The following is a 72,089-nucleotide window of genomic DNA, read 5'->3' on the forward strand; positions in this document are numbered from 1 at the left end:
TTTGCAGAAGCAAAATGAAACAGGACTCCAGTGGCACCTTAAAGAGTAACAAAAGCTTATGCTGGAATACGTTTGGTTAATCAGAGCTCACTTCTTAAAATGTACTGCAAAATACTGTGAGGATGATAGATAAATTACAGTATTCCAAGTGTCATTGGTCAGCAACTTGGTGCAAGTTTGACTCCTTAGCAATTTGTATGGCAACATTTTTGCTTCCCACCCCATTCATGGACTTTCTAGTAATCACTCTTCTTTCTCCCATCATGAAATAGTTTCAATGTCTTTTCTATATTCCTGAGGTTTCACTTAACCAAAATTGCAAATGCCTCATCACCTCCAGTGATTAAGCTTCCTCCGGATATCTAAAGACATAATGGAGTCTAAACATTCTCTAGATGATGAGGTTTCTCCTAATAGTCTTTGACTAAAACCATAAGGAGTCGTTCACAATCATGTTTAAAAAGCAGTGGATTATGTTAGCAAATATGCGGGGAAAGAAATCCATTTATTTAATGTCTATTGAATGGGGCTTTGTGGCACCTCCACCCCTTCCCCATTTTTTTGACAGAGCTCAGAGTCAAGGCTCTTTTTGGGGGGGGGGGGTCACACATGGGGCAACATTTGCAATTTTCAAAGGGGTGCCAAAAGTGCCTTGGGTTAACACCAACAAAATGGACCATATCGATGTGAGAAATATGATTGCAAATACTTTTATTCTATAGATAATCTCATCAGGTTGACTCCTGTTTGCACTTGACTTCACTCAGTTGTAAACTCTGGCTTGCTGCTGTACACCAAGGGACTGGTTTGTGGCTTAGTAATATTTCCCCTTCTGATTTCTTTCTTAGATTCATTTATTTTCTTTTCACTCGTTTTGGTTTTCTATATTTTGCTAGTGGCTTTGTAGATTTATTTGTATCATTTACAGATCATGTATAGATCCTTGATACAGCCTTATTTGGATTACTGTATGCAGTTCTGGCCACCATATCTCAAAAAGGACATTGCAGAGCTGGGAAAAGTACAGAAGAAGGCAGCCAAGATGATTAAGTGGTTGGAGACCTTTCCTATGAGGAAAGGTTAACAAGTCTGGGAATTTTCAGTGTAGAAAAATAGTGTCTGAGGAGGGGACATGAGAAAGATTTATAAAATTATGCAAGGGGTAGAAATACTGGATAGAATTTGCAGAATTTACTGCTCAAGGATGTAATGATGACTACTAGTATAATTGGCTTTAAAAGGAAATTAGACAGATTCATGGACGTGATTTCCATCAGTGGCTACTAGCAACTAAAGAGTACTCCATATTTAGAAACAAAAAAACCCCAGAATACCAGTGCTAGGAGGCTACATCATGGAACGTCTTGGCCAATATGACCTGTGGTTAGCTCTCCAATAAATGGTAACTGGTTGGCTCTGTGTGGAACCAGATGCTAAACTAGATGGACTCTGTATTGTCCAGAAGTCCATCTAGATGGACCTCAGAATAGAGGTCCTAGATGGACCTCTGTTCTGATTCAGCAGGGTTTTCCTTGTATTAGTTTTTATATATGATTCATATCTATTTATTTACTTCAAGCTCCATTTTTCTCCCCAATAGGGACCTCAAATGGCTCACATAAGTCTCCTCTTCTCCATTTTATCCTCATATCAACCTTGTGAGTTAGGTTGGGCTGAGAATAGTTTAACTGGCTCAAGATCACGCAGTAAGCTTCCATGGCAGAGTAGAGATTTGAACCTAGGTCTTCCAGAAATTCATCCAGCACTAACAAGTACATCTTACTGGCACTTATATGTTCATGTACTATACACCTAATGCTGATTTACTGACACACAAATAAAATTAAAACCAGGGTAAATTTTATGGGAAATACTTGCTTCAAAGAAATCGAAAATGAGATGAAAATAAAGAATCCTGGGTTTCTTCACTGGAAAGAAGCAAAATACAAGTTGAGTGTTGGGGTTCAACTAGTATGGATGAGAAAAAAAATCTCTACGTTTTTCTTGTCCTGTATTCTGATTGTGCCACAGCACACATGCCAGCATTCACCATTTTAGCCATGTGGACATACATGGAATTGGGGCACACTGCACATTATATGACTTGCATGTCTCAAGTTTCTCAGGTACATCACACTGGCACTGCCCCCTGACACTCTTGTGCAAAAACACATAAAAATGGTTTTGTAGAATTAGTGGTCATACAGAGGAAGATGAAATCCATTAGCCATACCCTGCTTATAGTTTGCAGCTTATGGTTTTGCAGAATTAGTGGTCAGACAGAGGAAGGTGAAATCCATTAGCCATACCCTGCTAAGCTAATCTGATCGGGAATTCCATCTATTACGAAGTTCCTCAACCCACGAAATTTAGTTTTCAGGAAATGTGCAAAGGTCATGAGCAATGCTGTATTTATTCTCCAAAATAGTTTATCGGATCAGAGATGGCTATCAGAAATTGCAACTGAGACCCAAATTCTATAACTCTGAGAACCTCTTGCCAGGTCCTATTTGCCAAGGAAATTAATGATGTTCTTTTGGCTATGGGCAAGAAAGCTGGAGACAGATTTTTTACATAGCTTCTTGGGGAAATGGTATGTGATCCCGTCATTTAAAAAGTTGCGCAAGTATAAGAACGCGCACACACGCACAAGGGATAAAAATAACATTAGGGAGGGGCACAGATTTTTTTTAGGGGGGAATTTTGTTATATCCCAGATATTATTGCTCCATCTCAGGTATTTCCTTGTGTATGGATCTGTGTATGAATTTTTCTCCTTTAATCTCAGTGGGGCTCTGTATGTACCCCTGCAGTGCCCTGTAAAGTAAAGGGTGGCTTTCCCATATCTGCAGTACCTGGGATCTTTTCAGTTGAGATACCCCGAACTGAAACTGGAATCCTTGGACTGTGAATCGTGTGCTGGGCCACTGATCCTTGATTGTGACTCATATCTGAGTTCCCTTTTCCTTTTCTGACCCCTTTACATTTGTTGTAAACAGGAATTTTAAAATCCACAGTTTTGTGACACATAAAATCATGTATATTTACATGTTTCCTTATTTAGCATAAAAGTCCTGGCTGCTCCTAGCCCTGGGCAATTCCAAAGGACTTCAGTGAGCATGGATGTCTGACTCTAGGGCATGTGGAAGTCCTACTTGCACTATCCATGGCTTGGAAGATCTCAGGAAGTTATTCACCCATTTTCATACAGACTAGAGCTTGCACTGAAACAAACAAACTTGGAAAGCCAAGAATCTCAGCTAGCTGCATTTAGTATAAAACTCTGGACCTCCACACTAGCCCTCGAGGAAATGTGGATATAGATGATTGTTGGAGTTTTAGTAGACTCAATTCTTAGGTCATTAAAGAGTTCTTCTAACACAACTATTCTCAATGTACCACTTTGACTTTAATAAATAACAGAACATACAAGTCCATGTCTCCAGGTTTCTTTAAAAAGTCTTTTTAAAATCATATTTTAATCCCCCTGTTCCTCCAACCCCTCCCTCCTCCCAAGAGTAAGATATATAATTCTCCTGTCCTCCATTTTATCCTCATGATAATTTTTGAGATAGGTTAGGATATAAAAGGGAGAGAGAGAGAGAGAGAGAGAGAGAGAGAGAGAGATGTTGGCCAAAGTTCCCCCAATAAATTTAATTGCTAACTAAGGATTGGAGGGAAGGGGAGGCAGCATGATATAGCTTAACATTGTTAGATCTTGGAAGCTATTCAGGGCCAGTACTTGGATAGGAGACCACCGAGGAGAAATCTGAAGAGGAAAGAAATGGCAAAGTGACTTAATGACACTTACACATGTAGTGATTTGAACCCGAGTCTCCTTGATCTTAGCATGACAATTTAACTCACTGTTCTGGTATTTATGGAAACTGCTTGGAAAGTTGTTTTGGTGCTAGTGTAAAAATCCTTCTTCAAGGCCAGGACTCCAAAGAAATCTGACCTTGGCTGTCACACCCCATGGAATGTCCAGACAGGCCTGCAGTTTTTCTATTTTTAGCCTGTCCAACCATATAGACATCTTCATGATAACATTTCACTTTAGCTGCTGTGTATGTAGTTTTTAGGATTAACATCTGAAGTGCTGTGCTTTATGATCCTGCTCAGCAAAAAAAGCTCCTGCTTTATAAGTTCAAGCATTCTGGCTGTTTTAACATGATTAATTTATTGAATGGTTTGGTAATTTCTCAATGAAAATAAACAGAAGTTTTGGTGCACCTTCAAGATCAATTATTTTTCTTCCAGCATAATATGTTCATCTTTAGAGTTCCCCAATAGCCCTTTATTTTTGCTGCAACAGATTAGCTTGCTGCCGATCTGGAGTGATTCTCTTTGTGGTAATTTAGGGACATTACCAAATTTCATAAGTGCTGTTTTGATTTGGAAATCTCATGGTTTCATATTGATAGAAATGTGACTATTTTCACCTTTTTGGGGATACAATGGTGTATCATTAACATAGCATACAATGCATACAACATAGCATACATAGCATAAAATTAACATAGCATACAATGAAAACATGGCATAAAATGCCCTAAAAATTAAATAATAATAGCAACAAAAAGGTCAGGCTGAGTAGAAATGAATCAAAACAAAACAAAAAAAAAGAAGAAAACTGACATTTTAAAATTTAAATGGTATTAAATTCCTATGTACAATATAGTATTTGGCTAGTGTTTTTTCTATGCTTAAAAAAAGATCTATAGCTATGCAAACAAATTTGAAAAAAATGTTTGTAGTTAATGGTAAAAATTCTTTGGAAGATGCATGAAAATACAATCAAAAGATACATGAAAAACATTTGAAATAAATACATTGAACACAAAATGGGGAGGGAGAAACGTTCTTTATTGTGTTCATTCATCATTGACATAATGCAGGAACAAATGGAAGAGTTTGATATCAGATCACAACTAAAGAGAAATGTGAAGGCATCTCTTGTGAATAGATGGCCTGTTTTTCAATAATGGCCAGCATTCTATAACTTGTGAGTAAAATGCAGGGGAGAGAAAATCCAGTCCTCCCACTTGCTCCCTGTTCCACCCCTTTCCCCTTCCCACCACTACACAGCTTCTTCCTTCCTTCCTTCCTTCCTTCCTTCCTTCCTTCCTTCCTTCCTTCCTTCCTTCCTTCCTTCCTTCCTTCCTTCCTTCCTTCCTTCCTTCCTTCCTTCCTTCCAGTTGCCTCTGCCACTTCTTCCTCCTCTCCACCGACATGTTTCTCCTCCCCTATCTTCCCACGACTGCCTCTTCTCTCCCTGCTGCTTCCTCTTTTCCTCCACTACAAGCTTCCTGAAAATTTATGGAGGTTGCTAGGCAACCTTCAGATGACAGATGAGATCTCAGAGTCCATGAACACCATTGTTTGGATGAAATAAACCCCCCCACCAATAAATAACCAACAACAACCCTCCCTCATCTCTTGTTTTGATTTTTGATCTACAGGGGACAGGCCACATTCCAGATTAGATATACGGCTGGGAAGGAGTGAATGACCCCACTTAAAAAAAATTGCTCATATTATTGTCAGTCATTTCAGTTCTTCACTTTTCACTGTTGCTTTATGCAGTATCTATATGTACAATGCATGTCAGTTACCTCTGTATCTATAATGCTTGTTTTTTTGGTGCACAATTAATATTGAAAAAAATTAAGACCAACTTAAGCAAGCAGATGACAAATGGTGCAAAATGAAGAGAGGCCGTTTCCGCACGGGCGGAAAATGACGGCCTGGAGACAGTAAAAACGCCGTCTCCAGGCCGCCATTCGCACGGGGGGCGCAGCTGCAGCGTGGCCGCGCCGCCCTCGCGCTGCCCGGCTGGCCCACAGTCGGCGTATTCCCAGAATGTTGGGAAGCGTTCTTTTCCGAGAATGCGCCCGCCACGTGAAGCACCGCTGCAGAAGCCAACGAGCAGCGAGCTTCACGCCGCCTCCCCACCTGGCCGCGTGCCTTGTCCCTGGGCCTCCGGCTCGCGCCGCCGAGGCCTGGGGACACGCTTCTCTGGCCTGGCGCGCCCGCTTCGGAGCAGGCGGCTGCGGGGCCAGGGCGTGTCCCCAAACTTGCCCAGCGGCGACGCGTCGGAGGCTCAAAGGTGACACGCTGGGGCGCCAAGGCGCCAGGAGCTCCATGGGCGCCGGCATCCCGCCCCCTCCCAGGACTGTCCGTGCGGACGGTCCCAGTGTCTTCGGGTCGGCGCGGAATGCGCCGACCCAGCCGTTTCCGCCGCCGTGCGGAAACGGCCAGACATGGGTTAGCTTTACATGAGGGAGAAGTGAAACCACAATGGAGTTTTAGGGGTTAAAACAGTAGGAATATTATAAATATTTCAAGCACTCCTGTCCTAATATGAGTCCTGTGGCACAGAATGGTAGGCTGAAGGACTGCAGTCAAAGCTTTGCTCACAAACTGAGTTCGATCCTGATGGAAGTTGGTTTTCAGGTAGCCAACTCAAGGTTAATGCAGCCTTGCATCTTTCCAAGATCGATAAAATGAGTACCCAGCTTGCTGGGGGTAAAATGTAGATGACTGGGGAAGGCAATGGCAAACCACCCTGTAAGCATAGGCCCTTTCCGCATGGTAGAAAGTGTGTCTCTGCACCGGCAGAAATTATGCCGGTGCAGGGAAAGGGGCCGTTCGCACGGGAGCGTGCGAGTGGCCCCCGCAGAGGCCGTGCGGAGCCGCCTCTTCTGTGTCCCCCACACTCATCTCGTCCTCCAGCGCCAGTCTGGAGGGCTGCAGGGACCCGCCCATGCTGCCCTCCGACCTCCAGAGGTCGGAGGACAGCGTGGGCTTGTCTCAGCAGCCCTCCAGACCGACGCTGGAGGACGAGGTGAGTGGGGGGGGGACAGGAAAGCGGTGTCTTCGGCACAGTGCTGTTTGCACCGCTCCGAAGGGAAGGCTGTGCTTTCCAAAAACCTCCCTCAGGAAGGGAGGTGAAAAGCGGCGCCTTCACACAGCTTGGGGCCGCACAGGACGGCAGCAGCGCTGCCTGTGCAAACAGCTCCTCAGGGACTGGTGTTTTTCCGTCCCTGGGCTGCTGTTTTTGGCCCTGAGCAGAAAGAGCCATAGTCTGCCTAGGAAATGTTGTGATGTGATGTCACCCCATGGGTCAGTAAGGACTGGGATTTGCATAGGGGACTTCCTTTACCTAATCTAACTGAGAGGCTGTCACTCAGTGGAGGAACATTTGCTTTGCATCCAGAAGATCCCAGGTTCAGTTGCCAGCTTCTCCATCAATAATAGAATCAAATAATAGGTGATATGAAAGACCTTCATCTGAAACCCTGGAGAACCACTGCAAGTCTTAGTAGACAATGCTGACCCTGTTGGACCAATGGTCTGATTCAGTATAAGGCAGCTTCATGTATAGCAGGGTATCTCCAAAATATTTAAACTGGCTGTGGTGGGTATTCCGGGCTGTGGTGACCCAGGTCTGATAGTTTTTTCTCCTAATGTTTTGCCCGCAAGTACGACTGGCATCTTCAGAGGCATGTCATGGTATGATGTATTTCCCTCTGTGCTGACGTTTTGGAGGCTATAATAGTGGTCTGAGAAGGAATCCTTAGTAATAGATTCCCAGCTCCTTGGCTGAAAATAGAACTAGACCAAACTTCCTTTCTGTTTTCAGCCCCCCGTGTCGTCAGCTGGAATTAGATTCATTGTGAAGGACAAGGTTCATTTACTTTAGCAGCTCATGGCATTCAGTAATCTATTGCTCAGCAATCTTAAATTAATGGTCACTCTTCAGTTTGGTGCATGTCTCTTTCTTTGAGCCTAAGCTTCCCATCTTAAAAATAGGCTATTATAGTGAACAAGATAAAAATCCCAGTGCCCTTTGCTTGTAGAACTGCTGAATATAAACCAGTACATCACAAGAAAGATATCCTAAGCAAAGTTATATCCTTCTGAACCCATTGAATGCAGTGGACTCAGTAGGGTGTCATTCAGGTTTTGATGACATTGTCATGATGACATTTCCTGTCTGCCTGTTTTGTTTTCTCCAGTGAGGATAGAATTCTGGAGAATGAGGAATTCCTTCCTTCAGCTGAATCTGGTTCCAGGTTCAGATACCTAACTGAGGGTGGGGATCATCCTTTGGGATTACAATAGAAATGCAGTGGATTTACCAATGGAAATGTACTTACCAATGGAAATGTCGTGGACTATTCCTAGTTTGCTTGAATTTTGCTTTTGCTGTTTAGTGAACTGCAAGAACATTTCAGTGTTACTTGCTGTCTAGCTGGTAAGATAGTGAGCATTACATTCAAGTGAGAAAGATGTCCAAAGCACAGGTAACAGAGCAGAATATTAGTCCCAAAGTTCTCTAGCATAAAAATAATTGTTCTGGGTGCTTTAATGTAAGAGCTAATGTGCTGAGCTAGGTGAAACAGAACCCACAGAGAGGCACATTTAAAACAATACTCTCCATGTTACTGCTTGCTTTGCAAGAGCAAAAACATAGCAAATAACAACCCCCCCCACAATGAACCATAAGAGATCTGTAGATCATTTTAAAGAATATATACTGAAAGATAGAATATAACATGTCCCTTTTGAACATTATGTATTTTGATCAAAGCTTTATGTGTCCCTTTTCCGAGTGGTCTCAAAAGGAAATGAAAATCTGTGCTTGCCCAGTCTTGTGCATGTCTACTGAGAAGCAAATCCCATTGTGTTCTGTGGTACTTACTCCCAAGTCAGTGTGAATTGAATTACAGACCTAGATGGCCAGTGTCACTTTTGTTGGTAATTCTCTCTGGTAAGAGATACCTTCGCATTACAAGCAAAATGCACTGCGGCAAAACACAGCAAAGCTTACCATGCGTGCGTGCATGTGCTGGCAACAAAAGAATCTCAGCGCCAATTCATAGTTTCTAACTAATAAGAGGAGTCTTTATTAGTGAACTCCATTCTGCATAGAAAGGTGGAGAGGTTCTCTGTTCTAATCTATCCAGCTGAATGGTGAGAGACGCTGTCTGCATCTCTCTGCACACATGGTGCAAGATGGAGGAGTGTGTGCAAGAATGGTGGGAGGCAGAGGAGAAGCTGGAAGGAAGGTAGTTTCCTGAGAGTAGCAATCTACACATCAAAGGGATAGTGTCAGAGCAGTGTCAGTGCAGTAGAGAAAAGGTGCCTGGTGTCATGACCTCATTGATCAGTACCCCTCTGTCATTGAGGCAGGAGACAGCATAAGGTCCTTCACTTCCAACAACCTTCCCAATCCCCAAGGAAAAAGCTGTACAATCCTGACTTCAGCACCTTTGTCCTCTTGGATGGAGACAGTGCTCTCTTAGCAACAGCCTGTTTTCATTTCCTATCCTTCCTTACCTGCATTGGGATCATTTCCCCCCCTGTTTGAAATCACTGTCTGCTTCCTGCCAAAAGTGACACTGCCCCATAGCCAGTGGGATTCGGCTTTACTCCAACATCACGGAATGCACAGAAAGCCATTTCGCTGCAAGATTTCCCCGGGATTTGTATAGGCTTTGTTTGCCCTCTATGATGATGGCACCTAGCCAAATCCTCTGGGCTGTGTCAGACTTTCATTTTTGATAGGAAGCAAAGGAAACAACCATTAGAAAAGAAAAAAAATGGCAGCAGCACAGCAGCTACTTGGCAATAGATGTAAATAAAATAAAAGGGTGTGAAAGGGGCATAGATTGAGGAGAGGTTTCAAGCACTACAGGGACTGTACCTCCTATCTAATGGGACGATGTTCCAATCAGAAAAATCCAATTAGGGCTGTAATAATCCAGTCATACATAGTTGGATGTAAATCCTGCTGTAATCCATGAGCTTGATTCTGAGTAAACAAGGGAGGCTAGCCCTGGGCTGGGACTGAATTAGCTAAGATACTATAAAGATGCAATAAAGCTACATTGGGGACAGGAGTTGTTGGGCAGTCTACATAAATGCCATCAATACCTGACTGAATTTCCCCAGGAGGATTTTGTGAAAATGAAACATACATACACCATACTGCTGCCCTTTGGCAATTGGAGCTACGGCTGCCAACCTCCAGGTGGTGTCAGGCGATTTCCTGGGTTAACAACTGATATCCAGACAACAGAGATCAGTTGATCTGGAGAAAATGGTGGCTTTGGAAGGTGAACACTATGGCATTATACCCAATTGAATTCCCTCCCCTCCCCTCCCCTCCCTTCCCTTCCCTTCCCCATGCCCTGCCCTCCTCAATCTCCACCCCCCAAATCACTAGTATTGTCATATATCCTATACTCTAGAACCCAGCAGAGCATTCTAAAGCAAAGACGGTCCATCACATGGGGGTGAAGTTACATTCTTTTTGTTGAAAAAGGTATAGTCAAGGACCATCCTTCTCTTCTATAGAAATAGGAAATTATGAGCGGAAGCAGGTCTACTGAGCAGGTCTACTGAGAAATAACTTCCATTTTATTCAATGCTTACTCCAAGGAAGAGATTGCAGCCTCTGTGAGTTTCCAGGTTGATCACTACATTTGGATGGGAGATATAAGATTTCAAATCTACATTCAGTCAATAAACCCAAGGTGACTTTAGGACTGCTTCCTTCTGACCTGAGTTGCCAAAATTGGAAAATTCCTGGAGATTGGAGGCGAGGGAGGAATGTAGCCTGGGGAGGATGAGGTTTGGGTAAGACAAGGACCTCAGCAGGGTACAAGGCTATGGAATCCAAAGTGGCCATTTTCTCAGGAAGAACTAGAGTGCTATCCCCTTGCCAGGAGGCAGGGGATCCCCCACTCCAAGCTCCCTCCCCCAGTGCAATTCAGCCAGTCAGCTGGGGTGCCTACTAGGTTTAAATAGAGGAAGTGATGCCATCATGTTGCCAGCAACCATGGGGACACTCTGGTATTTGGGCAAAACTCTATGGTAAAATGGCTTCTAGAGTTAACATTCTGAAATAGGCTTGAGGGTCTTTTGACAGAAATAATATAGGATATGATGTGAAAGACCATGCATTTCAAAGGGATTCATTGTATGCAACAGTTTTAGTATCACAGCAAGAACTAATCATTAAATGAAACATAATAAGATGGGACGGCTCAGTGGTAGAGCATCTGCTTTGCATGCAGAAGGTTCCAGGTTCAATCACCAGCGTCTCCAATTGAAAGGATCAGGTAGAAAGTGATGTGAAAGGCCTGAGACCCTGGAGAGCTGCTGCCACTCTAAGCAGACATTACTGACCTTTATTGACCCATAGTCTGATTGAGTATAAGGCAGCTTTACATTTTCATGTTATGCTTAAAGGGCAGAAGTTGACCTCTTGAAGCCTCGATGACAAGCTTCTCTAGCCTGGGCTCTGCATCTACCTTCAGCATGACCTCGCTGGTCCTCTCTCCGTGGAAATTGGCTGGGATATGTCTGGTCCTACCAAGAAATGTTGCGGTCCCATACAGTGAGGAAGCTTAACTAGAGTCTGGTGTTTTAGAATGTGGGTTTTAATGGGGTTTGCTGTGAATTTTAATTAGCTTGAAAATCTATTCCATTCATTAGCAGTATACAATGGTCATCAAGGGAACATCTTGGAGATTGAAGGATTAGTCCACTCAACAATGTGATTGAGTTTTTTTCTTCCTGAAGCAGAGTCCTCTTTGGTATCCCCACCTATTTCCACTGCTAGGGATTTATCTGCTTCCTGCAGCACATACCTGGCTGCAGATGATTTCTGTGAATTGTGTGTAATGAACTGAAGGAAGGCATATAATACAAAGTGTGTATTTTCATCTCTTTCTTAGCCCGAGGAGAGAAAATATCTCCAGACAGTTTTAACTGAAGAGAATAGCTGAATCACAATCATTTTCAAGCTGTCGTTAAAGGTCAACTGCTACCTTGCAAACCTCCCATTTGCTGGGAACACATTTAATTCTCCCGTGTTTTAAGGTACAATCTGAATGACCCCTTGGGAGGCTACAACGATAGAGAGAGAAATGATAAATTTGTTGCAAACCAAGGCCCTCAGTGTTCTTAATGGAATGGGGGAAATCTTTTTTTTAAAGGTATTTGGCTTCGAGCAATCTCAGCTTGATGTTGATGCTATATGAACTGATACGAGACAATCAGATCTACAAAAGCTTTTAATGGTACATTTTCCAGAAAGCAAACTTTGGCAGCCTCACGTCTATAGATTAAAACATACATACACAATTGCCCTGGTCGAACAGGCACACACACACAAGCTCTAATGGATACATCAAGAGGGCTGGTTCAACCTCATACATATCTATACATCACTTGACTTTCATGTACTTGATACCTTCCAGTGGAATATGTGAGTTCACTGAGAACTGTTGCGTAAGGGAAGGAGAGGGGTGCTCAGTTTCGGAGCATGTGTGTTGTATATATAAGGCCAGTCCCTGGCAACCTGGGATTTAAAAGATCCCAGGTTGCAAGAGCTGTGAAAATGCCTTTCTCTGCCTGAGAACTTGGGGATCCATTGCCAGGCTGCTAAGATCGAGCTAGATGGACAAACAGTCTGACTTGGTATAGGCCAACTTCATATGTAATATGGAAACTCTGTTTATGGCAATTGATCAGTGGTAGCCAATTCACCCCTGCAAGTCATCACTTGATGGTGCAATCATCGAGCTCAGAGTGCTGCAGTGAGCACTCTGAGGCTTCCAAATTCACCATAGTGTTGGGGAATGTGCCATGCACATCAAGCAACAGCAGCTAATACCAAAGCAATTGGAGAAGTTCCCACTTGTGCGGAGCTCAACATGAAATCTTTCATCAATTTGGATTGCCGTGATGGTGTGTGTTTGATGGGACATTGTAACCCTCTGACAGTTTCGCTCCTGTTCATTTTGATTCCTTGATAATCCAAATTCAGGTAATCTGGCTAAATGAGGCAACACTGTACATGATTTTTTTAATAAAATTTGTTTTATATTAATGGAAAACACTCTCATTGACGTCAATAGCTGAGGGACGAGGTTTTTCATTCATGTTGCATAGGATGGATTTATATTTTTCTAATCCTGAGTAAAGCAATTTAATTCATCTAAAGGCAACTGAAATAATTCTTTCCGGACATAGCTATGCTACAAGCTTAAATGGGTTTAATAGTCATTCCCTTTCCCTAGGTTATCCTAGGAACTATAGTTATATAAGAAGGGGCGGGGTGAAGATCAAAAAGAGATTCACTACGATTCCTGGGATTCTTGAAAGTGGATGAACCAATTTTTCTTCCTGATATTAAATAAGGACTGCATCAGGATGATTTTGCACTCTCTGAAAATAATCACCTCTTGGTAAACACACAGAAAGGTTTCCTGACTCTTTTCATTCTTTTTACTCAAGATAGGTCCACACAGCAGAATTGTCCACACATTTAAACTGCCTGTTTTCCTACTGCTAGTTCACAGACTAGACTTTTGTATCCTGTCTTCTGAATGATTCAGCCTAATCCCCCATCGTGAGCCAACACAAGCTGCTGAAGTCTAAATACTACATCACCCACAAATCTGCATTATTGTGGGGACTGCAAATGCTTGCTTTATATAGGGTTGCCCGCTCCAAAAACAGCAGGAGATTCATGGGGGTAGGGCTGGGGGCAGTGGTGGGATTCAGCCTGTTCGCACCAGTTCGGTGGAACTGGTAGCTACTTTTTTCGTCTAGTTCAGAGAACTGGTTGTAATCCTACCACTGAGTCCTTTTGGAACCGGTTGTTAAATTTGAATCCCAACACTGGCAGGGGGAAATGATCTGTGTGCCTGGCACAATTACATCACTTCTGCATTGATGAGGAAATGCCAGATAGTTCTGGGGATGCTCTACCACTTTTTCCACAAAACTCTATGATCACTTCCACACTTCAGCTAGCCTGCTTCCACTCTTAACCGGGTGAAGGGTGGCAGGCTGCCTGGTGAATTGGCAGGCGATTTCCAGCCAGTATCAAGGATCTGGGAATCTCATTGCCTTATGATGTAAAACAATGACTTGCCCATACCCTATCCATGAATCTGTATTGTTGGGTGGTGGGGGCAAAACAAAAGTTGAAAATTGCCCAAATAAGATGGATACTTTCATGGTTTTGTAGGGGGCAGGTTACTAAAGCGTTGTCTGATGTTATCTATTATAAATTTGGGAAAGAGCAGCAACATGTATAGATCAAGATAGTTCCAAAGGGACAGCTGTGTTAGCCTGTAGTAGCAAAATCACATGAGATTGTAAGAGGCTGTGAAATGTCCTGCAAACTACGCTTATGGTCTCATGCCTCTGTTTTTCCTTCAAACATACACCATTTTGAGCATTATGCATTTTTCATGCACATTGTACTTTGAGAATAAATGTACTGCAAGACAGACTAAAAAGAGTAACACGGAAGAGGCCTCAAAAAGACACACAGCAATTTTCAAACACTATTGGGAGAAGCGTATGGTCCCTATAAAATTTAGAGAGCAGAGAATAGGCTGTCTTTGTATGCACATCAAGTCATGAGGAAGCTGCTTCTCTATGCAATATCCTGTAGTGGCAGCTATGAGGGAATGTCATGATTATGAAGGCTGAACTGATCATATGGCTTATTCTCCTGATTTGCATCCTCAGGTGAAGGGAAAGTGTTGATTTGGAGTGAAAAGAACGCAATGTGGTTGTCCATGGGGTTGTCTGTCCATGGGGCTGCAGGGGTCCTGCACATTCAGTTGTACAGAATGTCACTCACTAGCTATTCCTAGTGAGCTTGATGTGCATAAAAAGGGAGGGAAATGGGCACCCAGATTCTGAACTGTTGAGGCCATAGGTGGTACATCACATGCTTTGCACATGGAGGTCCCAGTTCAGTCTCCAGCACCTGTGCTTGAAAGAGTATCAGGCAACAAGACTGAGAAAGGCCTGTTGCTGGGATCTTGGAGAGCAGCTGCCAGTCAGAGTAGACAACACTAACCTAAGTGAAATGATAGCTTGGCTCACTGTTCAGGTAGCTCTCCTTATGTTCCTCTAAAGAGGCTTACAAGCTCAGAAGCTGGGCAGGTGCCGCACTTCTATGCTCCCTATTAGGGGCTTTCCGCACTGACAGAGTTGTACTGGTTTCTATCTAGATTCACCTCAGTGTATCCGCACTGCAACTGAGCTCAACGTTGTTTTGTCTCCAGGGGGCCAAGTAAGTTGTTGTGCGGACAGCCTGGAATCGCCCCCCACTGAAGGGAACCGAGTTGACCTTAGCTCCCTTCTGTAGTGCGGAAAGCCCCTTAGATTCACTTTGTACTCATGGTACTCATAGTTTCACAAGACCCAAATCATGCCTTTAACAAAATGGAGCAATCAAAGACCCTCCTCCATTTCACATTTTTGCCTTCTCTGTTACCCTGCTGCCCAGTCAAATTTGCACTTTTGAAATAAAAAATTACCCTGTGACATAAACTTACAGCCATCCCTAAAGTACCTCTGCCAACATCAATAACTTATATTAATCTTTCTCTCTTGTAGGATATGTTATAATACTGTTAGCTCCAGCTGAACTTTAAGAACAAAATTACTAAACAGTTCAAAATGAAATAAATTGAAACACAGAAACGTTTTCTAATAGTTTGGAAATAACAGAGTTGTTTCAAGGAGTCCTGTCCCAAATAGGCTCATTTGCAGTTCCCGTGGATTCCAGTGGGCCTGGAAACAGCTTGGACCAGATTCCCCCTAGCATTTCCATCCCCAGAGGATCAGACCAAAGCGCATAGACCATGTGCTACTGTATCAGCATGTACCTCTGGTTGATGCCTCCTTTATTCCTACTAAAACTAGTCACTTCATCATCAGGTTGCCCAGAACTCAAATGTTCTCTGTAAACCTTTTGTCATCACCATTAGAATGGCAAATGCCTTTCAGACATCTTCTCCATTATCGCTAATGGAAATGGTGTGTATTTTAATGGCGGGCACTTTCCTGTCTTCCTGGGGGGTGTTTCCTGATGTGCCTGCACAACAGCACACCCGCAAGAAGCCTTTGCTCTTCACTTTGGCCGTAGCACAGCTGGACTTGTCTTTAGGGGTGGGGCTCTTGGTCGGCATGCCTTGCATGGCTGAAAAAAGCTTCCACTCACAGATGCCATCTGATTTAGAAATCTTGTAGAAGGTTTCTCCGGACCCAACAGGAATGCGGACGACATTCTTTGGAGGTTCTGCCACATGGCTGCTTGGATGGTTGAGGTTGAAGTTGAGAGAGTACTTGTTAGCCGAGTTCCTCCGCTGGAGACACTGGGCTCTCAGGACATTTATGAATGCCTTTTTGAACTCCTGACTGGAACATGGGTAGATGATGGGGTTGATGCAGCTGTTTAGGTACCCAAGCCAAAATGCAATTTTAAAAACCGTGTCCGAGGGTTTGCTTGCAGGGAAGAAGGAACCTGCAATGGAAGAATATATAAATCATTACTTGAAGATTAAAAAACCACTTTATACAAGCAAAGGGCGGGATAAATAGGAGAAAATATAAAATAAATACTAAAAAAATACTAAATTAAAAAATATGAAAATATTGTTTTCAATAGTATTCAGAATTCCTCTGAATATTCCTCTGAATATTCAGAATTTTTCTGAATATAAATTACAACCAGTGAGGTAGGTATAGATTTTTATGAGGTGCGTTCGGTGACTGAGGGCTTTCTGACTGTTCCATTCCATGCATTGTTTCAAGCAATCCGGACATGTAATGGGAAGGGTTTGAACCCGAGAAACTCCCCCCCCCCTTACCTACATCCCTGATTACAACAAAAGAAGACTTGGGTTTCAGTCGCCTGCTTGTAGACTAGATTGACTATAAGTGTGATCAGAGTTCTTCCTATAGTCTCCATCATCCAGCTACCTAAGGGGAACAAGATTGTTTAGAGTACAATAGGTTTAATCCACCTAGAATTTTATCCATGTATTAGGGTTACCAACTCTGGTTTGGGTTTTGAGGTATAGTTTTGAGGTATAGCCTGAGGAGGGAAGGGTTTTTTTGGGCGGGGGGGGGGGAGCTCACAGGGATGTGATGTCATACTGTCCACCTTTCAAAGCAGGAATTTTCTTCAGTCTCTTCCACTCCCCACATCAGGCACCCTATGAGGTAGGTGAGGCTGTGAGATGTCTGAGAGATCTGTGATTGGCCCAAATTCACCCAGCAGACTTCATGTGGAGGAGTGGGGCCCTACCTTCCACCCCTACCCTCACCCTGTACTCTCTTTCAACTCTTCCCAGAGGGTCCTCTCTCTCTCTCTCTCTCTCTCTCTCTCTCTCTCTCTCTCTCTCGTAACTGCTGCCACTGCCTGACACTTGTAGGAAGTGGCCACTGGAGGAAAATAGTTACCAACATATTTTTTTAGCACAACACCAGACTGAGTAAGGAATCCAAAAGAAACAAGAAAAACATAATTCTTCTTTGTCTACATGTCTTATCAGATGTTAAAATACAGGACAGACTCTTGCACTTAGGTTGTTATAGATCTCCACAGAATTTCCATTACCTGGGAGTCTTCTCCAGCTCCCTGGGACAGCACATTATCAACATGGGTGCCTCTTCCAGAACTCAGATGAGATCTCTGTCTTTTCTGAGAGGTCCAGAAAAAAAGAGAGAGACTTTCCTCCTTGCTCCCAGAGCATTCTTTTCATTCCTGTTTTCCACCCACTGACCAGGTCAGCTTGTGTCAAAAAGCTTTCCCTGAAACTGCCAGGAGTTTTCTTCCCAAATTTCTTCCTAGCATTTTAGGATGTCCAAGTCTCTGATTCCTATTTGGAGTTTGTGTGTGTGTGTGTGTGGGGTGGGGGGGGAGCTTGACACACCGCATTGTCTCTGGTTACCTCTATTAGCATTTTTTAAAAGGTAGCTGACGTGAAACTTGAAAGCAATTGAACTGACTTGCCTCCTGAGGGGGGAGGGGGGAATGGTTGAAACATTCCACTCAAACCTCAAGTGAAAAAAAAATTATTCACAGCCACCAATGACATTGGCTGAGTTTCCAGCCCATGTGGATTTGGCCAAATACTGACAGGCATTGGAAGTTGCTACTAGTAAGATGGAGAATGTCTGAAATAATTATACAGATCAGGCATTTTTTAAACGCTAGTTTATGTTTTGGTATGTCTGTCCTGGGATGCATGCAGGGCAAATCTTGTATAGCAGTTCAACAAGGCCCTTTGCCCATGGCAAGTATGTGATCTGGCACTGAGGTTCAGCCCTTCCCATTCTTTACTGAATGCGTTAGTATTGTCGCAGTCCTTGCCTGACTCTGCAGTCAGTGCTCAGAGGCAGTTTATAACTTCAGCTGTGATTGAATTGTGAGCTGTCTCCCACCAAAGTAATTAAAAGGCAAAGCACAAGATGGTCGGAAGCCAAAAGAGACTTCCAATTTCTACAGCTACAGCTACAGCTGGGTGCAGAAGATTCACAGTTAGAGAAACACAGTTTCATTGTGAAACATTTTCCCCCCTCCAAGTGCTCATAATGCAAGAACTCACAAGCAACTTCTCCCTCCCTTAACGACAATGGAATTCAGCTTGTGCAAAGTAACACAGTGCACAGATATATGTGAGGATGCTAGCTAATTTATCAAATCACTTTCTTGATTACACTTTTAAAAAAGAGAGGAAATGTTCTTGTCAATTTTGCATCTTTCAACAAGAATACTTCCTTGAACTAAAGAGGAAAGAATACAGGTGGGACTACAACAAATTCTCTCCTTTTGCATTATGAGTTGAAAATGTGTGTGTGCAAAATGTTTTTTTTTACTTTTACTTAATTGCTACCACCCCATTTGCCTTTGTTTGCCATCAAGTTACAATAATAATGAAAGTCAAGAGCAGGCATTGATTGAAGTGAAAAACAGAAATTTACTGAAAGCCCAGAGAACCAAGCAGGAGTACAGAAAAAATGAGGTTAAAATGAGGACTGAAAAATGGCACAACAAAGCACTGCACAGCCAATTTCTGGAGAAGATCAAAGACAAGGTAGACAATTAAAAGACCTGGCTGTGGTTAACTACTGGAACTCTGAAAAAGAAAACTGAATCCCTGATTTTAGCCGCTCAAGAGCAAGCCATTAGAACAAATTCGATCAGGGCCTGAACTGAAAAATCTTCCAATGGTGCAAAGTGCAGATTGTGCAAGGAAGCTGATGAAACTGTGGATCGTGTCCTCAGCTGCTGCGAAAAGATTGTCCAGGTGGAGTACAACCAGAGGCACAACTCAGTTGCCCAGATGATCCACTGGAATTTATGCAGGAATTACAACATTAGGATAGCTAAAAACTGGTGGGAACATTGTCCAGAGAAAGTCATGGAAAATGAGAAGGTCAGGATCTTGTGGAACTTCCAAATACAAATGGACAAAGTGTTGGCACATAATACCCCAGACATCACAGTGATCAAGGACAAGAAAGTGACCAATATCGACACAGCAGTACCTGATGACAGCAAGGTCATTGAAAAAGAACATGAGAAGGTCACTAAATACCACAATTTGAAAACTGAGTTACAGTGACTATGGCACAAACCAGCTGAGGTCATCCCAGTGGTAATCGGCACCCTGGGCGCCATTCCGAAAACGCTAGGGCAGCACTTGAAAATCCTCAAATTGACAAAATCAATATCTGTCAGATTCAGAAGGCAGCCCTGCTGGGATCCGCACAAATACTATGCCGATACATTATCACTTCCTAGGCTTGTGGGTGAGGCTCGAATTGTAATGAAAGGCCAACAACCAGCTAAAGAACTGGCAGCTGTGAAATCAACCATAATGATAATAATCCCACATGGGGTTGGTTGCTTGCAGGAAAAACACACGGGGGAGGAAGCTGAAGCTTTTCCTCCCCAACCTAAATTGGACTCTGGACAGCTATGGAATGTTAGTTCCCGAATGTCACATTTTCCTGCAAAACAGCTCGGGGAACCCAACCCAACTTGTGGCAGACACAATATCTAGTTTTGGCCCTCAGTTCCCCTCCCTGTCATTACACACCATTGAAGGCTCTAATCTGATTCTATCACAGCTTCTCCCACACTGATTTAAAAGCCAGCAGGTGTTCTTTTTGGAAAAAAACCCCCAAAGGTTCTCAAACTTGGGATGAAAGCGGTTGCAACTCTTTCATAGATGAGTCATGACATTCAAACTCTTGAGCATTGAAAGGAAGCTCTGGACCTCCTTCCTTACAGTGGTGGAAGAAAGAGAAGAGCAGGGACAGAGATGTTGCATCCCCTCATTCTGCTATGATGTGGCTGTTTTTTTGTTTGTTTCATTTTGAAACTCCATTTTGGAGGAGGAAAGTTCTTGTGTTTTTGGAGCCCGGACCACTACCTATAGAATATATATAAAAAACACGAGTTTTCAAAAGATGGACACCTTTCAGCCAAGAGTTGTTCTAAGAATCATGCCACTGCAGTGACTTCTATGTGATCTTGATTTCTGAGAAAAAATTATCTTGCTGTCATCGCCTCTTGTCAGCTCTGAGATATGTTCACCAGGCTGACTTCAACATCAGCTCCTAAGGGAAGGGGATATTCTGCCCAGATTGTTTATGTAACAGCAGAGATTCAGCAGTAAACAGCTGGTTCTTGGGACTGCTCCATCGTATAGTCCTCAAAGAAAGAGAGAGGGAGCTGAATGGCTTCCAAGGATTTTAATATCCCATTGAATTCTGAGGGCAGCTGTTTGGTTTATAAAAAGCTCAGCCAGACCCCTACTCTGACCTCTTGCTGAGAATTTGTTGCTTCAACACTCAGGATGTTTGATTGTGTGTGTTTCCAAGCTGATGTGACCTATTATTTACTTAATCTGTCCAGGGGTCCATCTGTTAACATGAGCGATGTGAATAAAGGCTGTCTATACAATCAGGCTTCAGATGCTGTTAGCTATTTATCCACCTACTGCACTTTTATCCTATGCTTCTGTCAAGTTTCTCAGGGCATCATATATGCATTGATGTAGCAGCAGGGGACAAGAGGGAGCAGGGGGTTGAGCCCCCTTGAGCTGGGGTGCAGGCAAAGCCCCCTACCCCATCATGGCAGCAGCACCATGTTTGTTGCTGCCTCCTTTGGACCTTGCAGCTTGCTCTGCACTCCTCCTGCCCAGACTCTGCTGCCCCAGCATGGCGTCCATAGCCATTCTTCAGTGAGAAAGGACTATGGAGGTTGTGCTGGGTCAGCAGAGTCTGGGAGGTGAGGAACAGGATACGAGGAACAGACTTGCGAGCAACCATAATTATTAACTAAAAGGAGTGACTCAGCTAGTCAGCTTGACTCCTGAGTTGGATGTCAGGTGTGCATGTGTGTGTGTGTGAAAATTCAGTGCTTGCTCCAGGCACCATTTTCTGTAGATATGTCCCTGAAAATATGGGATTACCATGCCTTCTTTTTTATCCTCACCTAGGACTGTCAACTCCAGCTTCAGAAATTCATGGAGACTGGGATACAGTTTGGGGAGGGGAGGAAACTCAGCGTGGAAATGATACCATAGAGTCCACCCCCCAAAGTTGCCATTTCCTCCAGGGAAACTGATTTTTGTTGTCTGGAGTCTGACAGAACATCCCATACCTGGACATTGGCAACTTGATCCTCACAACAGCTCTGAAATATGTTAGTATGCAACTGACCTGACACCACCTAGTCACAGGAAGTTTCACTGTGGGTCTCCCCATCCCTAGCTCCACATACAGAGGTCCTTAACCTTGTCCAGCTACTGCTGCAAGCACAGGTAAAATTTCAAGAAAAGGTGGTGGATTATTATGGCAAAATGGCTGCCTTGGAAGATAGTGCCCATCCCAAAGTGTTTAGAAATCCAACAAAATGTTGGGAATTTCCAATCCAATCATCCTCCAGCAATGGATGTTCCTTCTAATGCCCCCTGAGCAATTCTGATGCACATTCTGCTCCAAAGCTGGTATCAGCTGTTTGCTTTGGGGATAAGATGCTGCTTGGCTTCACTTTGCAAAGAAAGGGAAAGGCTTAACTTTGCAAAGAATCGGGAAGACTCACTGCATGACCACAGGGAGAGATTGCCAATCCCAGAGACATAAGAAAAAAATCATTTTGGGGCGGAGCGGGGTGGGAGGGGGCGTGCGGGCAGTTCATGACCCAGGCGCAGTTCCCCCTCCCTTCATCACTGCTACTACATCATGCTGGAATAAGCATTCACATGTCCCATTAAGTACAGAAATCAAATAAGATCCTACTTACAATAAGCTATACACAGCAGTGTCGACCACATCCCTAATAATTTATGCAGTAGTTCACAAGGGTTTTAGGTGACCAATTTTCTTGCTGCTGTTATGTTACTACTAGGCTATTGTTATGATTGCACTGTTGTGGAGCTGCCCCTAAAAGTGCATTTATTTCAAGCTTGCTTCGTGAACATCTTTAGGAGAGCTAATGATGGGAAAATACAAGACTGTAGTTACTATGCTGTTGCTGAAGATGAAGACTAGCAACAGTCGGATGGGAGCCTGTGGGCCCTGCAAGGAGGGGAAAACAACCAGAAAAATTCCCTGTAACACAAATTTCCTGTTGTTACGATACTATAAACTTTTGAGATGGCTAATACTAATGCTGTCCAATGTCACACTTCAATCTATCTTAGCTTTCTCTTTGCTTTCCTTCCTGATTCATCTTCCAGGGAAGGTAAATGAGAACCGAACCAGGAAACAATGTATTACACTAAACATAGCTGTGGGTAAAAAATAATAATCCCCCAGTAATTTAACTTTGCTATGACTTCTAGCAAAGTTTCAGTGGAATCCTGATATGTTGTCCAACTCTGTTAAAAATAGTAATGGCATGTCTCCCACACTTAGAGCACATTGTGGGAGGGAAGGTCTGAATGCTAAGTTATTGTGGTAATCTTTTGGACTGATTTTATTAAGGGTTGAAGCTTCCTGCTTTAATGGAGCACCATCTCAATTAATAACAGTTTTAATAACAAGCAAACATCATCACCACTCAGAATCCTTACAGGTATTAAGCCTGAAGGCAGAAACTGGATTCTTCAATCCCCCAGCTGGGAATGCAAAAAAGATGTACTTTACAGTAGTAAGGGAAAAGAGGCGGATCCCTTGGCTCAGACTAAGACTGATGTAGTTGGGTACTGGTTCAATCACTCTTCCTCCCTCAAGGATTGCTAGCAGCATTCCTCACGCATAGGGTCGCCAACTTCCAGGTGATGGCTGGAGATCTGCTGCTAGCCCAATTCCCTTAAAAATTATTTGTTCATATCTTTTTGTTTACTGCTGAGTTAATTGCTTGTTTGCTTTTCAAAGACTTGCTATGACTTAGCACAGGAGTGCTTTGTGGAATACTGCAAGGTATCTAACAGATGCAACACTTCTAAGGCGGTGGGGGAGAGAGAGGAGTTTAAATTGGAGATGATGAAACTGTATTGAATCATGTGCCCATGGGTGGGATCTTATCTGGGGTTCCACACATTTGGCTGGACTTGAACTTGTCTTTGGCTCCTTCCGCACATGCAGAATAATGTACTTTCAAACTGCTTTCAATGCTCTTTGAAGCTGTGGGGAATAGCAAAATCCACTTGCAAACAGTTGTGAAAGTGGTTTGAAAACTCATTATTCTGCGTGTGCGGAAGGGGCCCTTGCCACCAATTTTTCCCTTCCCTTGAAGAGGAGGGTGAGTTCCAAAGACTCTCCAAGCACTAACAGGGCCCAATGTGACTGCAAGCATGAGTTTTCTCTCCTTCCCAGCTCTGAGTTGTGTATGCTTGTGCATGCTGGGGCTTCAAATTCTGTCAAGCTGAGAGCGTTCCCTCTGCTTTCTGAGCCTCTCTGATTTTTGGTGTACAGTCAATGAGACCCTTTGCTGTTCTCCAGGCTTGATGATAAGGTTAGAGAGGTTGCTGGGATAAATGCAGTGCTGAGCATCTTTGGAAACTATGGGTCTTAGAGGAATATATCTCTATATTCTTAGAGATATATCGTCTATAGAGGAATCCTCCCTCCAAAATAGAAACAATAAGGAAGATCATACTGAAATCTTGGCTCACAATCACAGTAAACCATGCAAACACTGTATTTAGAACTTACTGCCTCTGACCTGAGGTGCTCATGTCCAGATGCATAGGGAATCTTCCTGTTAAAAATGCTGGTGATTATTTCATTTAGGGCTGTATGGCTGAAAGAGCAGGGGTCAGGGGTGTAATGCCCATTGGGCAAGGTGGGCAGCTGCCCAGGGCATCACCTTGTGGGGGGCATCAAAATGTTGGGTTCGTTTTTGGGTATTCTTAGTGGTTTTCCATTTTTACCCTGCCGGGGGCGCAGTTTTTAGGCTAGTGGCACCAAATTTTCAGCATATCTTCAGGAGACAGTCCTTATGCTACCCCCCAAGTGTGGTGAGGTTTGGTTCAAGGAGTCCAAAGTTATGGACTCCCAAAGGGGGTGCCCCATCCCCCATTGTTTCCAATGGGAGCTAATAGGAGATGGGGGCTACAGTTTGAGGGTCCATAACTTTGTTCTGCATTGAGTTTTCTGTATTGCTGTCCATGGGGGTTGCAGGCTGGGGGGGGGACATTTCTGAAGGCAAAGTCTCAAAACTTTCAGGGTCTCATCAGGAGACTTCCCTAGTGATATCCCCCAGGTTTGGTGCAGTTTGGTTCAGGGGGGGCAAAGTTATGGACCCTCAAAACTGTAGACCCCATCTCCTATTAGCTCCCATTGGAAACAGTGGGGGATGGGGCACCCCCTTTGGGAGTCCATAACTTTGGACTCCTTGAACCAAACCTCACCAAACGTGGGGAGTAGCATAAGGACAGTCTCCTGATGATATGCTGAAATTTTGGTGCTGATATGTCTAAAAATGCACCCCCTGCAGGCACCAATGTCCTGGTGCAAAAATAATTTGGCTCAGGTTTTGCCCAGGGCTAGAGTTTGCCAAGGGCTGCCTCATTACGCCCCTGGCAGGGGTTAATCCTTTTACACTTTATTTGATCACCAACTCCACCACTAGGGTTTCAGATTAGTTAGCATTTAACAGTTCACCATATCAACGTTTTGATCAACCGCTTGAAGCTCTTTTTAGGAAGTAACCAGGCTACCAGCTTTAAATAACATTGGGAGAGGATACTTGGCTATTTTGCCATTTCATGAATGTTATATATTAAAATGAGGGGACAACATCTCTGTTGTGCAAGCTATTTGATAATGGGAAAGGATTGAGAACTAATATTGACAGTGGCCAATGTATCATACAAAGCTCTTATATAACAAAAAAACAAATAAGACTCCAGATACAAACTTTGAAATATACGACATAAAATTCAGAGGGCCAAGGGACACACAACACACGGGGTACTTTGGCTACAAAAACTCTGAATAATTTGCAGCACTGGAAGGGAGCTCATGCTATTTCTCTAATTGAAAATGCCTCCCCTTGTTAGGTGTAAAATTGCCCAGGCTAGCCTGATCTCATCAGATCTTAAAAGTTAAACAGAGTCAGTCCTCCTAGTACTTGGATGGAGACCACCCAGAAATACCAGAGAAGGGCAATGGCAAACCACCTCTGTTATCTCTTGCCTTGAAAACCCTACTGGGTTGCTGTAAATCAGCTGCAATTTGATGGCACTTTGCACACACATGAAGAAAAAAGACAGACATTTGTATCGTGACAGTCTTTTTTCTCTGCTGGGGCTTAAAACAACAGGGGAGATTTTGGAATTGGGGAAATGATGAAAGAGGGTGGAATTATCATACATACACTCACTCCTCTTCCCTGATGTGGTAGGTGTTATTAAGATCAGGAGTCCCGACAGCTGTTTTTAGAACTAAATTACTTGTCTGGAGTTTTGACCATGTAACTCCAATGCAGTTTGACTGAGAATGTCAGGTTGTGGCCTGGCATTCCCCAGAGGATTTGAGAGTGGGAAAAGGGAGACTGGCATCAGAGCAGTGTGTGATGCCACTTCCAGCAAAAACAGGAAGGGACATCATGAAGTTGGAGTTATTGCTCTAGGATCTGCCAAAACTCTACGGTTAAACCATAAAGCTTTTTTCTTAGTTTCCTCAACTGCTCCCCTGCTGGCCTTTGAGGATTTTCTAAATAATAGTGATTAATTTATAGAGTGCTACCATACACCATATTTCACATTTTAATCCATAGCAGTGTGACTATATATATTAAGAAAGACAGATTATTTCATCACCATTTCCTATACTGTTCTGTACAATACTTCCTTGTGGTCACACCTTCCTTGTACTGATCCCTGTTTTTGAAATGGCCTTTGAGGAGTTGACAGAAAATGGACAAGATTGCTGGGAGGTCGGCTGTCATTGTGGGACACCTGGCATCCATAAGTTTGACCCAAAGGCAGCATTTAGATCAATGCAATGGTGGGATTCAGCAGGTTTGCACCACTTCGGCAGAAATAGTTGTTAAAAAGGTGCTTGTAAACAACCAGTTGTTAAATTACTTGAATCCCAACACTGGATCAATGTATCAAAAATGCATCAAAATGGGTAGTTTGAATGACATTCCAGGCAGCAGTTCTATAGAGAATGATGAGTAGAAGAGTTGGAATTCGGAAGAATGGGGGAAGAAGAAAGATGGAGACCCAAGTCCTATAATGTAGAGAGTACTATGCATATATGGCCAGATGTGTAGCGTATTGATTTGGTTTATGCATATTGGATACCCCCAGAACTCTTGTGATTTTAACCACTGCATGACAAGGAGGAATTCAAGAAAAAGGAAGAAACTAACTAGCTTTGTGCAGATGAGATTTTGGAGACTTAAAATTTAAAAAGGGCTTAAAACAGAATTCACAAGCGACCTCTCAGACAAGAAGCAGGCCCTAAGGCCTAAAAACAATGGGATGCTTCAGTCAAAAGTCAGAGTAAAGACAAAGTTTGTTGACAGTTAAAAATAATGAAGTGAATGCCAGACGAGCATCAAAGGAAGGTGTCACCCCTGAAAAAGTCCTGTCTTCGGTCACCACCTGCTTCACCTCTGCAAGCAGGTACACAGAGAGCAGAGCTATTTGAAGATAATTCTTACTGGCAGGCTGGACCCTGAAGGGGATGGAGGTATATCCTTAGTACAGTGTACAACATAAAATGTAAAGTTGGAAGATCCCCAATTAGGAATGTTATCAGATTTCACGATTGATGCGGTTTGATTTGATTTCACATTTCTTTCACTCATTTATGTAAGCAATTTTATCCTATTTCTTCACAGCACAAAGCAACTTACAAATTAGAGGGAAAATCCCTTTATAACTACAATCAAAATAAAACACGGACAAACATACAGTTGACACAGAGTGTCATTATTCAAATTTGAGTTGATTGCTGTCATCTATTGAATCAGACAAAGAGGGGGGAAAGTTCATGGTTCTGCTTTTCGTAAGGAAGTGGCTTGAATTCTCAATGGCTTTTTTTTATGCGTCAGCTGTCATGCAAGCCATTAAGACTTGTCTCTTGTGTGCAGGAAAGGTATCTGAATTCACCACATTTCATGCCCCCTGAGGGTTCATCTACCTTCTAACTCACTGCCTCTGAATTTCTAATGCTGATTTTGGAAATGCAACATAAAGGAATAACGGGGAGAACAAAAGATTAGGTTTTGTTTTTAGCCTGTGGAAATAAGGAGAAGTTTGGAATGAAAAATGGTCAATTCTAATACAGAGAAAGTATAAACCAGAAATTTTCAAGCCGTATGCCAGGACCCACTGGTGAACAAGGTACTACCTCCATCTTGAGAAAATCCTGGGCCGTTTCCGCACAGCAGCGGAAACGGCGAGGTCGGCGCATTGCGCGCCGACCCAAAGACGCTGGGACCGTCCGCATGGACGGTCCTAGAAGCAGCCGGGCAGCCGGTGCCGTGGAACGCCGGCGCCCGGCCGACCCGGCTTGTCCCTGGGCCTCCGGCATGTCGCCGAGGCCTGGGGACATGCCCCCCTGGCCCTGCGCGCCTGCTCCAGCGGCGCAGGGCAGGGGGGCGTGTCCCCAGGCCTCGGCGACGCGCCAGAGGCCCAGGGACAAGGTAAGTGCCGGGCGGGGGAGGCGGCGTGAAGCCGCTGCCGTTCGCTCGGCAGTGGCTTCACGGCGGCGTATCCCCAGAAAGAGTGCTTCCCAGCGCTCTGGGAATACGCCGGCTTCAGGCTGGGCGGGCGGCACGAGGGCGGCGCGGCTGCACTGCAACTGCGCCCCCTGTGCGAATGGCGGCCTGGAGACGGCGTTTTTACCGTCTCCAGGCCGTCATTTTATGCCCGTGCGGAAACGGCCCTGGAGATTTGGGGGTAGAGACTGGGAATGGTTTTCCCTGAGGAACTGATCTCTGAATATCAGTTATAATTCATAGCAGCCATTTGGATGAACCCTGCTACATGAATCAATTAAATAGCTGAAGATTCTCATGAGTCCAAAGTCCCCCTCCAAGAGGAGGATTTCAGCTTCATCTCTAAATGGTTTTGTGCCCCTCCCTCCTCCCAATCAGCCTGAACTCAGGGGAGGTAGTTCTGCTGTGCCTGTGCAACCGGCTGCCCCAGAGGCGTTCCTCCCATTGGGCAAAGTGGGCAGTTGCCCAGGGTGCCACTTTCTGGGGGGCGCAAGAACTGCAGGTTCATTTGTGGGATTTTTTTTGTATTTTCAGTGTTTTTCCATTTTTGGTGTGCAGAGGATGCAGTTTTTAGGCTAGCACCACCAAAATTTCAGGGATATTTTGGGAGACTCTCCTGATATCACCCAGGTTGGGTGAGGTTTGGTTTAGTGAGTCCAAAGTTATGGACTCCCAAAGGGAGTGCCCCCATCTCCCATTGTTTCCAATGGAAGCTAATAAGAGATGGGGGCTACACATTTGAGGGTCCATAACTTTGGACCTCCCAAACCAAACTTCACCAAACCTGGGTGGTATCATCAGTAGGGTCTCACAAAAATACTCTAAAATTTTTCCCCAGATTTTCCTTTTAAATTCACCCCCTTCCTGCCAATTCTTGTTTTCTTTCTTTCTTTTATTCTCTCAATGCCTAATAAAGGTGGTTATTATTATTATTATTATTATTAAATCCACCCCCTTTGGCATGGATTTAAAGGGAGAATCTGAGGTCCCCAGTGTTAACATTGAAAGTGATGATGTTTCAGGGTGGGGGGATAATCCACCCCAAAACAGCATCACTTTCAATGTTGTTTAAATTGGGGACCCCAGATTCTCCCTTTAAGGTGGATTTAAAAGGAGAATCTGGGCTCCCTAGTTTAAACACCACTGAAAATAATGCTGTTTGGGGGTGGATTCCAGCATCACTTGTTTAAACTAGGGAGCCCAGATTCAGCTTTTAAATCCATCTTAAAGGGAGAATCTGGGGTCCCCAGTTTAAATAACATTGAAAGTGATGCTGTTTCTCCCAAATGGGGGGACTGGATACAACACCATAAAATGTTTTCATAGCAGTAATAAAACATTTTGAAAGCATTTTGAAAATTTCAAAAAATATTTCTGCTGTGTTCAAATTTGTGAGTTGGGGCATGTTCTATAATGTGATGGTGACTTTGAAACAACCTGGTGGAAAAAATATTTGTTTGGTCATGGTGGGGGAGAGTGGCCGCCCATGGGGGGGCCATCAAACTCAAGTTTTGCCCAGGGCTCCAGTTTGCCTAGGTACACCACTGGGCTGCCCACTATGTTGCCATTGCACGTGTATCTTTAAAGCTGACTTACAAACTAATTTCCCTTCCTTTCCCCACAGCAGACACCTAGTGAGATAGGTAGAGCTGAGAGAATTCTGAGAGAACTGTGATTAGTGCAAGGTCACCTTACCTAGCAGGCTTCTGGTGAAGGAACAGGGAAACAAATTCAGTTCACCAGATCAGAGTCTGCTGCTCATGTGGAGGAATGGAGAATTCAATCCAGTTCTCCAGACTAGAGTTCATGGCTCTACACTACACCACGATGGCCTATTTAAAAAAAATTGGACAAATTGCTGATGGAGGTGGGCAGTACATATTTCTTGCTCTCCCTCTGGCTGTAGCCCAGATATTATTGGCTCCTTCATAATGTATCCCTCCTTGGCTGCTTTTATCGCTTCAGGGATTAATGATTCATTATTGATTTTAATTATTGTGTTTTATGGATATGGTAGTTTGTTTGTTGCATGTCATCCTAAGTATTCCTTTAAACAGAATAGTGGGATAGAAATCAAAGAAATAATCCTCTTATCCCTAGGCTAAGTTCAAAATTGGTCTGTGTAGAAAGCAAATGCCCCTGCAAGAGAGACAGGCAGTCTAAGCTCCTATTCATGAATACAATAGAGAAAGCTCCCAAGTATATTCAAAATGGCCACTGATTGCCATAAAGATTCCGGTTGGAATACTGCTTTGTTCAGTGGAATCTCCATGGTGTTTGTTGCTTCACATGTTGATGCTTTGCCATTTTAACTCCTCTCTCTGTGGGACAAATGCTGATTGTTGAATAAGCCATAATCACAGCTTCTGTGAAATATATTTACACAGAAATCAAGGACTGCCTCTGCTACTGAATTGGCACTTAATCAGAAGGAAGATGGAGCTGTTACAGTTGCCAGCTTGGGTGCAGCAAAATCCACAAACCCTTAAACTGCAAAAACAGAACAAAAAACCCTACCCCCTCGGCTTGTGTAGAAGGGGGAGCTGCCAGCAACCATCCAACCCCTGAAGAAAATGTAGGAACTGACATACTAATAGCAAAATGGGGCTAGTTTCATTTTTATAAGAACAGATTGAACTGAGTTAATAACTCTTACTAAAGCTCAGCTGTTGGGAATGAAAAAGCCCAACTGGAGATTATTTTAGCAGAACTGCTACTTTTAGGAATGGATGCATCAGTTTGTATTTCAATTTTTGCTTCTCATAAGAGCAGACTGTTTAAGAAGGGGGGTAATTCTCCCCTCTACCCACAGTGTTGCAGTACAAATGTGAGCACTTACACCTCTGGTTAGCTTAGATTCAACATAATGCGTTTTGTTATAAATAATGAAATAGGTCTATTTGCTATGCATTCCAAAAACACAATATTTCAGCCCCTTCTCTTGGAACTTACTCTTTTTTTTTGCATTGAAAAGCTTGACTTGCAAAAAAAATTAAGTGGTTTTATTTTCTTTGAGTAGAAAAACAAAGTAACCCAAACACACTGTTGATTTTTGGCAACTGTCCAGTAGTCAGGTCATTCCCTTGCAGGCATACAACCTCCAAACATCTTGTCTATAAATGATAAACCATGTCAGGCACTGACACTCTCATTCCAGTGTCTGTTTGAAATTTGCAAAATAAACAGCATATCTGGAAGTTGCATCATCTCCTCAGGTTTTAGACTTTCAGAGCCGTTATTTGGGTCACCTAAGGTTTCTTACGTGCAAAACTTTGAGGTAAAGCTGACATGTATCTAAGTCATATGGACTGATTTAAATATATATAGAGCTGCCAAACAATACTACTTAACATTTATATAGTTACATCTGAGTGACGAAAATATTTCATATATAATACATTGTAATCCTAGTAAGTCGATGGTAAGGCAAGGGTTGATAAGGCAAGCATCCAGCCAGATTTTCTACTTATCCAATTCTCCTTCTTCGTTCAGAGCCCAACCAAAATGGCTTTTGGACATGTAGGCCCCACAGTCCCCAGTATAAACTTTCTGAGTGGCCAAAGGGGGCTTTAGGCTCCCTTTTTCACCATAGAAAAGCTTGTTTGATCCAAGCTACCTGCAGTATTAATGCAAAAATCAATGAGACAGCCATGATCAAATCTTTGTTTTAGAGAACAGTAGTTTTGTGTGTGGGGGGTGTGTGTGTGTATGTCAGCGGGTGCCACAGTACCATGGAAACCATACTGAGGACTCCTGAACTAAGTCTTAGGATCCACAGAACAAAAAGGAATGATCACTCTGTGTTAGCATAAGTAGTAGGAATAGTTTCCTCACAGGGTTGTTCTGCAAGATGTTACTTCTGATTCAACAAGTTCATCATGTACCTTGGCCCATCTTCCCGTCTCTGACTACATTCAACCTCTGATTCTTGGTAGGGCCTTTCAGTCCTAAAAATACCTTCTCAGTTTATCACATGCTAAAAATGACTTGCCCTACTTCTGTTTAGATAGATAGTGCAATTAGCAGAATCAGCAAGATGCAAACATTCCAAAATGAATGACTGCGCCATCTTATTACTGGATCTGGGTAGCTCTTTCTCTTCACTCCCACACCTTTTAATGAACTCACTTCAATAACAAACTTATTAAAATAGACATGGAATTTTTGTTATGGTTGGCCTTGCAAATTTCCAGGCACTTTTATAAGCATTTGTTCATGCCTGTGTCTTCCTGTTGGCTTGTAAACTTAATATATTAGCAGAGTAGGATAAAAGAGACCAATACACAGTTGCTGTTTTATATAAATGAATTTACTAACTATTTAGGGTGGGTTACATGGAAAAGAAAATAAGAACACCTTTCTATGCTAGTGCTATATTGGTTAGATATTTGTTACCTCATGGTTTCACATTGTGGCTAAACATCGGCTCAAACAAAGAAACATGTTTTACTTTATAATTTTCTACATGACCAGTGGCATTTTAGCAATGCTGGGCAAACTGACCAATAGCTTAATCAATAGACTGGCCATAAAGCTGTGACCTCAGTAACTAATTAGCAAGCAACCAGTTAACCTGTTTATGTCTGTGTGACAGTATGACAGAAGTGTGACAGACTCTTGCAAAATATCAACACTTCCTCATTCAGTAGCTGTAGCATTGAATAGTGGAGTCGTGCCTGCAAAATTAACTGATCACTGTTCAAGCACCACAAAGAGCTTTCCAGTTATCTTGCAACACCTTTCACCAGATCCATTCATAAGTTCAGGTGAAGTATCACTTGTTGCATTACTGAATGATGTATGAGAACCAGCACCATCCAGTAACAGGGTACCCATGCAACAGAGTATCAGTCATTCTTGTCGTTAATTAATCATCATCACTGACACAGACTTGAACTCCAAAACAATGGATACAATCTAGCCAAAGTGGAGCACTGGATTAAATGGGTGAATTAAATTCTATGTTTAAGTCTAGACCACTGAAATCAATAGGATTTAAATGTATGGTGTTCAGACCATAGGAACTTCAGGAAATTCAGTTAGGCCCCTTCCGCACACGCAAAATAATGCGTTTTCAAACCACTTTCACAACTGTTTGCAAGTGGATTTTGCTATTCCGCACAGCTTCAAAGAGCACTGAAAGCAGTTTGAAAGTGCATTATTCTGCATGTGCGGAATGAGCCTTACAGTCAAATGTCCTAAAGCTCCCACTTTTAAAAATGGTACATAGGCCAAGATCCAGACATTATAATGGACCAACATGTACAAAACCTGAGAATTCTGGGTATTTAAGCCACTACCCTTTTCCCCAGGAGCCCAGTGCAGTGGACATTTTCTCTCGCTTTCACCTTGTATCCTGCGCATAAATGGAACATCTTTTGAGAACTGTCCACTGCAGATGACAAGCTTGTTATTGCTCACAGTCACAGGACCAGGTATCCTGAGCTGAAGGAGAGATGAAACAAGAACCCGTGGTCTTGTCAAACATTATTGACTCATCAAAGTAAACAGTACCCTGACTAAAACTGCTGAGATTAATATAGATACAGGGCCTGGCTGTGTACTTGCTGTGATAAAACTTTCCAGATCCTTTTCAATGATTCAGAAAGCCAGTGTTTAGCTTATTAAACTGGGGGTTTGATCTTTAGGAAGATCTGGAATTGAAATGAGACCACTCTCATTGCAAAGGGTACTTATGTATATGGGATATTTCTCTTTAGAATCATGTTCTGAATAGGGAGATGGGGAAGGGGAGCAGATCAAAATAAGAATCAAACAATTTATGGTATTGTACACTGAAACCCTCTTTAAGTGTCATAGAATTTGCAGTCACTGGAGTTGTAGATGCCCATGATAATCCAGGGGAGGCAAGCTATTTTAATAGGGTCTATTCTATTCTTGCAGCTGGCTCTCATTAGTGTTTTCCCAGACTGCTGGGGCTCTTCCTCTCTTCCCACCTTTGCTCATCTGATCATTATTATGCTATTCCTATGCCTTAACGAAGTGACCTTCAAACTATACATTCCATTGGGCCACCTGTAGGGCAATGCTCAAGGGCATCCCAATCAGAATACTTGTGGCATAGCCTACGTTGGCAGAAGTCAACTGGAAAACTTTCTCCCATATGCAAGAATTTAATCAAATGACTGATACTTCTATAAAGGGTGCATAGAAACAATGAGCCATGCCTAATGCATGCCTTTCTCCCAGGCCTAGCAAACACACGCAAGATTGTTTCCAACAAATTCTGTTGAGCTATTCTGTCAAATCCCTATGGGTTAAAAGGATTCAGAGGATGCAAGCTGTAATGCCATTAGCAAATAGAAGCTAAAAGACATACAAAACAGCCAGGATACAGCTCAGGTTGGTGGCTGTTGTCAAGCTGTACCCCATCACTGATTAGGTCTTTGCTGTCAGAGAAATGGAAATATATATATAGCAAACCGACATAACCATAAATCTTCCTGGAAACCAATGATATAATTCAGAGGCAGCCAAGCACGTAGACACATGTGGAGCATTTTTAGAGGCAAACCAAAGTATGTCCATCCTGGCCTGTTCCCATGGAATCTTGGGAACTTTAGTTCTTTTATGGATGCGGTTCTCTGAGTTAAAAATTCCAAGATTTTCAAGCCTTTCCTTGGCAGAAGCCAGGACAGCTATGCTTTTTAAAAAATGCTATTTTGTACTTAGATTGCTTCCTGTGCTTATATGGTACCCAGTTTCAAATCTCTGTTGATCTGCCCAGATGATCTGTTCTTTACGTGAACACAATATGCATGATTTCGCCATCTGTCTTCTACACATGTCAAGAAACAAGAGAAACGGATTCCTACTTCAGACTTGAGCACTGGCAGTGAGACTTAAGTTATGCAGGAAGGTTATAAAAGTATTACACCAGAGTAGACAATACTAGGTTAAGTGGAACAGTGACCTGACTCAATATAACAAAACTTCATATGTTGATATTTATTAATAAACCTGAATTTTGAAGGAATTATTCAAATTGTGGATAAAAGTCACTAAACTCTTCAGCTGCAATGGTTTTCTTGTGTCAGTAACTGATGTAAGATTCTGGCTTTAGTTTTATGAAAGTAATTGTTGCACTGTTGGTTTCCATGCTAACAGCTGCTATTGAAAATGCCACACTGATGTTCTCTTGGATTTGCATCACAACATAATTACAAAAATCAGCACAGCAGGAGAAGGCTCATGAGAACATAAGAGTAACCATATTGGCTAAGACCAATGGTTCATCTAGTCTAGCATTCTGTTTCCAACAGTGACCAATCAGATGTCCTAGGAAAAGCCCAGAAGCAGAACACAACAACAACATATGGTCCCTAGCATGTGAGCATATAAGGCATTCTGCCTCTGAACCTGGAAGTCTCATTCAGCTGTCAAGACATATAGCCAGTGACAGACATCCATAAATGTACCCAGTACCCTTTGAAGTTCATCTAAGCCAATCATCATCATCACATCACATGACAACGATTCCACAATGCACAATGGGTACAATCCAGCCAAAATTAATCAAAATTTTATGCAGTCTTTTTGAAATTAATGGGACTTGGAAGTGGATATTTTTAACTGGATCATGCCCAATGTGAAACCATCCTCAGAGCGAAGACAGCTCATTATCCTTAGGGTAGGTTGGGTGTCAGTGCCATGTGTTCTCTTTCTAGGAAATGGAAATTATGGCCCAGATAACAGTTGATTACTAATTATAAGAGTCCCTGCTTTTTAAAATTAGACATACACTACTTGGCTACTTACACGCTCCAGTTTGGTCTGTACTATGGATAGGTTACTTGTTCAAGGTAGAAAACAAATGCATTGTGATTGTCAAACTTAATGTTTATGTTTCAATTAATGAATATGCATTTTTAGCCTGCCCTATACCCCAAGGTCTCATATGCAAGTGGTATAACCCTACAGCCGAGGCAGGGCATGGTGGAGGGCAGCATGGCATAACCCAACCTCATCATATCTCCTCCATTAATTATTAGTTAAGTTAAGCAGGGTTAGTACTTGAAAAGGAGATCACCAAGGCTTCTCAGTTGCCTTTAAAGGCTCTTGCTGGATTCACCATAAGTCAGTTGAGATTTGATGGCACTTTACACACACACACACACAAGACCTACAGAAGTAGGTAGAAATGTATCTTGTGGAGGGTGGGGTGGGGGGTGGGGGGTGGGAAAGGGTCATCTTAAAGCCTGAGTTCCTTAAACATCGGCGGAATGACGGTTTAGTTGTTACTTCCTTCCTCCAGTAAATTTCTCTTAATTTTAGCTATGAGAAGTCTATGAACTACAAAGAAGAAATTATTTACCATTAGGCAGGTTTCTGATAAGGTAAATTGCCCTGAGTTTATAAGGCTATTGAAAATGGTTTTCTTGATGATAAAAAGAACAAACAGGCACCAGAAGACTAATAATGTGTTTCTAAAATTACCCAGAAGCCCTGAAAAGACACAAAGCTTGGGTAATTTCCCTTAAAAGGGATCAAAGCGAGGCATGAGGTCAGTTTCAAGATGAGGACAGTGTCAAAAACCTTAGTCCAAGGACTGTATGGCAACAGCTTTCACACTGGCTCCCGCAGATTGGGGGATGTTATGTCTTTCACTAATCCTTTTTGGGTTTGTTTCTGACTTCTTGGCAACCAGCATTCCAACATCATAACACCCAGGACATAAAGAGCTAGTCGTTAAGGGAATTTCTTTAAAAATACACCCTCCTGTGGCATCTATAACAATCCTTGCCCACGAGCCATTTGTCAAAATGACTCTAAAGGGAGAAGGAATCAACTGCGATTATGGCTTTCAGAGTCAACCGGTAAATTATTCCCTTTTTGACATTTGTTAGACTGTATATATGAAAATGATAATCAGGGCTAACTTTCCAATAGGACTTGCACAGAAGAACATGCCATGAATTGTATGAAATTAATTTTTCTTCCATGCATTGCAATGGTCCTAACTCAGGTCACCATCTTGTGGACTGTATCCACAGACTAAACAAAAGACAACACTTCTGTATTTTTATTACGCTGGGTGTCACCAGTTTGTGCTGGGGGAATCCAATGTGTTTAACTGCACTACTTTTTTGATGACATTTATGCATAAAGAGAAGATTTTAGGATAGCCTAATTTTAACATGTAAAAATACAAATGTTTGGGGTTAAGTGATACTTGGTTGAGGAAGCTAAAATGAACAACAGAGAAATTGTGAAAGAATATTCCTGGGATTCCTAACAATGGAATATTGTCCAAAAGTAGTAAATCACCCAGCAAATAGCTATGCTGCCTCCTGGTTGAACTAACCCTCTCGCTAAAGAATTGCACTTACACATAAATAATGTCCATATTATCACATTCTGTTTAGTGAAATTGGACAAAGACAAATAATTAATGGAGGAGTCAATGGGTCTTGGCATTTTTACCCAAAAAGCAAGGCAAAGGAGAACCTTTCAACCTCTAGTTGAAATTAATTGGGTTTGACCACTGGAAACTAGCCTTATTAAATCATTCTTGGAGACTTGTTCAACAACATTCAAATCTGTTCCATCGTCTCTCTCCTCCAGTCTTATGGCTCACACAAGGATTAAAATTTGCTGGCAAATTTCAATGCTCCAACTAGTTGAACTAGAACTTAATCTAATATCCAGGATTTACAAACTATTCTTCATTCAAAATGTTCCCTAAATAGGAAAAAACACTGAATATCACTCCTGGCCACCAGTTGTATTTGATTCTAATGTGCTTATCTTTAGTGTTAAAAGTAATTATTTTCTTATTGAAAGTTTCCATTGGGTTGTTTACGCTTTGTAATAATAAGAAAAGTGCGAGATGCTTATTCAACATATCTCTGTTCCCAGGAACTAAAGCAGCCAAAATTAGACCCACGCATACCCTGTTCGCACGTTTTCTACTATTTTGCCTACTGCATTTCAATACTGTTTTCTTTGACACCAGACATCAGAAACATTATCAGTTTTACAGGCATTTCTTTGTTAAACTGTGTGCTAGATTTTTGGAAGCCTATTTACCTACAGAGGTGGAACAAGAAGAAACTGCGCCTGGGGTGTGTGCATGCACACCCTGTGCCCCTGCCACAGTGGCGCCCACCCCCGCCCTGCCCTGCCCCGCCCCGCCCCGCCTCCGTTATGACTCTGCCCAAGGCATCGTGCCCCCCACCCCGTGGGCGCTACATCACTGTCTACCTATCAGTGTTTTGAACGACAAAGAGGTATCCTCATATGGATTTACTGAAAATGACTAGCATCTCTGACTCATACAGCTGGTTCAAAGTTTTCATTCATGAGGGAATCTCTTTGTACATCCAAATATATACATTAAAAAAAATATTTAAAGTTACTACAGTCTGTTTTTAAATATATGTGCCTTGAGTAAACGAGAAGTGAAATAGGATTTTGAGCAGAATCAAGGTTCTATATATAGGGACCATGTGTGTAAAGCAGTTTCTAGGAATAGAGAAATCCATGTCTGTCAGCCTACCCAATCCACTGACCTATAAGTATAGCAACAGATCCTGCGGTGGGACAAAGGACAAAATCAATGAAAGTATATTTTTGCCCCCACCCCAATTGCTAACAAGGTTATCAGTGAGAAAGAGAATTATTACAGTGAAGTTAAGTCAACTTGGGGCTGGTTCACGCACACTGTGAACTGAAATATGCAGTGCAACCAGCATATGTTAAATATCATAACTTTCTATCTATCATTACCTCAGTGTAGTGCTTTTCAATACAGACTATTTACATATTCCCGTGCAAATCACTGAGTGTTTAGCCATCCATACATGCTTTAAATGGTCTTAAAATGGAGTTACATCCACATAAATATGCTGGAGGTCATGGTTTTTGTCATATATAGACAGAACAAAATATTTATAGAATAATTGCCGCGCTTATATAGTGTGCCATTGAGAGAAATGGTTATTATAGCCATGTAAGTTTTTTGACTGACAGCAAGTTAGACATTTAAACCTTATAGCAACATGCAGATATACTGTCAAGAATGCAGTTTATTTCTGATCCAGAAACTATAAGTATCAGTTAACTTGACATTATCAAGAGAGTTCACTTACGTATAAACACCAAAATAAATATCAATCCCATTTGAATAAGTTTACTATAACAAACTTTTGTCAACCAGAAATTCTGGCTCAAACTAATGATGTTATTTGGCTAGTGTAGTGAATCTACACCTTAGTAAACAGTTTGAAGCCAACAGGTTGCAACCTGATCCTGCACACGTTTATTCAGAAGTAAATCCCACTGTGGCCAATGGGTTATGCATAGAATCATACTTTTGCCTAGGTATGGATCAATTGCAAAACAATTGTGAAACTATTTTTTCATCACATGAAGTACAAAGATAAGGGTATTTTCTATGGTTGGTTAACTGAAGTCCTTCAAAATCTGAAGAGACAAGAGTGACAAATTGGACTGGGAATATTTCCTGGGGCTAATGGAAATAGGGTGGGAGTGACTAGGGAAGATTTAGATCTACTGGTGTTCTCCTTATGTCAACATCATTCTATCACCCAGCTGTTGGTGGATGCAGACACATGGCTAAACAAGCATCACTGCCTCATCCATAATTTCATACAGAATACTGACCAATGCTGGTACTTATATCCTGTTTACGTTAGTGCAGGATGTGATCCAGATTCTTGGGCATTTCACATAAGCCCCACAGCAACACCACCCCACTGTCTCCTTGTCCAGTGCCGTTGCTTTACTTACCAATGGGCATGATTAAAAAGAAAGGAAGCCAGCACAGGATGAAGCATCCCACAACTATTCCCAAGCTCTTGGCTGCTTTTTTCTCTCTGGAGAACTTCAAGAGCCTTACAGAGAAATGGGATTTGTGCTTCGAGTTGGGTGTAGATCTGGGGTCTGTGGTGTTTTTGCGATGGATGCGGAGAGTCACTTCTTCTGAATGGGACTTTTCTGTTTTCAGGCCACAAGAAAGTCCTTTGCTTTCCCTTCTGGCCACCACGTATACTCGGCAGTACATCACCAGGATGATGACCAAGGGGAGGTAGAACGAGCCAAGAGCAGAGAACAACACATAACCAGGGTCAGTGTTGATCTGACATATTTTTTCATCATCTGGAGCTGGTTGCTTCCAGCCAAAGAGGGGCCCTATGGATATCACAAGTGAGAGTGCCCAGACACACAGCAGGGCTAGAAGACCCCTTTTTTCAGTCACGATGGTTGGATATCTTAGTGGGTAACTCACCCCTATGTATCGGTCTATGGAGATGACACAAAGACTCATGATAGAAGCTGTACAGCACAGAACATCAACAGCTGCCCAGATGTTGCAGAAAATTCTCCCAAAAACCCAGTAGCCCAATATCTCAAAAATAGCAGAGAAAGGAAGGACGGTAGAAGTCAAGAGGAGATCAGCCACAGCCAGATTGATAATGCAATAATGAGTTACACTCTGTAGATGTCTGTGGCAGGCTACTGCAAGTATAACCAGAATGTTGCCCAGGACCCCAAAAATGATCAGCCCCCCCAAGATGACCCCCAATAGTATGGCCTTAGAAACACTCACTGGATCCACAGTCTGGGTACAGTTTAGGCATTCAGAAAAATTCCCAGAGGTCGAGCCCATTTTTGATGCTGGTTAATGATCATCCAATGTTTGTGCTTCACTCTGTCCCCTTCTTGAAAAAAGCCAAGATCAAATGTTTGATAATGTTGCAAGAATTTTTACTTCTACATTGTTGACAAAAAGCAAAATGAAAATCTGAATCTGACTGTCAAAATGCAGAGTCAGAAAGAGAACTCTAGACTGAAGAACATATTTGAAAATCCACATTTCTTCCACCACAACTGCTCCATTTGTAGACGCATGCTGGTTGAAGGAACCAGACCACCACTCTTTTCATTACTCTTTTTAGGATGTCCTCTTTGACGTTCTCCATACTGTGCTGGAAGCTTGACGACACAGGGTTAAGCAGTGAGCCAAAAATCTCTTCCTTAGTTTCTGCTGGGTTTTTAAAGAAACAGCCATAAAGCCACAGAATGCTATCCACAAATAAGCAAGGAAAAACGTTTGAGTTTGTAGAAAGGCCATCAAAGTCATCCAAAATATGCCAATTTATGTTGCTCTCATGGAGGAAATGGGACATGAATGACACAAACATATTCCTTGCTTCTCTTCATCTGTGTCCTGTTTCTTTTTGAACCTGATTTTTTGCTCTGAGACCTTCACAAGCAGAATACCAGGAGACTGCACGGATGTTACTTCATTTGGCTCAGTGTCCGTTGCAGTCATCCAAAACATGTTTCAAGATCTTGGAATATGGAACAAGAATCCATGGGAACCTCTGTGGTATTCCAGCTAGATCCAGGTTGTGAGCTTATTAAGCATCAGTTCAAAAGGGTCTAGGGCTTACTCTGAGGAAGATAACTCTCCACTGGTGCTACCCTTTGGACAAGCATGACATCTCCTAAAGAAGACCAAAAGAAAAATACATTTCAAAATAATTTCTATTTTACATTGCAATTTCCTAGATGCACAGATTTCCTGAAACCTGATTGACTAGCCTTAACATCTACAATATTAGCTTTCGATTTCTAGAGCTCTGTTTGCGTAGTAGATTTTGTGTTTTTCAGCCCAGGACAGCCTGTGCTTTCTGATGGACAAAGCTTCTGAACCCCAAACAATGTGAATTATACCGTTTAATGTTTTTTGTTCTGTTCTCTGCCCCTCAGGGTCAACATGAAAAGGGCAATTTCAGAATGTTTTTTTTCCCACCCCACCTTTTCTATCTGCCTGCTCAGTCTGTAGTAGATGGAAGAGTCTGCGGCTGCCGACCAAAACAAATCTATGGAAAAAAATTGCACACGCAAGGTTTACTGCAGCTCACAAAAGAAGACTGGCAGATTCAAATTACAAGTGCTGGTCTTTTGCCTTTTTATTTTACACTGTTTTTTTTTTTCATAAAGAGACTGAAGGGTGTTTTTAAGCTGTGGTCTAGTACCTCACCATGTACTATTCGTTGCACAATCTTCATTTTGCATTTGTCCAGGCAAACATCTTGCACTCAAATTCATACCCCCTCATGTGATTGAGGTCACATGAAGACAGATATCACATGTGCCATGGGATTTGTCTCAGGACTGGGTGACCAGAATCAGTACTTGTGGATCAGAAGGACATCCAGATTTTTCACTTCTGGAAATGCTCGTTCCCCAGCTCTTCTTATTTAATAAACAAAAGCAACTGAGAGATTGAAGAATTGCCTGCAAAAGGTTACCAGGTGGGCTAAGCAAGCGATTTGTGACCTCACCCAAACCACCACAAAGGCTTGTGGTGTGCATTCCAGGTGTGGGAAAAAAGGAATTCTCCAAGGAAACTAAGCTTTGGGCATTCCAAACAAAGCATAACAGGAAAAAAAGCACAACTCACATACCTGTTTCCAGCACTTGTTGAAAGCATCTGAAGTTCCTCTGAATCAGACTGCTCATGCATGTAGCTTTTAGACTGTTCCAGCAGACAGCATCTCTCTGGGGTCTTTGACTGAAGTCTTTCCCAAATCTTGTTACCTGAGAGCTCTCTTTACTCAGTTGCGATGCCAGGGACTGAACTGGCTGCCACGTGCACCGGAGCTGTAGCTTTATTTCAGCCAAAACAATCCACTGTAGAAAAAAGTGGAAACACAAAAAACTGCTATCTTGATGAAGGTGCTGTAGAGAGACAGCAACATATAAGGCTTCCTCTAGTTTAGGTGAACAGTGATGGATTTTTTTTAAAAAAACTGGGAATGGAGATTCTATTACAACATACTGATTTAGCAGCAATCTGACAACATCAGCTCCGATAATTAGCAATGACCAGTTTTTCACACACATATCCATCCAGATGTTTCCCTGTCTTCTCCCTAAAGTTTAGAGACTACTCTCAAATCCACATGGATTAGTTTTATTTATTTTTATTTTATTAGGTTTATATACTGTTCCCCCCCCCACCCCCCACCCCCCAGCCCCCATACAGGCAAGTGGTGGTTTCCAACATTCCCACAATCCATATGGCAATGAAAATATAGAATTCCAACTACATAATTAATCTTACAACAATTAAAACTGGTAACAATTTTAAATTGTTCTCTGAAGATGCCAGCCACAGATGCAGGCGAAACGTCAGGAGAAAATGCTACTAGAACACAGCCATACAGCCTGGAAACCACACAGCACCCAATTTTAAATTTAATCCAACCATTTCATCTCAAGATGGCACTTAACTCTTTAACCCCAATTGTAGGAGAAGGGAAGGGCAGAAAAAGAGAATGAAAGAGGAGAAGGGGAGAAAGGGATGAGAAAGGGAAGGGGAAAGAGAGGGAGGGTAGAAAAGGAAGGATGAGGCCTATCTTTGTTCAGGGTTTAACTGAAACAAATTTTTCCCCTTTGACAGGTATTAAATTAACATAGCTAAACTAGGAAGACTGGAAGCTTACCCATTGCTGCTGCAGTGAATAGTTACTCTGCTTATCTTGTATACTTTTGAACTTGGCACCAAAATGTCACAGGCTGTACTTTCTTCACCACTTGGACCCGCTGTTTACATGTGTGTGTGTGTATGTGTGTGTGTGTGTGTGTGTGTGTGTGTGTTTGTGTGTGTTTCTGCATCTGCAGAAACCACAATAAATTGGTTTGGGAATCCACCCCCCCCCCCGCCCGCCCCATTACTGTTTCTAGGACACAACAAGCTTACTAAATGCCTCTGGAATAGTTTTAGCTGCAGCATCAATTTTAAGCAGAAATAAGCCTTTCTATACTTGGTGGCTGGATGGATTTGATATGAAGTTCCAAATTGCTCAAATCGCTGAGGTAAAATAAGCAAGGAGAAAGGGGTGACAGAAAACGAACCTCTTTTCAATTACGGGTGATATTTAATCCCAAGTGGGAAATCAGAATATGAACGCTGCCATTGCAGAGGCAGGGATAGAAGCAGGAACATATCTCAAGAAGCGCACACAAATGAAGCGTGGATAATAAGCACACATACACAAAATACAATGCAGCACATTTCCGAACATCTGTTTGTTGCTTCTTCTCTTGATGCTCCTTGTGTGGACCAAGGAATTAAGCAGAGGAATTCACAAAGAAAACAAAACCCCAAATCTACAAACAAACCTATCAGCATTCCCCCAAGCAATTAGGAGGGGTGTGTGTGTTGGGCAGAATAGAGCTAACTATAAATTTAAAAAGCAGTTCTCCAGAGGAGATCTTCTCTGATCTGCTGACTTTCCCTTCACTTACCGACTGAAGCCAGGAAGCTGCGGAGACCGCCTGTTGCAGGGTACCCAAGAAAACAGTCACTCACCAGCCAGCCTGCCTCAGCACGGCAATGGGGAGATGAGGAACACTTCACTTTGCAAAGAACCTCCGCTGCTCTCTGCTCTCGTCCCCCTTTACTGTAGTATTTGGATGACTCACAATTACACTAATTAGCTGTTTCCCAATGGCCAAGAAAGGGCCGGCCGCCAGCAGGCTGCTGACACCCCTCCCCTGCCCCACTTGAATAATGCTCCGCTTCCCACTACTGTCAAGCAGAAACAGCAACTTTGCCCATGAGCTGGCAGTGTCCCTTTTCTACTACCGTAATCTCCTGCCATTACCGTATTGCAGCACAGCAAAGAGCATCTTGACAGATGGCTGCATTTTTTTTAGCTGAATTTTCCGAAGATTTTTTTTAAAGAAGCAGATTGAAGCTGTCCATTAGCTGCACTGACACAATGAACTGGCAATGAATATTATGGCAATTTTGGGGGGTGGGGGGTGGGGTGGGGGAGGGGAATTGTTTTATGTTTGCACCAGGTTCCCTAGAAACTGGATTTTGACAAATGAGGGAAAATGGTGAGAAAAGTGAGAGAAAAATGGTCAAACTTTAGCAAAAAGAATCTTTCGACACAGAGAAAAATACACATGGGAACAAAACAGTCAGCTGGGGTAACTGCTCTGCACACACACACACACACACACACACACACACACACACACACACACACACACACACACACACACACACACACACACACACATTTTGCTAAGAGGTTTGTAGAACCAGTTCTAAACAGAGTTACCCCAGGGGCTGTCTTAGGGCCTTTCCCCACTTACCTTAATCCCCTCTATGCCGCGCGCTGCTCTCAGTGCGCGGCATCCCTGGCGCGCGCCCGGGTGTCCCCACGACCCCGCGCTCTGTGTGGGGTCATCACAAGGCGCCATTTAAAAGAGCGCCAGGGATGCAGTGCGCTGAGGGGGCGCGACAGTGGCAGCATTGGGGCGGCTGTGCTGTCGCCTCCCCTGTCGTGGGGAGTGCCTGGGGACCCCATGCTACTTTCGGAGAGTAGCGCGGGGCTTAAGGTAAGTGGGGAAAGGTGATACTGGAGCTATAAGCAGAAGTCAGCACGGGGTCCCAGAATTACTTCCACTTGCAAAACCACTCCCCCCACATTGCCACCCCTGCCAGAACCAAGCAGCAGATGGCTATCATCCTGTGTGAGGGCGGCAGGAGCCACTGCCACTGCTAGAAGATGCAAGCAGTCAGGAGCCTGATTTTCTTTACCCTCCTCCTTTTTGAGGTGAGGGGGCTGTGGGAGGTTGCCCCCCATGTGTGGGGCTTGTTGCTTATTGGCTAAGTTGAGTTACATCCTTCTAAACCCACTGCGAATGGGATCAGAAGCAGGTAACTCTGTTCAGAATGACACTGTATGTGACTCCCAAATACAAAACAGGGTTTTTCTCTAGCTGTTGCTGTGTATTTCTCAATCTAGAGCACTACTTCAGTTTTTTAAAATGATTTGTAACTTGTGACATTTCTATTCACAAAGCAAGAGTTTCCATTCAGTAGAACATTTCTGTGACCTGGTAATGCTCCCAGTTCCATCCATTTGACCCACTCAGCTCTGGGTACCTAAGCTTGAGCTGACACCTGGTCTGATCTAGAAGCTATTGATTGGAAAGACTTGCATTCAGGTCTCTGCATGGCGATGTAACTCACCAGCTGCCCTCAAATAATCATTTTCCTCTCACTTGACTCACAGGAGTATGGTGAAGATGAAATAGCAGAGGACTTTGTTTGACCTCCTGCCACTCTGCTCAACAAAATCGGAACTCTTCTTCCAAGGGAAAAGAAGGGTTCAGGCTTCATTGACTGGTCACAGTCAGGGCCTCTCAGAGGCTGAGAAAGGCCCAGGCTGCTCCCTGTGTTTGAGGCACTTGTAGTGGTGGGAGGGCCAGGGAGCTGACCAGGTCCCAGCCTCCTCTGCCAGCTCCCCTGGCTCCCTTGGTGCCATCACTGACAAGAGAGGATATTAATTCACAGTATGCACTTCAGGCTGTGTGGCCTAGTAAAGAGCACAAATTTTAAATTGTATGATGAACGCCTTGTTCTATTAGTCCTGTCAGTGCATCTCTGCAACTGTTTGTATAACCTCATAAGGACATAATGTCAAAAATTATAAATTTGAGGCCCTTTGTGAATGTGAGGTCTTGGCCAAATGGCCCTCCCCCTCCCCTCCCCCTCCCCCCTCCTCCCCTCCCCCCTCCTCCTCCTCCTGCCCACTATTAGGCCTTGGCCATGGACATGCCACAAAACTTTATGTGAATTCCTTTCTTGCTACTGGCAGGAGGCTTCCCAACTTCCTGTTTGCTTCACTTTGTTTTATATCAAAAAACATATTCTCAGCATTTAGGTAAGACTCAGCTTCTGGTACTGATTAATGGAAGGAGATAATGATGGAGTGTCTCCACTAAGCATTTCTTAAGGCTGAGTCAGGAAAGACAAAGTTTAAGCTCAGAGGTTCTGCAAACAGAACTTTAGTTCTTGTGACACTAAGGACATTTCTTTTAACTGTTTCATCCTCTGATGGCTACTATTTCCACAGAGGCCATGGGGTCTTCCAACTGCTTTGTCACAGGGCTGAGTCACTCCCCCCTCCAGATGTAGGCATCACATGCTTGTCAGTTGGGGTCTTATGAGCACTTCAAGACTGACTCTTGTGTGTTGTGACCAGCTCTAAAATTGTACTTTCTTTTCACCTGAACACACCCTTCAACTCCTTCCTCTGAGCTGAGATGTGTGGGGAAAGACCTCTTTCATGCTGCATCAGGCATTTGGTCAGAGCTACCTCCTCCTGCAGGATTGCCAACAGACCTGGAGGGGGAAAAAGTCCCATTCCTTTAATTGAAGATTAATGGAAATCAATTTACCAGGTGTTGTTTTTGACCTCTATGGCCTTTTCTACATGTGCAGTTTGCCACAGATTTTCTCAATGGTCAAACTTTGTATCTTGGAAACATTTTTTGTGAAATCATTCTCCAGACCTGTTGTTTACCCCTTGACTGTTCAATTGCATTTATTCCACATGTTTCTGCTGCAAATGTATTATTCCTTATGGTGGTGGTATGCCATTTGTGATGCAGAAGAACAGCTCTTTCCTTCAGCCATTTCTCCTCCCCCTCATCCTCCATTTTCCAGAGGATTTTCCCAACTATTTCTTTATCGCATTGGCAATGTAATGTAAGGGCATAGACACAACCCAGGTTGATTGTATCATCTTTATCAACTTAATTCCAAATAAGTGATGTCATGTTGAAGCTGAAGATAAGAACATAAGAAAGAGCCTTGCTGGATCAGACCAGAGTCCATCTAGTCCAGCACTCTGCTACTTGCAGTGGCCCACCAGATGCCTTTGGGAGCTCACATGCAGGAGGTGAGAGCAATGGCCTTCTGCTGCTGCTGCTCCCGAGCACCTGGTCTGCTAAGGCATTTGCAATCTCAGATCAAAGAGGATCAAGATTGGTAGCCATAGATCGACTTCTCCTCCATAAATCTGTCCAAGCCCTTTTTAAAGCTATCCAGGTGAGTGGCCATCACCACCTCCTGACAAAATGTGTCCGCAGTTAGGAGAGAGTGAAATTGACAGTTGAAGTGGCTTTTGCAGGAGGAAATTGACAGGAAACTGCAGTAAGGCTTACTTCAACAGCCCCTTGTCAATTTCACTTGCTCCTAACTGCAGACACATCATCTCGTGGCCTTATATGGAAGGAAATCGAAAAAGCTGATTTATGTCTGTGCCCTCGTTACACTGTGAATGCTATAGAGAAAAAAAAATTAAACATTCTTTTCAAAAATGGAGGATGGGGCATAAGAAGGAAATGGCTCAAGGGGAGTTTTGGCAACTACAGAGGTCTGGGGATAAAGGTCAGATGTTTGGTGGTAGAGAAAAAAGGCCATTTCAACACAATCACATGTTCAAGGGAAGCTGGCTCAAAAATGGATTAACAAAAAACATTGTGGTAAAAGTGCTTGGGAAAACCAAAATGTTTCTGGAACCAAATGGAGGGGGGGGGGGACATGCAACATTAATTTTTTTAAAAAAATGCAGCATTTGGCAGCAAGATAGGAAAAGGCCTACACTGTGAAAAGCTTGAACTACCCATTTTCACATATTCAAACCTTGATTAAAGGGATACGACATTTCCCCTTTGGGCTTGTTGGTAACCAGAACCTGAAACAAGGATTCAAAGTTGGTTTGTTAATCTGAGATAGTCTTAATTATAGTTGTGTCTGATATCCGAATGCAGGTATTTTGGCTTAACCGTGGTTTAATCCCTGTTTTTCTGGCAGCAGCTTCCTAGACTGTAGAGAGAAGATAATGAGAAGGCTGCATTTAAAGACAAACTGGAGCATGACTGTTTGTAAGCAGAATCCTGGTTTTACAAACTAGCCATAATTGAAAGGAATCCTGGTTTCATACTATGAATCAAGCCTCTGTGGTCTGGTGGGCAGACCTGGGTTCAAACAACCAGTCCAGCTTCTGTACAGTTGAGATTGGGCCTAGTTAAATTTGGCTGATCAAATTGTGTTCATGAAGATCAGAAAACATCTCTAAGTCGCTGAGAATGATAAACACATGAGCAGCATATTCCTCAGCATATTCTGGATCATGGCATAGAATTTGAGAGGAATCTGAGGCTGAAATGGAGTTTATTTTGTTGTTGTTGTTGTGGGTTTCCGGGGCTGTATTTCTTTTGTTTATATTGGAACTCTCTCTCCTTAGAGTTCAGAATAGCAAACTCAGAATTCATAGGTGGTCTCCTATCCAGACATTTGGTAGGGATTGAAGATCTGTGCTGAATCAAACTGCCTCATCTCCTGGTTACTGAAAGCCCTGCTCTGACCTCTTGTAGCTTTGAAGTGATAAGTAGAAGCTGTCCACACATTTCCAGTTTTTTTTCCTGACTAAGGTGTAGTGCACAGATGTAGGCAAGTGATGTCAGAGAGCCCTGAGATTGTAGAATAAGTTGCACTATGTCAGACAGCTAGGGATTTTCTATGTGGATTTTTAACCGTCATTTTTGGATCCACGCTGTTTTCATTTCCCCCATGATTTTTGCATGCATTTTTGCACCTTTAATTTTTGCTTCTTCTCCCCCCACCCATCTCCATCCCATTTTTTCCCAGTTCTTTTAAAACCACTTTTGCTCCAATCTTTTTTTAGAAGCTGGTTTTGAGTCATGCATAATGTTTCTGTCAGTTTTCTTTCTTGCACCCACTCTCACCAATCTCCACCCCACTTTTAAAAGACTGGACTACTGTCATCATTAAATCATTCCGTCCCACCCTGTAGACAAGTGGATTCAGTTTTGGGTTGTTTTTTTTTACAAAGCCCTAAATTATCAGTATAGTGCTTCAATAAGAGTTTTAGCAATTTTTCTGAATTTCCACCTTCCTTAATTTTTTTTAAATAAACCTCTAGTCTCTTATATCAAGGAGATATAAGGGAAAAGGCATATCTCTATGAGGAAAGAGTGGAATCTTACTTTTTCTTTTTTGAAATGAAAGCTGGGAATTCAGAGGAGTGCTTAAACTTTCTTTTCAATCCTTTATTGATAAAGTAATATTTTAGGGCCCCTTTTTAACAAGGAGGGAGAGTTCTGACCTCGCCAATGATGACACTAATGACAACACTTTCCCTTGAAAATTCTGATTATTTAAGGCATGTGCAGAAGAAAATAAACTGACTCCACAACTGTAAAAATGCACAGAGACGGCAGGCAAGTGGAGGAATCCAACCAATTCCAGTGTTTATGGATTGACTGCCAAAAAATCTGGAGCAATTCAAGTGTGCAGGAAAGCCCCAGGTGGAAGATTCTAGCTTTGAATGTTCCTTCATGATAAAAAGTCCACAGTTGGAAAACTAGCTCAACAGTGTGAAAGAGCCTACCTCTTTACTTTGCTGCTCTTGTTTTACATGTACAGAGATGTTTTGTCATTGAAGTTTTTAAGGTGATCATCTTAAAATAAAACCCCCTCACGGGTGTGCACGCACACACACAAACACAGAGGAGTCTGGAGTAATACAGCCCATTCAACCACATGATATCTCTGTCACCTAGGGCTGTCAACTCTGGCTTGGGGGTGAAACTCACAGAGGATGGAGTTTTGGGAGGGGAGAGAAATCTGCACAGATGTGATTCCATAGAGACCAGAGCTGTCATGCCCTCCAGGTGAGCAGGTATCTAAAACTGAAAGACTACTTAGAAAGGCTATTTCTAGAGAGCTCCATTTTTTTAATGATATGTGGTTGGAGACCTCCATGTGGTCCATATCTTGCTAATGCATCTTAATCTGCCACTTCAGCTATCTGCAGCCTGGATATAACTTGTAATTCCTGGGGGACCCAGGCCTTCCATGAAATTCTTCTGCATACATGAATTAGGCTTAACCCTGAAGCCAGCATAGACATTTTTTGAAATGAATACACATTAATCAAGTGTATGCTGTGCAGAGATTATACATATGTTCACTATAACTTGGGAACAGGGCTAGTGTCAGCAAGTAAGGACCTGTCCCAGGTGGAGGTTCTCCTTTGGAGAGCTTGCAGTTTTGAGCTCTGGTTTCCCTTTGGCCCTCCTTCTAGCCTTTGTCCTCGTGTCTGGGATTGCACCCAGATTTTCAATGCAGAGTAAAAAAAAAGGAGGAACCTATGAATTATGACGGAGTAGACTGAAAACTTGTGCAACAAGGGAACTGAATGTCCGAGTGGGGATTTGAACCTGGGTCTCCCTAGTCCAAACAAGGGAGATTCATGAACAGATCTCCATGATCATATTATTTTTTAAAAAATGATATATTCCTGTGTGAGTTGGAGCTGCATTGTCTAGGAACTTTTAACCCTTTTTTCATGCCATTTTCCTGCTTTCAGTAGAAGTATGACACCTGTATGTTTCCCCCAAAGTGATAAACAGTAACCCTGTGAGGTCACTGGAAGTATTGAAATTGATGTAGGGGAAAGGTGTATGTCCCCTCCTCTATGCCACATCTTGAATCCAAATTAGGATGTGGGGGAGGGGCGTCCCAGCAGTTGCTATATTTGTTTATTTGCTTACTTACTTATTTGGGGTGCTGTGTGATTTCCGGGCTGTATGGCCATGTTCTAGCAGCATTCTCTCCTGGTATGTGAGTGACAAAGAAGTCTGTAGCATGTGAGTAACAATGAAGATAGCAAGGTCAATAGGTGAATGGATCTGAATAGAAGTATCCTGGTCTTTGTTCCCTTTGATTGCTATTGTCTATAGTTGTCCTGTGTTTGTGTGGAGCTGATTAGTCACTGTCTTGATTCTAGAGTTTTTCAACACTGGCAGCCAAATTTGTGCTCCACACAAACACAGGATTTCTTTGTCACTCACATACCAGGCTACTCTATTCAGATGGCCTCACCTTTTGACTTCACAGTATATATACTCCACTTGCTTTCCATTCCTACTATCAGATCCTCTGAAGATGCCAGCCACAGATGCAGGCAAAACATCAGGAGAGAATGCTGCTAGAACACGGCCATACAGCCTGGAAACCACACAGCACCCCAGTGATTCCGGCCGTGAAAGCCTTTGACAATAGACTTACTTATTTGTTTGTTTATTTATTTATACTCCCCTTTCTCCGTAGGAGAGCCCCAAAGTGGTTTACAATATTGTTTGCCCCTCCTCCATTTTATCCTCACACCAGTAACAACACTGTGAGGGTGGGTAGGCAGAGAGAGAGAGAGAGAGAGAGAGAGAGAGAGAGAGAGAGAGAGAGAGACTGGCCCAAGGTCACTTACTGAGCTGTGGCAGAGGGAAGATATGAACCTTGGTCTTCTTTATCCTAGACAGACATGCTGACCTCTACACCAAATTGACTCTTGTTCATCACCAGTAATAAATGAAAGAAAAAGAACATTGGTTAGGTATGTAACCCAATATTCTCTGTTTTGCTGTTGGAAAGGGTGGGCTTACCTGAGTTTTAATGAAAATCAAGGCTTGCATTCTGGAACTAGGCCTTATCCTCTGCTATTGCATCACTGGACAACCTTGGGTATCCTTCTCCTTGGTCTGCTTCAGTTCACCCAGCTGTAAAACAAAGACAGCATACTGGTGATGCGTACTGACAAAATGCATCAGAAGGTGCAAAGAGAGATGATAAAAGGAATTATCGTTATCATCCTGTTGGTACATAGCTTTTCCTTGTGCAAAAACACCTACAATTGACAGTAAGGATATAGTTCAAACAGATGCAGAGAGTGAAAGCCGGAACGGGCTAAGATCATCCACTTGGATCAGTGTGCCATTGATCACCCACCAAATTACTGGATTTCTTTCACTGAATTCACTCTGGGAGGAAACTGCTGAAAACTGTTCCCTAACTAGAGGATGAAAACCACATCTGTTCAATCAGAGTATTGGAAAAGCAGAGGGATCAGTGGGGTAATGAAGTTCTTTTCTCATCCATTCAACTGACAGCACATTGAATGTGATCTTCAGTGCTTGAAATGTGTGTGTGGCGCAGTTCCTTTTTTATCTTCCCAAGTGCTGAGCATCATGCCAAGGAAACAAACAAGCCATCTGTATACAAAAATGCCTCTGTACTTCATGCTGAGCTCTTGGTGCCTTTATGACATCAGAAGGAAGTCTGGCAGTCACACACCTCACTTCCTCTTTGCACATATGCATTTACAAGTGGTATGATCAAGGGCCGTTTCTGATGTTTTAAAACTCTTAACAGCCTCTGCCTAACATAGCTAATGACTTGCTTCCTCCAGGTGACTCATTTCTATACGCCAAAACAGCTTTAATGTGCCATGCCTGGATCTTCCCAGACTTTTTAAAAATAGAAACAGCTTTGCAGAATTATGATTTGGAAGGGGGTTTAGTCTCAGGTATGCATGTAAAGAAGGGGTTTAATTCTTGAGCCCTCCCCCACTCGACTGTTGTAAACTCGAGAAGGGAAAGAGAGTGTGAAATCCTCTCTAGAAAATACTTAAATGTGTGCCATTGGAATAGCACTGCCAACCTCCAGGTGACACCTGGAGAGTACCCGCTATTACAGTAGATTTCCAGATGACAGAGATCACCCCTGGAGAAAATGGATGCTTTAGGATGATGTCTGGCATTATCAGTACCCTCCTCCCATCCACCTTCCCCAAGCTCCGTTTCCAAATCTCCAGCAATTTCAAAACCCCAAGTTGGCAAACCTAACATTAGACCCTATTGAGGTCCCTCCCCTCCCCAGGCTCCACCCCCAAAATCTCCAGTATTGCCAGCCTTAGGCTTGAACCAAGAAGGCTCATTTACCTTGCACTGCTCAGTGAATGTGTTGTAACTTCACGCAGCCCCAGTGCAAATAAAAATTATGCGTAGTTGCTGTTTCTACTTCAAACAACACTGGGAAGACCCAGAATGAGCTCATTCAGAATCTGGTATGCTTTGTCTCTAACAGTACAGTCCTGAGCTCCAATGACATCAGTGGACTCAGAGGGATGTGGCTCGGCTTAAGGCTCTAAGAGAAGCAAGAGAGCCCACTGAATATAACTAGCTTCTTGGATATATGCCAAAGCATGAGCCAGACAGTCTTTTAGTAGCAGCAAGGAGAAGCATGATAGGTCTGAGAGAAAAGTTCACTACTACCACCACCACCACTACTACTACAGCACCGCACTAACATTAAAAATAACACAGGAATTGCCCACTGGAATGCAATATAAAAACAAGATGTCTTAGGGAGGAATAAAAAGGAAAATCAAGGGAAGGAGGGTCATATGGGGAGTCAGATGGGTCTTAAGGAGGTGTACTTGAATGTAATACAAGATGAAGAGAATCAAATATCACATGCAAGGTCATTCCAGAGGCAAGGATCTGCAAGGCGAAACGGCTACCTCCAGAGAATGGAAAAGGTGATCTGGGTTTAGCTGTAAAGAGTGCACCTGTGGACCAAACGTTTTGAGGAGATATATAAAAAAATAACAGCAGAGAAATGCAGAGGCTAAATACTTGGACATTTCAGTAAGCTGTCTGTTGAAAAGGAAATATTAAGGCTATAACACTTAGATGACTTGTGACTGACTGAAAAAGCAGCCTTCTCAGCTCTGACAGACATCTGTGTCTGTCATTAATTATTCCTTTGTTTATATCTCGTTCACACCTTTATATTTGTACGTTGTTTTTGTGTCACACATGAGACAAAAATAATGTTGAAATAAGGTTTACTTCTGATAAGGGAAAGTAAAATCAACATGGAAACATTCAGATATCATTCTGGTACTTAGAGAACAGTTCTGCAGCTCTACGATGCAATCATGGTATTCCAATAGGGTTGCCAACTCTGGGTTAGGAAATTCCTGGAGTTTTGGTGGGGGGGGGGAAGCGGAACCTGTGGAGGATGAAGTTTAGGCAGTAATGTGATGCCATGAAGTCCACCCTCCAGAGCTGTTATTTTCTCCAGTGGAACTGACCCTGAGAAGTCTGGAGATAAATAGTGATTCCGGGAGATTTCCAGTATATAAAATTCAGTTATTAAATGAATTTAGATTTAGCTTTAGAAATTTCTACTAAAAATCTAGAGACAGCACTAGTGGTTTAAGAATCATTAGGCAACCCTATTCTAATGCAGTCTGTTCCAAATTACAGAATATACCCATTAAGTCCTGGGTCTCCACTTGGTACTGTTGTAACAGTCACATATGACTGCCAAGTAGTCTTCGATTCCCATAGAGCCCCAAAAGCTAATGTGTCTGATACCCAGAGCCTGATTCTTTGCAGCTGTGGTACATGTGAGGAAGGGGCATCAACATATCTCGGCCCGCGAGGATCGCGAGGAAGAGGCAAGATGCAGCGATATCATCCAGTGGAGAGAGCCAGTGGCAGGAAGCGTGATCCGTGGATCTGGCAACTCTCCCGTGGTCTGGTCCCTGGCACCTTTTATTAGGGTTTCACAAGAGGCGGGTCGGGAGGCGGGAGAGCAGGAGAATATTGTACAGTACATGACTCATAGGGGCTGCATACGTGAGAAAGGAAACGTTCCTGTCCGGGTCTAATCCATACTTGGGGGCATGCACCCCTTTGTCCCTTTGTCTGGGACATCTTGTGGCGGTGAGTCAGGAATCTCATGACCTATGACTCACGGGGGCTGGGGGACAGGTGAGCGTGTGCACCCAGAAGGGCACAGATGGCACAGGCATTCCTGCGCTCTTTCTGAGGCTCTGCTGGGTTCGCAGGGTTCATCCCTACACCTGTCCAATCTGTGAGGGCCCAAGAGAAATATGATTGGTACATGGATGCCAGCCCGTTTGGCTTGTGCCCTGTTTGCCAGTTGGAAACAGAGACCTGATTTTTAAAAAAATAATCAGTTCAATAGTCTGCCAATCTGTTTGCAGGTCTTTGGCAGGTTGTTTTACTGTATTCCTTACTAACCACATAGTGCAGCACAATTGACTTTTCCAAAGCCAAACTTTTAATGGCATAACATAATACATAAAAAGTGAATTATAAGCATCTTAAATTGACTTTTCACGGATGTGCATTCTCAGACAACCCAATAGTTCTACTACTTCACCACCCTTGATGCTTAACTGCTTTTCCCAGCATGCAATTGCTTGAATAGACGATTAGATCACTCACAAATCTTATAAATAAACACTGTGTTTCAATAAAATTCTGTTCTTCAGTGTTAGTCTAAGAGGCTGGACTAGACAACATAATGTCTCGGGGAATGCCTTAGGGATGCTGCTGCCTCTGGAATTTCCTGTTTTACAAATGCTGCAGGAACTTTTGGGGTCTCGAAAATGGCTGGGGAGTAGCCTCCTTGTCTGTTCCACTTTTTCAAGCAGAATCAGGCCCCCATGGGCTTTCCTCAGGAATGCTATATTACCTACTTTGGTCCTATCCTACGTAGCTCTTAAGGATGCTAGTGGCAGACAGTCATTTTGAATCAGCAGTGTTTTTGAATTTGCCCAGTTTTGGAAAAACATGATGCAAACAGGTTGGTTAGGTGGCTGCTCATTACAAACCTAACAGACGGGGTAATTAGCTCCCATCTGATCACCTTTTTCTAATATAGTAAGTTTCACCATTGGATGTGTTTGAAGTAAATTCACAGCATTCCTAGGCCCCTTCCGCACATGCAGAATGATTTACTTTCAATCCACTTTCACAATTGTTTGAAAGTGGATTTTGCTATTTCGCACAGTAAAATCCAGCTGCAAAGTGCATTGAAAGTGCATTGAAAGTGCATTATTGTGCATGTGTGGAATGGGCCCTAATGCTATTTGACTGGTTTGGGAAGCCCACAAGTATATTTAACACTGGCTCCTTCCGCACATGCAGAATAATGCACATTCAATTCACTTTCAATGCACTTTGCAGCTGGATTTTACTGTGTGAAATAGCAAAATCCACTTGCAAACAATTGTGAAAGCAGATTGAAAGTGCATTATTCTGCATGTTCACACACGGGCTGATCAAATACCACCCCATCCATCCAGATCACTTCAGGTGAGGAAAATAGTATGGAGGGAAGACTGAAGCCCTTTCTTCACACACATACACCACAGCTGTGATGCAATCACACACTGCATGTATATGAACTAAAGAGAACCTGCACCTTGCATGCCACTGCAGGATGCATGGTGGGAATCTTGGGCCTAACCTGTACACTTCATAATGTGTGAAGAGAAAAATGAAAACAGACAGACTGATAAATAGAAAACAAAACAAATGTAGCTACTGATAAGTGCAAATAAAAGGTCTTTAGAACAAACATAGAATGGGAGAAACAAAACTTTTTTTTTCATTCAGTCTCCTGGTTAATCTTATAGAAGAATAACTCTCTCCTAGATAAAGTTGATCCCATCAGCCCCTGCCAGCTAGGCCAATTGGCCATGTTGGCAGGGGCTGATGGAAATTGTAGTCCATAACATCTGGAGTGCCAAAGGTTCGCCACCATTGTAGGGCTTTGCTACCTATATCTATGATATAAGTTGTAGCTTATGACTACATTCCTTGTAGGAAGAATATAAGAATACAAAGTAGACAAATAAATACATACATATCCATGTTGTGAAATATGAAACAACTTGACATTAATCTTAAAACAGTCTACTGGAATGGCACCCCTCCCTATACATGTCCTATTACTGATGGTTTTAAGAACCACACTGTGATGTTGGTTATTTTTTTTAATGAAAGATGTTTGCGTAACTCTGGCACACCTGTCCTGAATACAGAGCATGCTAAAAAAAAAAGCACAATCTAGACTAAGGACTACTTGAAGAGAGATTATTATTATTTTCTCTGTGTGAACATTTTGCAGAATAATTTCCCAGGAGAGTAAAAAGCCCTTCTAGTGTTTTTCTTTCAAAGGTTTGAAATGTAAGAAGTGATGATGTTCAAGATATAAAAAAACAAAAACAAAATAAGGGAGGGATAAGCCCTGGGTGTTATGTTCACAGTATGCAGTCTATAGCAAATGTGATGTTTCAGTAAGCAGAAAGCAAAGAAAGCTTGTGATATGACTGCTTGCCATAAATGAGGAAAACCATGAACTTTGAGCCATGAGATAAGACTGGCATGTGATAATGTGGATGTTTTCTGCATTCTTGAGGAAACATCTCCCTCTCTGCTACCACTGGACAATTCACCTTGGGAAGTCGTATATAGTTCCACATGATGTCTGATGTAAAGTTGCTTGGTTGGTTGGATCGCACAAAAAATGTCCATGAATGGAAGACGTGGCAGCAATTTTTGCTTGTTTCCCCCCACCTCCCATTGCAGACCTCCAATGCCCCCCCCCCATTTTCTACCTGGAAGTTCCCTGTGCTCCAGGTTAACTTGGGGTTGAGACATTCCTGGAGATCTGGGAAAAGAACCTGGGGAATATGGGTGAGGGGAGCGTACTCATAATGTTTTCATCTGTTCCCAGGGAACTACTCACACTATAGATTTGTGGTGGTTGTTTTTGAACCAGAATGCAGCAGAAAGATTTTAGAGCACCCCCATCTAGGGCAGGAGTCACAAACCTCTTTGGAATTCTGACGTAACGGCCCTTTCTGCACAACTTTTTAAAACATTTTGAGGCAGGTAGTAAAATGTTTCCTTTTGCATTGTTTTTATTCCCTTGTGGTTCCCAAAACGTTTTATTTGCAGCCTCAAAATGTTTTAAGTTAATTCCCTTTTAAAATAATTCTTCAGTGGAGATGGCTTCACTGGGCTTTTAAAAACAGCTTTGCAGCCTCTTTAAGACATTCCAATGCCTCTCTGCTGTCCCCAGACTTCCTTCTTGGTGCCATTTTCTCTGCTCACTCTCTGTTCCCCTCTCACCTGTTTTAGGGGCATTTCTATGAGGTTTTTTTGGGGAAGCTTAATCTTTGAAGCATCGAGTATATAGTGGCAATATGAAGCTGTGAAGCATTAAATAATCCATTTGTCAACTTACTCCAAAAAAAGAGAAAAAAACCACAAAATTGGCAGCTGGGAATTGTTTCGAGGGGTTTGTGCAAACATACTTCATTGTAAAGGGGGAATTGAAAATATTTTACAAATGTTTTCAGCGCTATGTGCAGAAAGGGCCAATGTGGTGGATGGTGCCACAAAAATGGTCGCTGTAAGAGGTGCATCCGGCCACAGAATGGCTGCGGCACCTTGCTTTCAATCAGTGAAGATACTTGTGCTGTGGTGGTAACTGCTGTCCAAGCAACGTTTTTTTTAAAAAATCCACCCAGCCAATAATAAGCCTTGCTGGGGAAAAAAACACACATTTGGCCCCTCATCTAGAGTAGCCCCTACCATGGTTTGTATTGTGTGTTGATTTGGTTCACTTGGATGCACAATTTGTAGATATTTATGTATACAATTGATATAATCGAGATGTTTAGTATATAGCACTGCTTTCTCAATGCACAGACGATGCTGAAAAACATGCACATTATCCAAGGGGGTAAATGGCATGAAAAGACAGAATCGTATATTTGAAGCTTGCAGTGGAGATACACAATTAAAGTGGCGATTTGGGAGTGCAGAGATGGCTTTTTCCCCTTGCTCAACTAACTCTCCTTATAGAACTTAATTAATGTGCAGGCAGACTTCCTTTCCATTGTCCCTTTCTCCCTTCCTGCAGCTGGTGAAGAAAAGAAAAAAGCAGGACTCCTGTTGTGGGAGCTCCCTGGGAGGAGACTGCCTGGGTCTGCCTGCTCAGGAGGGTTAGACGCTTGCAAAGGAGAGTGTGGGAAGTAGAGGGGAGGTGAAGATTTATGCTTCAGTGATCTGCCCTTAAATGGCATTGCTGAAATTTTTTAGTATTATCTGGCTCAAAGGATCTGGTGAGAACCCTCCTCTGAGCAACTACCTATTCCACTGTGATTAATGATACTTGTAACGTTTTACTGACAAACGCAGGTGCCGAGGACAGCTCTGAAGATGGTGATATTTAATGCAAGGGCGGATTTGCAGGAGGGGTATTTTTAACAAGCTGTTCCTGCAGTAATGTACATCATCATTAAGTCGGTGAAAATTCTTGGGGCATGAGAGAAAGAAACTAGAGTTCTATGTGAGATTCTTTTAGGTTACACTTCTTCCAAGGATCTCAGGTACATGGTCCCTCTCCACACACACAATTTTAGCCTCATACCTCTTTGAGGTAGTTTATGTTGGAAGACACCTATAGTCACTATGGTTTCCAACTTCCAGGCAGAGCCTGGAGTCCTCCTGGAATTGCAGCTGGTTTTCAGATGACAGAGATCAGTTCCCCAGGAGAAAATGGTTGCTTTGTAGCCTGGAATACATGGCATTATGGTCCCTCCCCTTCCAAAACTTGGGTTTCTGGGTGTCTCCTGTCCACCATCAGGGCATGGGGGTGGGGGAGGGTTGTCAAATGCAGGTTGAGAAACTCCCAGTGGTTGCCTTGGTGGGGTACATAGGGGACCTAATCTCTGTAGTCTCAAGATGAATTGTAATTCATCTGGGGGATCCCCAGCCCTATACCAAACCAGCACTTGACTGCTACTATGATGACTTTGCATCTGAAGGAATGGGAACCGTGGAATAGCATTTAATGTGTCTGTGCATTTAAAGACACGAGCTCTAGAATTAAGAAAATGCCCCTGATTTTTGCCACTTAGAGATTTATCATCTATAGCAAGTGTGCACATTCCCATTCCCTACATGTTATTTGTTTAAAGGCCTCCCTATCATTTCCCCAAAGGTCAAATAGGGCTAAGTTTTTAGTAAAGAGTTGTACTACAACACAGGGACTCTCCTTGGTAAAAAAAAAGAAAAAAGTGGGGGAAACAGGTTATTCGAAAGCATTTTCCGATTCCTTTGCATGCAGATCATGAAGAGAAAGTTTAATGAATTTCCCTGGCATGACTGATTATGGTGATGGTCTGGCAGTGTTCAAGGCAGGAGAGATGTATGCCACTGGATAATGTCTGGAAGACTGATTTCTTCCGCCAACCCTTTACCTACTGTGGAAACAAATCTGTCAATAGATAAAGCTCTACTTAATTTAGCCAGCTCCCAATAGTTTTTTCTACCTCCCTCTTTCACATTTAAGATTTGAACCTTTCTACTCCCCTCCATTCACTAGCTTTCTGGGTTTTAGTCATTTACTATAATCCTAGATACCTTTACTGGAGTCTGGAGATCAAATATATTTCTTTCAGTGGGACTTATTTCTCAGTAAACATGCCCAGAGTCAGAATGCACATGTCAGTAGCCTATCAGACTGGAAAACCACATACTAATGGTGTGGCCAGAATTCACTTCTTTACCTTTGCTGCTGCTTCTGCCATAAAAGAAAATCCCTAAGTTGAGACCTCTACAGAATATATACAAAATAACTCCACACCATCTTTATCATCTTATGCATTGAAGGCAACTGATTTGAGAAAAAATTATTTAACTCAGGCTCATTCCGCACATGCAGAATAATGCACTTTCAACCTGCTTTCAGTGCTCTTTGAAGCTGTGCTGAATGGCAAAATCCACTTGCAAACAGTTGTGAAAGTGGTTTGAAAATGCATTATTTTGCGTGTGCGGAAGGGGCCTCAGATGGGTCATAGTTGTCTTTTTTCATATTGCTGCAATGGCAAAGACTTTTGATTAGTCCAGATTTATGTAGCTTTGCATGAATCATTTATTTGGTTTTGAATTAATTGGAAAAATTTAAAACAACCTGAAGACCACTTTTTGGAACAAGCAGGACCCGGGGCCTGTAAGAGGGAGTTGTTCCATCAGGCATATGGTTGAGGCAGCTATGGTAATGATACTCTCATCTAAGCAGACTTTCCTCTGTCCCCTGAGTGGAGTTTTATCAGGGTAGGCATAGGATAATAGCAGGAAGCAAATCAAACCACCATCTAGGTTTTATTGGATTATTTGTGGTTTTTTGTTGAATTGTCCGTGGCCTTTTTGTTTTATATTGTACTTTTGATAGGCTGTGAGCTGCCCTGTGAGCCTGTCCTGTGAGCCTGCAAGGGGAAGGGCACCATAAAAGTATAAACAAACAAACAAATAACTAAAATTAAATAACCTTTAGATGAAGGTAACATTAAAATCTGTATTTAAGTGGTATTTTTGATACCTTCATACATATGGCATGGTTATCATTTAGCCATTGATTACATTCTTGAAGTGCTAATGGGTCACATGTTATGATACCTGATACACACTTTTGAAGAATAGGCAGGTTGAAAAAGTGATAGGTGTACCCCTTCTCTAGGGAGGAATTCTGCTTCGGTTTGCCCAGACCATTTCAACAACAAAAAAGTGCCCACCACTCGCACCACGGTGAATCTGTGATTTAGACTGGTCCTCTGATGTCCTGGTGGCATCAAAGTTCATCATCTGGAGCTACAGATGCATGACTTGCAATTCTTAAGTTTCTCTCACTGAAAAGCCACCACTGATTGTCCTGCCATTTGCTTTCCCTTTGCTGTGGAGAAGCAACTTTGTCCTGTTTTTTTTTCTGAAGTGCTGAGGGCATGCCAGTAACTTAAATATGACAGATAGTACTCCTCATCCAAAAGGAGCTCAGCATTTTGTTAAAAAACTGTAAATGCACAGCTTGCTTTAGCCGTTAACAGCTTGAGGGTAACTGCTTTGTGTCAGCAACATCACAGAGTAGTGCTTAAAACGGGACAGAAAAAAGACGTAAGGCATTGCCAGTTATTGGAGTTTGTCAAGAAATATGGTTTTCCATTATTTACTGACTATATATCTTGTCTTAGAGTCTCTTAAAGCAGGCGAGACCCAAGGGAAAGGCTGTATCAGCCAATCTCTTTAAATAAGAAGACAACAAGCCACACCATTTAGTCCTATAGTCCCTGCACTGTTTTGAATTGGTGCCAGAATCATCTTTCTGAAGGAATGTATGCAAATAGCTTGCAGCACAATCAAGAACATTTAGGATCTGGTGGATTAGAAAGTTAAGTATGTACTTCATTTTCACACACACCCAAAAACCATAAGATTGACAGAACAATAGGGTTGCCATCCCCCCTCAGTCAGTGATGGGGGGTATGGGGGTAGTAGGAATGCCAGCCACTAGGTAAGACCTTGGGATCCCCTGGAATTACAGTTCAACTCCAAACTACTGCTGGGCCCTTTGTTCTGTATCCATTTTGTGTCACTGAAAGAAAATGAGTTTCATACAAAGATGTTTCTTGCTATAGCTCTACTTGGACATGGACATGGCCTACTCACCCTCGCGGAGGGAGGGGGAGGGGGAGGGGTGGCATGCAAGGGAGGAGGGGGAGGGGGCCCATCATCTGGACATGGCCCACCCACCCTAGCGGAGGGAGGGGGAGGGGTGGCATGCAAGGGAGGAGGGGGAGGGGGCCCATCATCTGGACATGGCCCACCCACCCTAGCGGAGGGAGGGGGAGGGGTGGCATGCAAGGGAGGGGGAGGGAGGGGTGGCGTGCAAGGGAGGGAGAGGATGGGGAGGGATATGCAAGGCTACTTACTTGGTTCATTTGTGACTTACTTTTTTTTAAGCTTTGTTTTTTTCTTTCACTGATTTTCTGTAACTGATTTTGCTTTTAGGGAGTACAGACTTCATTTAAGCCTGCACAGAAGACTCTGGCTACGGGGGCTCAAAACATGCATTTTTAGACCCATTTTTTTTTCAATTTGGAGGCATTTAAAAATATAGCTGCTTGTTTTCTCTTTCTCCTTCTACGCTAAACTTTGTATAAAATGCACTATAATAACTGCACATTATTATTTCATGAGAGGAGACAAACAAAATAAGCTTTCCAAACCAAACAGCAATCAAATGCTCATCTGAAAATGCTCTTTGGGAAAGGAAAGGCTCGTTAAATTTACAAAGGCAACACATTTTGACATGTAAAGAGTTTTGGCACTACAGTGTGAAGGTGTTTTTCTATAGTGGCTCAGGCAGTTTTCCTCAAGAGACCAGCAAAGAGAAAATATTCTCTCTATTAGAACAGATAAGTAATTGTGATATTTGATTGGACTAATATAATGGCTGTATTCCAGAACAGCGTGAAGAGGGATTCATTTGTTCTTTCAAGAAAGTATCTTCCTTTGACGTAAGGAGAACCATCTTCTCTATCTTCTTCGCATACAAGGAATCAGGGGATGACATTGCAGAACTGCCGCTAGGACTCCAAGTGGTCCCACTGCCAACACCAACCACTGAATGATGAATTTAAAGACCTCCTCAGCAGAAAGTGAGGAATTGCCTCAAAGAACCTAGAATCATAGAGTTGGAAGATAGCCCGTCTAGTCCAGCCCCCTGCTCAATGCAAAATTAGCCTAAAGCATCCCTGAAGTGTTTGCCCAACACTCCCCTTTCTGCCTATAATTCGAACTCATTATTGTGAGTCCTATCCTCAGCTGCCAATAGAAACAGCTCCCTGCCCTCCTATGACTGCCATTCAAACAGTAAAAAGAACAGTCATGTCCCCCCTTAACCTCCTCTTCTCAAGATTTAAAATTCCCAAGTCTCTCGGCTTTCCCTCATAGGGCTTAGTCTCCAAGCCCCTGATTATCCTTATTGCTCTATTCTGTTCCTGTTCCATTATGTCCATATCTTTTTTGAAATGAGTTCTCCAGAACTGCACACAGTTCTCCAGGTGCAACTTGTTTAGTGCAGTGCACAGCAGGACCATAACAGCTTGATTTGGATGTTGTTCCTCTGCTGATATACTCGGACTGTCTTAGCCTTTTTTGCTGCTGTGTCACACTGACGGCTCATATTTAGCTTCCAGTCTACCTCAACCCCAATCTCTTGTTCACATACACTGCTACCAAGAATTCTATCCCCCACCCAGTATGTGTGTTTTGTATTTTTGTTAAACAGATGTAGAACTGGCTATTGTGGTTTTTCCAGGCTGTGTGGCTGTGGTCTGGTAGATCTTGTGCCTAACGTTTTGCCTGCATCTGTGGCTGGCATCTTCAGAGGTGTATCACAGAGAGAAGTCTGTTACACACTGTGTCCAGTAACAGACTTCTCTCTGTGATACACTTCTGAAGATGCCAGCCACAAATGCAGGCGAAACGTTAGGAACAAGATCTACCAGACCACAGCCAAACAGCCCAGAAAACCCACAACAACCAGTTGAATCTGGCCATGAAAGCCTTTGACAATACAGATGTAGAACTCTTCACTTATCCTTGCTGAACTGTATCTTGTTCACTGCCACTTTTCCAGTGTGTTAGCTCCCTATCTCTATCTTCTAGGGTTTTTGATGCTCCTTCTACTTTGGTGTCATATGCAGATATAATGAGTAGTCCCTCCACCCCCTCAGACAGATTATTTATTAAAAAAATTCATATTGTGGCACTCCACTGGACACTCCACTGGACATCACCCTCCAATGTGGCCCAATGTATATTTTTTATGGTTTTTAGGCAGTACAGGTTACTGGAAAAAAAATTCTGCCATAACACAGTGCAGTATATAAATGAGAGGTCCCCAGCTGTCAATATATTTCCTGGCACCCAAACTGTTTTTAGAAGTGGGTGGGGCCTGGGTGATTTTTAAAAAACGTAGTTACCTGTAATCATATCTATCCAACAGCCGTCTTTGTAAGACTGATTATGAAGGGGATTTACAAAGCTCCAAGTGTTGATGCTGGGATAAAAAATTAACAATGTCAAAAAACAAAACACACAAGCACACAATGCTTCCCTTCCTGGAACTCTCCTCCATGCTCATTCAGCACTGATTTTCAATGCTGTGGAAATTTTCCAGAAGACAAGTATAATCATAGTCGCATGCTACAAAGCTGCCAGATCAAAATTATAATCCAAATTCATTCTTGAAGCTTGTTTATGTTAAGATTATAAAACAAGGCCATGAATCTAAACATGGTAGAGCATTTTGGATTTTGTTAATGGGATTTGACAAGCTAAAAGCCCATGAAGACTGAGAGAAAGAAACTGCCCCCGTTTTGCATCTCCCTGGCAGGATACTATCAACTCTTTGGGGACTGAGTATACTGGTTTCCATCCATTCCCACCCCCACTGGGTTTAACTGACTCTCAACTGCTCTCAGCATCTTAAGAACTACACACATGCTCAGCCTTTTTGTAGTCTTTTGTGGGGGTGTTTTGTAATCCACTAATGAATGTTGTCTTGCATACTTAGGAAGTTCCCGAAGGACATGGAAACCCTGACTTTATGTTGGTGCACCCCTTTTGGAGCCTTTAAGACACTTGACCATTACATTTACTATTAGAAGGGAAATCAGCATTGTGCCAGTGGCATGATATGACTCATAGAAAATGCCCCCAAATGACATCACTGTGTCACTCTAGGATCTGGTCCAAACACTGTAGATTTCCCCATCTTGCCTTAGAGTTTCCAAGCTCCAGCTGGGACCCGAAGACCTCCACGAATGGCAACTGATCTCCAGACTGCTGAGATCACTTCCTAGGGTTAGCAACCTCCAGGTAGTGCTGGAGATCTCTTGCTGTTGCAGCTGATCTCTAGGTGACAGAGGTCAGTTCCCCTGGAGAAAATGGCTGCTTTGGAGGATGGGCTTTATGGCATTACACTTCACTGAAGTCCCTCCCCTCCCCTCCGCTCCCCAAACCCCACCCTCCCCAGGTTGTACTCTGAAATCTCCAGGAATTTCCTGTGTTTGAGTTGGCAGCACTACATGTTGTCCCTCTTCAGGGGTTGCCAGGCAACTCCCGTTTCTGAATGTATGCATCCAGACTTTCTTCTGGAAATTACTAAATGCCAGTAGATTTCCTTCGTCCTATCATGTATATCCTGTCTTGTATATGCTTTTTAATCTGTTTTTATTATTGTTGTACTGCTTTATGCCAATAAAGGCTTGCATATGTTTGGAATGTATGCATCTGCAAAACTCTCCTCCTCCTCCTCCTCCTGACTTTCAACTGTTCTCAATAATCTGTGTCTGCTAGACCATGCTCAGTTTTCATAAGGCTACAATTTGGGGATGGGGGCTAATTTTAAAAGTAATGTCCCTCCTGCATCAACACTGACCATGTAGAAACCCTTGCAATTTATCTGAGGATGGGCTTGATGATTTTTCTTCTTATGTGATGGTACAAGTAGATACTGTACTGTTAGAGAAAGCGATGATTCTAAACTTATGAAGTATGGCTCACATTTCTGTAATCACTTGCAATTCAAGGTATTGATGCTGCCACACTAAGCCTAGCTGCTCTCAATTTAGCATATTTTAGAAACCACCTCCACCTTTCTGTTTTCTCCATGCCAAATTAAAATCAATTGCACATCCTTTCTTAATCACTGAAAGCTTAATGTGCAAGTAATTCAAAACCTGTTAGAACCTCAGAAGTTGGAAAAGACTTCAAATCGTTCTGACATAAAGGAACCACAGTATAAACAGATTATTCAAGGTCGCAGCTTAACAGACAAGAAAAAAGGATGAACAAGAAAGCGAATGGTGGAAATTGGTAACTGAAGAGAAGAAGAATTTGGATTTATACCTACCTTTCTCCCCTGTAAGGAATCTCAACGTAGCTTCTTTCCTACCTCTCCCCACAACAGATACTTTGTGAGGTAGGTGGGACTAGGAGAGTTCTGAGAGAACTGTGACTGGCCCAAGGTCACCCACCCAGCTTCATGAGGAGGAACAGGAGAAAAAAACCTGATCCCCCTGATTAGAGTCCGCCACTTATGTGGTGGTGTGAGAAATCAAACTCGGTTCTCCAGATCAGAGTTCCCCTGTTCCTAACCACTACATCATGCTGTCTGGTTTATAAAACTTTCAAAGTCATTGGCCACCTTCAAAATGGCAATATTTTGACATCTCTCCCCCCCCCAAACCCCACTCATAAAGCAATTAACAACGGCCAGCATAAGATTCCTAGGAGTTGTGATATTTAATTAGAAAAATTTGGTGCAAGGAAGTAGAAAATTACTTGAAATAAAGAATCACAGGTTGAATTTGCACAAGGGAGAAGTGAAGTTAAAATAGGATTTTGGATGGGGAAATTAGGCATCCTCTCTAAAACCAAGCACACATTTCTTAGGAGGTACAGGGTTAAATGTGCCTAGTCTTTCTTTTATATTCCTATGTAGCACAGCCCAATTTATTCTCAACCACCTCTCCATAGTATAGATTATTAAGGAGTTTAATTTTACAGAGTGTGCAGTGCCTTTGTCAAAGTAATGGTCTGCTTATGACTCTTGAAAAACACCCTCTGTTGTAATGGGTGAAGGACCATTCATCACTTTTCAGGCCCCTTCAGAACCATAGACAGTTTTGTATTGAAGAGACCAAACACGCATTTATGAAGCTATGTGGATTAATTTGTTCCATCAATAGCAAAAGTGGCTGATTTATCTATAGTGAGTTGCACCGGCAGGACTGATCCTTTAAAAAAAAGGCCTGGGCTTGTGGCTACTCTCAGACAAATGTAAAAAAGAGAACTTGTAGCAATACAAGGCCCTTTCCGCACGGGCCAAAAACGACGGCCTGGGGGCGGTAAAAATGCCGCCCCAAGGCCGCCGGTCGCACAGGCGGCACTGCTGCAACGCAGCAGCGCCGACCTGACTGCGCTCCCCCTCCCCCAGGGCGGCGTCAGGCCGCCCTAAAAAACAACCCTTTGAAGGGTTGTTTTTGAGGGGAAAGCGTCTTCTCGGCGGCGTGGTGCGAACAGCACCGCCGGGAACACGCTGTTTCCCCTTCCCTTTCCCATTTACCTCTCGTGTCGCTGTCCTGCTGGCCTCCTAAGTGCCTCCCTCGCTGTCCTCCGACCCCTGGAGGTCGGAGGGCAGCGTGGGCGGGGCTGAGGAGGCCCGCAGGACGGCGACACGAGAGGTAAATGGGACGGGGAGGGGGGAAGAGGCGGCTCCATGCGGAGCCGCCTGCTGGCCTCTCCAGAGGCCGTCCGCATGCTTGCATGCGAACGGCCTCCACCACCACGCCGGCAGAATTCTTGCCGGCGTGGAGGCGCCTCGACGGCCGTGCGGAAACAGCCCAAGATTAGTTACCCTTATAAAAGAAGAAAAATCAGGAATCAGGGGCTTTATTTAATTCATAGAATATACTTGAAATTTCATTAGTTTTCTTCCTTTCTCCCACCAGGGATCTCAATGGGCCTATGAGGCATACTTCCGAAATTCCCTTCCATTGAAATTCTCTCTGAGGTTTGGTGTTCCACACGACCTGATATTAATTGGAATCAAATCACCAAGAATCTTCCATGCATTCATAATTTTCGCATGTTCCTGATTTTGCTATTTTATGCATGAACAGCTTCTGTCACAGCTTTCAGTTCCTTTGCTGTAATTCTGTCATTAATTCTGTCATTAATTTTATAAAGTTTCCTAGTTAACCAGAGTTCATGGCAAAGTGAACCCACCGAAAATGAAAAAAATGTAATGGGGAAAAGGGTTATCCCACTTCATCCCCACAACAATCCCATGAGGCAGCTGAGGCCAAGAATCTTGTTGGAGGTCACATAGCGATTGGTGGAAAAAGTTTTAAATACATCTCCATTCATGCAGTTCCGACATTGGAAGCACTACGCCATTGATGTATATTGGCAATGGGTTTATTATATGTCTTAATTTTTAGTATCAAACTTCAGCCCCAGAAAATTTAAAGAATATGTATTTCACTGTGTTTTTCACAATGTACCAAGTGTCCTTCCCTTCGGGCAGAGTAATCACAGTTGACATTCCCAAATGAAAAGGAAAAGTAGATCTCTGTTCAGTTCTATTCTGTTCTAAGTAATTTCAGTTTATGAGAAACCACATGGTAGATCATTGCCAACAGAGTGTTTTGACATAGACTTGATACCAGTGTGTGTATGTGTGTGTGCGCCAGGGAGGTCTTGCTATCACCACTTTTTTCCATTTCAATTTAACTATGGAAAATTTTACATAATTGTGATTAACAGAACACAAGTTTGCAGTGGGTGTGGAGGGGAGACTATAAAACTGCATTATGCTGTTCAAAACATGATTACAAGAGCATTTGCATTATCAGAAATCCATCTTTATGGCAATTCATATGAGTAGTTCAGGGATTTTTCTGTCCAAGCCCAACTTGACTAAACAGAGGCTTGACTGCGAAATGCGTTCCCCACTGATGGAAGAGAGGGAGTTACAGAAGGAGGCTTTGACCTTCAAGTTCTGTGTATAGGCCTTTTTAAGGCATCTGGTTGGTGATGATGCAAAAGAGGATGCTTGAATTGATGGTCATCTGATTCATCATCATGGCTACTTTTCTGTTCGTACAGTCTTAAGCAGTATTCCTTGCTTGCATGACAATAGAGTCTGGACCAAAGATTGAGATATAAACAAGATATTGTGGTTTGGATTCAGATCTGAGAAGAGATTTGCTGCTCTGGTCATGGTTTCATGCTGACAAACCAAGCAGATTATTGCTTGGTGTATTCTCTCCCAAAAAGCCATGAACTAAGAGCAATTATAATTCACGTTAAACAATTTTGTCAAATTCAAAGAAACCTGACTATATTTGGGATTAGGTCACAAAACATCTCTACATATCTCAACTCAGCAGGCTGTATCTCTAGTAGAGCCCTAGACGTTTTGGCATTGACGTGTGTAACTATTACAGGCTGGTTCCCAGAGTCAAAATATCCCTCCCTGTGGCAACTTCTCAGTCCTGATTTCCATAATTGCTGCAGAACATTTTTCAGCTGCTTGGTTCCACATAGCTAAGATCTTTCTCAGGGATGGCTGGGCCAAATGAGATGATCTGTGTGCATCTTAGTTTCCAAGCTAGGGATGAAATGTATATTTGTAGGGGCCAAAGTTATGGACCCTCAAAGGGGTAGCCCCATCTCCTGTTAGCTCCCATTGGAAACAATGGGGGATGGGGCACCCCCTTTGAGGGTCCATAACTTTGGCCCCCTGACCAAACTTCACCAAACTCGGGTGGTATCATCAGGACAGTCTCCGGATGATACCCTGAAATTCTGGTGCTTCTATCTTTGTTGCATTACATGACAGAGGTGGAGCAAGGGAAAACTGCGCCGGGGGCGCATGTGCGCCCAGCACTCCTGCCGCACGCCATTTGGTGGAAGAGGGTTTATCATGAGCTATCCAAGTGGTTCAGCTGAGATCCAGTAGGGACTTCAGGTTTTTGGTGGACAGGCAGGGGTCAAGTACTGTTTCTCTCAACAACAGTCAAAAATCAAATGTTTATTTTGTGTTTTCCTGTCTGAATTTCTCAAAGATCTAGAATTGTAAATGTGTAACCCATAGTTAGATGGTGAAGGCTATTTAGTCTGAGGGATTTGGTGGTAAATTTATGTTTTACAAGTGAAAGGATTAGATTGGGAGCAGGTCAAGAAACTTCTTGTACTGTGATGGTGATGATTCATGCCTACTAAAGTAGTTACAATTAAACAAATGTCTTGTAGCAACGGCAGACCAGGAAGTTAAAATGACCTATGCTGAGTGGCCTCCCCATCTCCTCCCACACCTACACCGTCATTGGAACTGCTGACAAGTATGAACTGAAAGGCCTCTATTAGGCTTGGTCAATACTCTAGAAATTCGGTAAAATTCGAATTCAGATTTATTCAGGCATAAAATTATCTGTAGGCCCGAATAAGACAAATAACATATTTGGATATACCTGAATATTCGGGTATACTCAAAAAATTTGCATTTTCCTGGCAGGATACTAATTTAAAGTTCAACTTGCTGCGATGATTGGTTTTTTTTTTTAAATCCAAGATTCTAGCCTATAAGGCAATAATAATATTCTTGAAAGTGGGTAACACCTGCTAAGCATCTCATAAATCAGGGGTGTGGCAAAGCATCAGCAAGCTAGCAAAACATGACAAATTACACAAAATGAGAGAATGTATGCACAGGTGTTACTAACATAATTTATTCAGGCTACCAAATTCAGGTTTCCTTGGTCAGCATTTGAATTATCTGCCTTGATCACGGGAGGTAGAATACACCTATTTTTTATTTTTTAAAAAATGTTCATGAAACGTTACCAAATGCGACCGGTTTAGGTATAAATCCTGCTATGGTTCCTGCCCTATTAACACAGCTGTAGTTTTCTGCCTGTCCTCATTTTGCATTGCTAAGTGCCATCCAGCAGAGATTTGTAAGCTTATCCCAAGCAGATGGTACTGATTTCTAGTTCCCTCTGTTTTTGCCAGCTCCTCCATGGTTCGTGCCATTAACAAATTCAGACTTATTGGAAACCATCCTTTTTTAACTTCTATACAAGGC

The 72,089-nt window shown here is 42.8% G+C and overlaps 1 protein-coding gene across 5 annotated transcripts; it reads right to left on the reverse strand.

Moving 5' to 3' along the window:
* Positions 1-15,207: 15,207 nt before the first annotated feature.
* Positions 15,208-52,262, reverse strand: ADRA1A (adrenoceptor alpha 1A). Of its 5 annotated transcripts, none has more exons than XM_048512923.1 (4): positions 52,186-52,262; positions 42,490-42,715; positions 39,803-41,523; positions 15,208-16,351 (listed from the first exon to the last, which is right to left on the reverse strand). In XM_048512923.1, the coding sequence occupies exons 3-4, from the start codon at positions 40,680-40,682 to the stop codon at positions 15,831-15,833; spliced, it is 1,401 nt and encodes a 466-aa protein (XP_048368880.1). In that variant the 5' UTR covers positions 40,683-41,523; positions 42,490-42,715; positions 52,186-52,262; the 3' UTR covers positions 15,208-15,830. The 5 variants fall into 5 exon arrangements, with proteins under 5 accessions (XP_048368880.1, XP_048368878.1, XP_048368875.1 ...); XM_048512921.1 differs by lacking the exon at positions 52,186-52,262 and adding an exon at positions 44,400-44,609; XM_048512918.1 differs by lacking the exon at positions 52,186-52,262 and adding an exon at positions 44,336-44,609.
* Between the last annotated feature and the right edge of the window lie 19,827 nt (positions 52,263-72,089).

This window comes from Sphaerodactylus townsendi, linkage group LG12 (genome assembly GCF_021028975.2).
Source record: "Sphaerodactylus townsendi isolate TG3544 linkage group LG12, MPM_Stown_v2.3, whole genome shotgun sequence".
NCBI classification, from domain to species: Eukaryota; Metazoa; Chordata; class Lepidosauria; order Squamata; family Sphaerodactylidae; genus Sphaerodactylus; species Sphaerodactylus townsendi.

Coding starts and splice junctions, on each gene's coding strand:
- ADRA1A (XM_048512923.1), bottom strand. CDS start 40,682: ATGGGCTCGACCTCTGGGAATTTTTCTGAATGCCTAAACTGTACCCAG. Junction 16,352..39,802: donor CTTTTTAATCATGCCCATTG/GTAAGTAAAGCA, acceptor CTTCCATTGCAG/GTTCCTTCTTCCCTGCAAGC.